This window comes from Carcharhinus amblyrhynchos, chromosome 24 (genome assembly GCF_965287045.1).
Source record: "Carcharhinus amblyrhynchos chromosome 24, sCarAmb.v2.hapA, whole genome shotgun sequence".
NCBI classification, from domain to species: domain Eukaryota; kingdom Metazoa; phylum Chordata; class Chondrichthyes; order Carcharhiniformes; family Carcharhinidae; genus Carcharhinus; species Carcharhinus amblyrhynchos.
The window spans coordinates 19,033,149-19,105,237 of NC_137347.1; the positions used below are offsets into that span (position 1 = coordinate 19,033,149).

The 72,089-nt window shown below is 41.0% G+C and overlaps 1 protein-coding gene across 1 annotated transcript; it reads right to left on the reverse strand.

Annotated features, from left to right (window-relative positions):
* Positions 1-9,711: 9,711 nt before the first annotated feature.
* Positions 9,712-55,169, reverse strand: akirin1 (akirin 1). The gene is made up of 5 exons (XM_080211118.1): positions 54,634-55,169; positions 39,136-39,279; positions 29,420-29,551; positions 28,017-28,088; positions 9,712-13,322 (listed from the first exon to the last, which is right to left on the reverse strand). The coding sequence occupies exons 1-5, from the start codon at positions 54,827-54,829 to the stop codon at positions 13,312-13,314; spliced, it is 555 nt and encodes a 184-aa protein (XP_080067244.1). The 5' UTR covers positions 54,830-55,169; the 3' UTR covers positions 9,712-13,311.
* Positions 55,170-72,089: the final 16,920 nt, after the last annotated feature.

A 72,089-nucleotide genomic window follows, 5' to 3' on the forward strand; every position in this document is an offset into this window, starting at 1 on the left:
ATGAGAGCAAGATATAAAAGAGGGTTACAGAGAAAGGAAGAGTAAGGATTTTGAAATTGATTTGTTGGGGAATGGAGTGCCAAGAGCAGGAGTAACTGTCAAATGTGGATTGAAGTTTGTGAAATGCAGAGCTTGGGAAGCCTAAAAGGAGATCACTGAAGGCTAGAGTAGGACAGTACTCCATTAACAATTTCCACAGACTAGTCAAGCAATGACATGGCAATGAAATACTCAGAATTATACCAATCAACCAACATTTTTGTATCCTTCATCATTGAGTATATCCCATCACAGATGGGGAACAATGGAATGAAATACTGTTGGATACATTTGACCGTGAGAGTTCTCAATGTTGACTCAGGGCTGGCTGGTCTCATGGCTTCAGGTCAAACAGGACCAAGGAAAACTACTGATTAGGATCCACCATCTTAACAAATCAGCATTCCAGGGCTCGGAATATGTTATGGAGGAAGACAGCAATGTATGCCACTAAGACTATATTGGTATTACAATCACTGACCAGTTTGACCAAGTGCTGATTGACAGAGCTGCCGAATTGAAGCCATATCAGGTGGTCAGTAAACTGTGCGTTGGTGGAGTGAGTTGTATGTTTGTGGATGGGATGCCAATCAAGCTTTGTCCTGAATGGTGTAAAGGTTCTCAGATGTTGTTGCAGCTGCATTCATAAAGACAAGTGGAGTGCCTTCCACCACACCCTGACACTCCAACACATCCCTGATGCTTTGTAGATGGTGGACAGGCTTTTGGGAGTTAGAAGATGAGTTACTCATCACAGGATTCCTAACCTCTGACCATCTGTTGTAGCCACAGTATTTATATGGCTAGTCCAGTTCAGTTTCTGGTCAATGGTAACCCTCAGGATGCCTATAGTGGAGGATTCAGTGATGGTAATGGCATTGAATGTCAAGGGGCGATAGTTAGTTTCTCTTGCTGGAGATGGTCATTGCCTGGCATTTGTGCGGTATGAATGTTACTTGCCACATGTCAGCCCGAGATTAACAGGGCTTGAGTCACGTGGACTCAAAACATTAACTTTGTTTCACGAGTCTTTCCAGCATTTTGTTTTATTTCAAATTTCCAACAACCTCCGTATTTTGCTTTTATTTCAATGCAGGAGATGGAACACACAGTCAAAGGCTCTGTAAATGATGGGGGGGTGGGGTATATCCTGGGATAAGAAAAATGGAAGGCGTATCAGAAACCCTGGTATAGAAGATTATAATATTAGAATAGATGAGACAAAGAAACTAGGAGAATGGAATCGAGTCTTTCCTGAAGCAAGGTGTGAGGTTCAAATAAGGTAGCTATGATAAAATTGTTTTTATTCGTGGGACATGGGCCAGCATTTATTGCCCATACCTAGTTGCTCTTGAGAAGGTGGTGGTGAGCCATCTTCTTGAATCGCTGCAGTCCATGTGCTGTGGGTTGACCTACAATGCAATTAGGGAGGGAATTCCAGGATATTGACCCAGCGACTGCAAAGAAGCAGCGCTATATTTCCGAGTCAGGATGGTGAATGGCTTGGTGGGGTACTTGCAAGTAGTGCTATTCCCATTTATCTGCTGCTTCTAGATGGAAATGGTCGTGCGCTTAGAACTTACTGTCTGAGGATCTTTGGTGAATTGCTGCAGTGCACCTTGTAGATAATTGGTGAGCTTATACTGAATATTTGATATCCTAACCCAGAAAAGTTGAGGAAATGTGCAATTCATCTATTAGAAACTGCACATATTTTAATTGTATGGAACTGTTGCAAACTAAATGCATTTTGGTTGATTTTTTGGGGGGGGTTGGTTAGGGAATTGAAGAGGATATAAAACTTTTAATTGTAAAATGAATCAATAGTACAATCTTGGATGTGTAGTTTGTTACTACATGGATAATTCTGGTTTAACTGCAAATGATGTTATGGAATTACTAATATCCATCTGAGAGGAGTGACAAGACCCTAGTTTAATATATAATCTGAAAGATAGCAGCTTCAACAGTGCAGCATTCCATCTGTACTGTGCTGAAGTGTCTGCCTGGATTATGCTCAAGGATCTGGAGCAGAACCTAAACTGATCATCTAAGGGTAAGAATGCTACCATTGAGCCAAGGCTGACAAATAAAACATCACATGGTTAGGCATGGTTTGCAGATGTCACCAAGATTGGTGGCGTAGTGGATAGTGAAAAAAGTTCTCTCTGATTGCAACGGGATCTTAATCAATTGAGCCATTGGGTTTAATTTAGACAAATGCAAGGTGATGCATTTTGGTAGACTGAACCAGGGCAGGACTTACGCAGTTAATTGTAGGGCGTTGGGGAGAGTTATAGAACAAAGCGAACTAGGGGTACATGTTCATAGCTCCTTGAAAGTGGAGTCACAGATGGACAGAGTGAGGAAGGCGGCATTAAGCATGCTTGGTTTCATAGGTCAGAACACTGAATACAGGGGTTGGGACTTCTTGTTGAAGTTGTACAAGATATTGGTAAGGCCACATTTGGAATACTGTGCACAGTTCTGTTCACCCTATTATAGAAAGGATATTATTAAACTAGAAAGAATGCTGAAAAGATTTATTAGGATGCTACTGGGACTTGATGGTTCAAGTTATAAAGGAGAAGCTGGATAATCAGGGACTTTTTTCTCTGGAGGATAGAAGGCTGAGGGGTGACCTTATAGATGTCTATAAAATAATGAGGGGCATAGATCAGCTAGATAGTCAAGATCTTTTCCCAAAGGTAGGGGAATCTAAAACTAGAGGGCATAAATTTAAGATGAGAGGGGAGATATATAAAAGTGTCCAGAGGGGCAATTTTTTCACGCAGAGGGCGGTGGGTGTCTGGAACAAGCTGCCAGAGACAATAGTAAAGGCGAGCACAATTTTGTCCTTTAAAAAGCATTTTGACAGTTTCATGGGTAAAATGGGTATTTGTGGCCAAACGGAACATCTAAAATGGTGATTTGTAAAGCACTCTGGGACAATTGGGCAAGAACTTAAACAACAGGCTGCAGCCTAAAAGACAGATAAACAGATTGCAACCCAGACGAGAGAATACACAGGATATGGGTCATCTCCAGGACAAAAGAGATTTTCTGGTCAAACTGGGTTGTTTACCAGACATGAGGGCGCTGTAACCCCTTATTTGGGAGGGAGGTGTGAACACAACATGGCCCCAGCACCTGCAGACATGACCGCTGGGGACACACCTAGAGATTGGTGTGGCAGCACCCGATTGGACTTTATCAATTGGGGTGATCAAGTTCTGATCGATTGATTGGCAATGGCCAAAAGGAGCGTGAAACCCAACAGAGTATAAAGGGTGCTGCACAACCAAGAATCTCTCTCTCTCTCTGACCCCACGGATGTGCCACAACACCGGTGACCATCGCCAGCGATGATCAGCGCGAGGAGAGCCGCCACACCCGAGAAGGAAGGAAGACCAGAGCCAGAGTGCCAGACCAGACCAAAGGACCAGACTATGCAAAGGACGACCAAGACCAGCGCACAGATAACGGTCAATATCTGCTTGGGTACTTCAAACTCTTAATTTCTCTTCTCAATAAATGTCAGCTAATATTTTATCTATATATTAACCTTAAATGAAATACCTTCTCTGGAAAACTGTTCCACATAGAACCACAGAATTTAAGTATTAGGTGATAGATTGTATCAGCGGTAGTAGTACTTTCCACCAAGAATATCACAAGTTCAAGCCTACTATGGAGACCACAACACATAATTCAGGCTGACACTTTTGTACAAGTACTTCAGTAACTGTACCAAATACTAACAATGCACTAGATTACATATAGAATTTTAAAATCTTTGTACTTTAATTTTTTAAATTGGAGAATAAACTGAGGAACTTCAAAAAAATAAAAGTACTATAAAACATCTTTCTGAAGTCAATGGCTTTAACATCATAAAAAGAGAAACAAAGCAAAACCATAAGCAGGATCTGCTCCCCTTTGTGCCTGCACACTCATTGGGTCAGGCTCAAGATTGCCACAACGTGGTGCAATGTGGAAACGCATTTTTTTTCGACATACAACAATTTGTACATGTACACATACTTTCCTTATCATATAAATCTTAAAATCAGATGTGCTCATGAGCATATCTAGATTAGCAAAACAGAACTCTACTTTATCAATGCAAACATTTTTAGAACAAAACTCTATTTTTGTATGCTGTTATTTTCTTTTAGGAAGGTAGTAGGGCTAAAACTAACCATCTTTTACATTGATGTATTACTACTGCAAAAAAAGCTTTATTTTTTTTAAAAATTCAACTGTTCAGATGTAGTTGTTAATTCATTGCTTTCCTCTAGATAGCGTTGCGTTAGACAGGAGTGAGAGTGCTGAACCCTCCCTTTTACTGTCTGCAATCAATGTGTTTTGAAAAGAAGGATGTGTGCATTTCTCACCCCAAGTGTATGGTCAAATTTTGAATAATCAACAGCAAGCTGTCATAGGTTTAAATAATGAGGATTATTTATTCCTACATTATTTATTTATTTCAACCTGAAAAATATAAAGCTAAATCAAACACTCAGCATACACACATACAAACTCGAGTGTACCTTTACATATTGTGAAAGGAAAAAAAAGTGTCATTCAGACCTGTTGAAGATGTTTTACCCTGAAGAGTAATCTTGATGGTTCAATAGTTGGGGCTATTTCTTATGGTTGTTGCAAGATTCTCTTGAACAGATGGATTTTTTCAGCAGGTCATGAAGTTGGTTACTTGTGTTTTTTTTAAACCAGGTTTCTGTACAGGTGGGCTCTCGACTCTGAGAGGCATTTAAGATGTCATAGTCTCCAGGTTTCAAAAAGGCATGGGTCTACTGCTTTTTTGCTGGTGTTCTGTATAGACAGACCAGTTTCACTCTGGTTCTTGGAATAAAAAATTTATAATCTGAAATCAATTTCGGTCACATGATTAACTGCTATTGTCCACCCAGAATGGTTTGGCAGTCCAAAGCCATTGCTACACAATGGGGACATATGATGCTCATCCACACTTAGTCATGATTAGCTGACTGTTTGTTTTTGTTAAACATTAAGCTTGGGGGTTGGGTGGGGAATCTTGGCTTCTTGTACCACTAGTTGTGGGCAGGGCGAGCCAGCAAGATCACGCGAGAAAGAAAAATGGGGATTGCGCCCGGTTTCTCACCTCTCATGATCTTACTGGGTACGGATTTCTGACGAGATCAGCCTCAAGTCCAGGAAGGGCACAAGATTGATCTTCATATTTAAATCCATGTTAATTTTGATTTAAATATTATTAGTGAGCCTGGGATACAATTGGGCTAACTTGGCTTAGGGCCTTGCTGGTGAAGGAACACAGTGGCAAGGATCAGGTATGGTCCCATTAAGGACAACTTGATGTGACGGCCTTGCCAGTAGGACTGTACGCCATTGAGGCCTCCCAGATGGCTGGGGCAGAGGAGACACCCTGACACTGCCCACTAGACACCAGGTAGTGACAAGGGGCAGTGCCTGAGGGGGTGGGGTCTAAGGAGGGCAGTGTCATAATGGGGAGGGGTGTAAGGAGAGGCAGGCAGACAGGCAGGTTTGGGCTGAAGCTGCTCAATTTGCAACCGGGGATTGGCACGCTTTGCAGCAGGCAGGGGGTGATCAACCAGGCCAGGGCCGGGGGTGCAATCAACCCGGGGTGAGTGGGGGACAATATCCAGGAGAGTGAGCACTCGGCCACAGAGGCAAGCGATCAGAAGGGGGGTTTGAAGCAGATAATATCCAGGTAGTGGAGGGTTGATCGGCCAGGGATCAGGTGAGAGGGGACGGAGCAGAGCAGGGGATGGGCGATATCCAGAGAAGGTGTCAGTGTATGCACAACAGCGCCCTCTTCTATGAGCAGCTGACTTCCTGGCATGCCCAGGGCCCTCCCCCTACAGGTGGGAAAGATTGTACAAATGCACAAAGTGGTGTAAGATTTCATTTGTAGCCTTGCTGAAAAAACAGATCTTAAACTCACCCTTTTTCATGCTCGTTTAGCGGATAATGTTTTGGTAAGATTGCCTCCCATGAGTCTATTGATTTAGTATTTCAAGTTGAGAAATTTCCACACCCCAACAAAACAATTTACATTTAGAAGATACTCCAGTAATGCAATTTGTTGTTTTGTGTTATATAGAAATAGCATAAAATCATATCAAAGCTTAAAGGTTACCTTAAATTAACTCAGCTCACTTTTTTTCCTCTGAGAACATTGCCATGGTTTGTACATTAGATTTTTTAAAGATTGTTTTTCCACACCTTTACAGTTCCATAACAAGGGATTAAAATGATAATAGCAGCAGCACTGTTTGACTATTCCCCACCCCAATTTGTTTCTTTATAGATGTAGTAGAGCAGAGACATTGGAGTAATTCAAAATGGTATATCCTGGATTAGATGAGGTTGTTTCTGGTTCTTGACATTTTCTTTCCTTGTATGGCCAGTTATTTCATAGATATACAGTTGAACCATTCCTTCATTTTAAATGCAAATACTTTATACTTACTAAAAGTTTACATGTGGCCAGGTTAGGTAGGCTAACTTAGCTATCTTAATGTACCATTAAAAAAAAACTAATGTTCTAAAATAATCTTTAGAGACAAAAAAAGTCTCTTTCTTTCAACAATACTCAAGTTCTGCACTACCACACAACTATTTATATACCTGAGGCAGAGGTACAACAAAGATCAAATTCGGGATATCAATAACATAATTCGACTTATAAGAACAGGTAAGCTATACCCTGAGTTTCTTCAAGAGTCTATTAACTCCAAGGTTATGCCTTCATTTCCAAGTTATCCATAATACTAAAGTGACTCACTGTCCTACAATCAAGCAAGCATTTATACAAGATTAGATTGAACAGATAGGGTTACTAATTTACGCTACATGCATTCGGGGTGTGCAAATTTTTCATTTTTCAATTGGATCCATTTATACCAATAAATTGTTTCAATAGATGACTGCACCATAAACAGTCATCATCAATAATAGAATTTTAGGGAATAATCATCATTAATAAGCATGTCGCTATCAACAGATAGCCATTCTTAGTGAAGGGTCCAAATTTGTATCCATTGGATCTGCTGCTCAACATGACTGGACTGCCTTGCTCGAAATTAAGCTAAAAAAATGTTTGCTGGACTTGTGCAAGAGTGATGAGTGCCACATGATGTATATGGCAGGGTTCATTCTCATGGCTCTCTGTATCCATGTATGTATGAACTTCCCAAGACAGACAAAAATGATGTTCCTTTACACCTGCTCTCATCTATGACTGGTTCTGCACAACATAACACTTGGCCAAATGGTTGGGAGAATTGTAACAACTAGACTTGAGCAAGTTTTCCACATTTGTGAAGGCATACAGGGGCTTGCATGTCAACAGCAATGCCACTTCCAGAGTCTCATTTGATATAGCTAGCCTTTCACCACTTTTCAACTTAAGGAAGCCAAAGATATTTTACTGCAGCACTAGGTCATGGCAATCTAAACTCATCACCATTGTGTGAATCGGTTTTCATTGAACTTATGATTTATGTAACTCACATAGTTGAGTTTAGTTTTAATGACACCCCCACATGTGCCTAAAAATGAGCTGATGTTACGGTATGCCCTCTAGGCACAGCTTTTGCAAACATTTTTGTACACTTCCAAGAGAAACATGTCTTTAAAGGAATGAGACCTAATCTCTATCCTTTGCATATTTCTCATAAGTGGATTATACATTTGCTATATTGGTACTGGTATTTGCTATCTTTGGTACTGGGAAGATGGTCGTCGTCTTGAAGTTGGGACCTCAGATTGGTGTAAAGAGGGGTTGAAGAGGTCTGCAAATACTCCCGCCAGCTGGTCCACACAGGACCCGAATGCTCGTCCTGGTACCCCATCTGGGCCAGTTGCTTTCCTTGAATTTATTTTTGAGAAGGCTGCTCAGACATCAGCAATGGAAACCTTGGATGCAGATTCATCCGAGGCTTCCGACTAGAGGTTGTAATCTCACTGACCTCTTGCTCAAAACATATGTAGAATGCGTTGACCTCATCAGAGAGGGGTGCGTTAGAGCCAGGGATTTTACCTGCCTTCATGTTGTAGTCTATGTCTTGCATACCTTCTATAGTCGGCAGGAGTCTGTGTGGCTAGCCTGGGATTCTAGCTTGGTCTGGTACTGGCTTTTGGCATCTTTGATGAACTCCATGAATCAAATCTAGCTTTCTTGTATAGATCAGGATTGCCTGACTTGAATGCCTCAGACCTGGACATTCCTGTTCATCCATGGCTTCTGGTTAAGAAACATGGATTTGCTTCTTTGGCACACAAACTTTTACAAACTAATGAAGTCAGTTACTGTAGTGGCACACTCATTCAGGCTGATCTCAGAGTTTTTAAATACTGACCAGTCTACTGACTTTAAGCAGTCCTGTAGATCATCAGATTCCTCAGACCAACATTGCACGACTTTCTTTGACGGATTCTCCTGTTTCAGTTTTTGCTTGCAAGGTGGGAGCAGGAGCACAGCCTTGTGGTCTGATTTACCAATGTGAGAGTGGGTGATAGAGCAGGAGGCATTTTTGATACTTGCATAGCAGTGGTGTAGGACGTTTGGGCCTCTGGTGAAACAGGAGACGTGTTGGTGGTATTTTGGTAGAACGCTCTTGAGCTTGGCCTGATTGAAATCCCCGGCCGCTACGAACAAGGCCTTGGGATGTTTCGTCTCAAGGCTATTTGTGGTGATCTTTTCATCTGTATTTAGACTTTGCCTCTACCTTGCCCTGCTGATACTTTCAGATACTGTGTTGGATTTCCCAGAGAAATGGATTTAGCTGTCCAGGTTTAAAAACAGAAAATGCTTTAAAATCTCAGGTCTGACAGCTTCATTGGGAAGAAGTGCTCTGATGAAGGGTCATCTAGACTCAAAACATTGGCTCTATTCTCTCCCCAGAAGTCTCAGACTTGAGATTTTCCAGCATTTTCTGTTTTTGTTCGAGTCTGGCATCTACAGTATTTATCTCCTTTATTTTTTGCTAAGTATCTGAAGACCATTAAATAAACATTCATTTTTATTCTGTATCTGGACAATCTAGTAAACTTCACACCACCAATCACAATCCCCAGCCCCTTGTAACATCACAGTAGAAATAAAGTATCAGATGTTTTCTCTTGGCTGCATTCTGCTTGCCACTAATGGACAAGATGAGACCCCATCTCCTCCACATAGACCACTGGCCAGGAACCTCTGGGAACAAATGGCAATTTTCAGATCCTAGGGCCCAAAGTGATCCTGTGCTAGTGTCAATTATTGACTCGGGGAGGCAAAACTGTGCCCCAGATACTTTGGGAATTGGAGTTAACTGAACTTTAAATGTTTGCATGGTAGAGGTATGAAGACAATGACAAGAGTTCTTGAAACATTCTTACTGACCCCCTACTCTAGCACCAAGTGAGGAAAAATGTTAAAAGCCACCTAAGCATATGTTTGTGTATTGTGTCCAGGTTTCTCCTCAACTTCCAATAGTTTCAACAAGCCTATTTCCGCCTACTGCATTATGCTTTAACGATTTCTAACCATGAGTGCCAATCATTGATTTCTAAAACTAATTTCGTCATGAAAAAAACTTAATACTGAAAGACAGAGCAGCTTACTGAAACATCCCAAAATACACAAAGTTAGGAATCATTAAGTTAATGTTTGTATTTGTTTAATGAGTTTCAATGAAACAAATGGTATTTAATGATGACTTAAAATAATTTTCTAAACAAAAGATGTGGTATCCACAGACAATACATCTAATACACAGAACACTTCAGTAATTAGCAAATGTAACCTCAGTGAGCAAACAACATTATTTGTTTTGCAAACAGCCAATAGCCTTGTCACCAGCTGTCTTGTATTTGTTAGGTAAGCACATGAATATCAAGTATGATTTCAGGATTTCTCATGAAAGTACGTTTGCAAGTGATTAGAAAAGTTGTGTCCTCTCTGTTAATTTAAAATCTAGATCTCTGGGATTCCAATTTGTGTTGCAACAAACACCCTGGCAAAACTAAACTGTTCTAAGCACCAACTACTTTCAAACTTAAAAAAAAATTGAGCTCCACGCAAGTCTTAATTTGAACTTTATTCTGTTGTTTATATCCAGCAATTTTTTCTCCTGGATATTCTAATGCACCAGGAATCAGCTAGTACGATACACTGCCAATATGATACACTAGCCATTTTATAACGACTTCAATTTGTAATAGTCAGGGAATTATAAAGGCAAAACTGTAAAAGAAACAGATGGGAAAGGGTTCAAAAAACAGAATTTGTTGGAAAACTTTTTTCCGAAAATACAGGCACACAGAAACAAACATGCTTTACTGTCATCCAAGTCTTGTTCAAATTTAGCCCACTTACATCCTATTCCTCTTCGCCATCTCTACCCAAAACAGGCTTAACCGACATACCAGTTTTGGAAAATAAAGTTCATATTTTGTTTTGGTGATCTTTCTTCACAGTAATGTCATTTAGAACATCTCATTCCATTCTATAAACTAACATCCTTCATTGCAGTGTCCTTAAATGCAATGGAATGGGAGATCAATTTCTTGCATCAAGTAGTTCAGAGGACTTTTTCCTTTTTACCTTGCATGAAAGAAGTGACAAAGTAAATAGAATGTAAAATGGTTGAATGGAAGGCACTGTTCTTAACTACAGTACTGGTTCTATGAAAGATTTTCTAGTAGCAGAGAGTTTACTTAAAATTAGAAACCAGCAAGTGAAAATGAATGCGTCAAACTCACTGGTTGAAAAAAAATACGGTATTCTGATTAAAAGGCTGACTTCAGAATCAGTCCAATTCCACAACATAATGGATATCAACCCACAATGGAACTAGAGCTTTGGATGAAAGTCAGGAAAATTGTCAGAATACCGAAAGGTTTCGAAAAGGGCAAGCATCTTTTAAACAATCATGCTGATACAATGACAGCACTTCCTGCCACTGCCCCCACCCCCCCACAATCAATCCAAAATGCAAATTATGGTTACTATACAAAGAATTTAATTTTGTCGAATTCAGTAGGACTTTCTAGCTATCTCTATTTTCAATGCCCAGAGCAAAAATTCTATTATGTTGTTTTGTTACACTAAGACCACGACTGATCTTACCATGGTCAGATGTGACTAGATGAAGTTTGCAGCAATTGTTTCTAGTTTTGTCTAAATTGATTTCAAGCACAAGGACATAATTGATTTAGATTGTAAAATACACCCAAATAATGCAACTACACGCTGCTAAAATGCCTACGATTGGAGGGAAAAATCTTACAAGAAATCATTGTCTCCAGAGTGTGAATCCACTTCCAAGATTCCAGTACTGCTTCCCTGTCCAATACCATAAGAATTTTAAGGTATGGTGTCAAAACTAGAGGGATACATAATTACATGTTGCAACCCCCATTTTCTACACAGTAGCCAGGTGTTTATAAAGCACTGTCAGCTTCAAATGAGTGTGTCCTTAATTCTGACAATGTTGTAATCCCAAGACATTTTTAACCATCTAGCTGTTTTTATAAGGCCACTCTAGATTTATTAACACAAGTCAACTAAATCACAAGTAGGTAATAAAATTCAGGTAAACAAGCAAATGCAATACTAATACAGGTTACAAATCAATTTTCACAGTATAAATTAGGGATGCAGAATCCTAAATATTTAAACTAAAATAGGATATAAAAAGGAGATGTCTAGTTTAGATCATTTTTAATTTTTTTAAACCAAGCTTGTTAACACTACACAGGGCAAGAAACATACAAAGAGCAAGGTAAAAGTTGCACTTTTTGGTTAGGTATGCTTAAAAGAAACAAGCATTCATTGCAATTCATTCTAACTGCTGAACAAACCCTGTTATTCCTGCACATTGTGAAAATGTCATAACACAATGATGGTTCAAATAATGCCAGTTTGTTCTTACACAGTTGTAACCTGTTAACCTGATAGTGACGATCTATACATTTGATACTACAGTCAGGATACAGAATATCAAAGACAGTAGGAATCAGAGTTCAATCTGATTGGGTAAGCAAATTAAGAGTCCTGCAAAAGCCATTTTTTTCCAAATAGATCAGTTTCTGAAACTCAGCCCATGATCAAATCCATTTTGTGATCATATACACATTGTACTAGAAACTATTGGCTGAGCTAAAGGTCAATATTTATCATTAGAGGTTTAGAAGCATTTTAGATTAGAAATGTAATCTGGGCAACAACCTTTAAAGAGCCAGCTCAAATAATCTTGCAGACATATCCAACTGCCAAAAGTTGGCAAATAAGATTGAAAGCCAATCTAAAATTCCTGGTACAACAGGTAAAAATTACCACCGTTTAAACAGACAAATTACAAAATTAAGTTTAAACCAAGAACACAGGAATATTTAAGGCAATTTAGCCCATTTTAACCCTTTGTACCATTTCACAAATGATTATTGGCTTTTCCATCTTCAGGAGATAAATTTAATACAAACAAATCCCTGACACAAATCATCTGTTCCCCCTTTCAGGATTTCTAATTTGAAACCAAAAATTAGCACTGGTATTGTGACTTCCACATGTATAGAATTTATATATGAACGTTCATATTCTTGGCACAGTCAGTTTCTGCTTCAGACTAACAATGGGTTTTTGTGCCATTTGCAGATCTCCAATTCAAAGTTTGGATCCAATGACTAGATTGGATGTGCACATCGCACAAAGTAGCAGTGTTATATTTTCAGCAGACAGTAACAATGCTCCACAGAATTAAAATAAAATCTATTCTACAAGAAATGGAGATTTCTGCAATATTACTGTAGTGCACTGTATTTTTCAGATCAGTACAGAGAAACTGAAATTTCTACTTTAATGATGTTCAAAATTCAGATTAATCACTTGTGACAGAACTTTAATCCTTTCAAAAGGTTTATGCGCTAACAATCCCATATTCAGTGCCACTTCTTAAAAGCAGATTAACTGTTGCTTGGTATTCAGCTTCTTGAACTGGAAATAAATGGCAGGTTATTCTCACAGTAGCAGAGTTAGCAGTGGAAAGTAGACAAATCTCTGTACTGATAGCACATTGACTGGTAAAGTCAGATTTTTTTTTATGTTTTTGTTTCATTTTTACAAGAGGTAGGGTGGGCCAGCAGTGAAGAGTTAAAATCCCTCAAGTAGAAGGTGGGTAAAACATGGCACCAAAATTAGTTCTCATAAGTACAGCAGCTGACTTGAGGTGAAAGCCAACACCCGTTCAATCACAAAATGCTTCAGGACACATCTGTAAGAAAAAAGAAAAAACTGTTACAAAACAAAGATGGAATTTTTTTTAAAACCCCCCATATAAATTGGCCCAGTAATCCAGTTAGCAAAAATTCCTACAATTCACTATTCAAACTAATACAGATTAATATTAATCAGTCAAGGCAGTATAATTAGGGAAGTTTATTGTCCAATGTTATGCAAAGACAAAATGCATTGAAACAATTTCAGTACTACAGTTAACAGTTGTCCAAGAGCATCCACACGCATTGCAGAAACTGTTGTAATGATTACTGCAACAATTAACCAGCAATTTAAGAAAAACTAGCGATTTGCAGCTTTTATCCTCCAGCGAATCATAGAGTGCAGATTAGGCCATTTGGCCCAGAATCTGCACTAACACACAACACCTGAACTCCCAGCTAATCCCACCTCCCCCGCATGTGGCCCATGGCACGTCATAACATTCAAGGCTAAGTGCTCGTTCAGGTATTTTTTAAAGGATGCAAGGCAACCCACCTCTACCACCCTCCCATGCAGCACATTCCAGACCCTCACCACCCTCTGGATAAAACACTTTTCCCTCATCTCCCCTAAACCTCCTGCCCCTCACCTTAAACCCATATCCCCATGTGACTGACTCTTCAACTAAGGGGAACAGCTGCTCCTTACCAACTCTGTCCATGTTCCTAATCATCTTGTACAGCTCAATCAAGTCACCACTCAGTCTTTTCTGTTTCAATGAAAAGCCTAATCAACATCTCTTCATAACTCAAATGTTTCATCCTAGGCAGCATCCTGGTGAATCTCCTCTGTACCCTGTTCAGTGCAATCACATCCTTCCTATAATGTGACAACCAGAACTGCACACAACACCCTAGCTATGGCCCCACCAAAGTTTATAGAACTCCAACATAACTTCCCAGCTTTCATAATATATGCCTCACCTTATTAACATGTCCTTCTGCCTTCAGAGATCAAACACACTAAGGTCCCTTTGTTCCACAGAACTTCCTAGTGGCCTGCCATTCATTGATACTTCCTTGTCAAATTACTCTTTCTGAGGTGTATCATCTCACATCTTTCAGGGTTAAATTCCATCTGCCACTTTATCTGCCCATTTGAACATTCTGTCTATACTTTCTTGTAGCAAAAGTGTTAAGTACGTGGCTAATCTTTGTGTCACCAAACTTACTAATCCTACTCCCCACAGTCAATGTCGTTTGTATAATGATAAATAAGCGGGGACACAACATAGACCCCTGCAGTATACCACTGGACACTGGCTTCCAGTCACTAATACAGCTTTCTGTTACCACCCTCTGTCTTCTACAACTGAGTGAGTACATAAGAACATAAGAAATAGGAGCAGGAGTAGGCCATCTGGCCCTTCGAGCCTGCCCCGCCATTCAATAAGATCATGGCTGATCTGTCGTGACTCAGTTCCACTTTCCGGCCCTCTCCCCATAACCCTTAACCCCTCTCTTATCAAAAACCCATCAACCCGCTTCTTGAAAATATTTAGCGAGGCAGCCTCCACCACTTCAACGGGTAGAGAATTCCAGAGATTCACCACCCTTTGAGTGAAGAAGTTCCTCCTCAACTCCGTTCTAAAACGCCCCCCCTTTATCTTGAGGCTGTGCCCCCTAGTCCTAGTGTCTTTTTTGAGCGGGAAGAGTCTCTCCACCTCTATCCTATCCATCCCATTCATCATCTTATACGTCTCAATGAGATCTCCCCTCATTCTTCTAAACTCCAATGAGTACAAGCCTAGTTTATTCAGCCTCTCCTCATAGCTCAACCCCCTCAACTCCGGTATCAGCCTAGTAAACCCCCTCTGCACTCCCTCCAAGGCCAAAATATCTTTGCGCAGGTGCGGCGCCCAAAACTGCACACAGTACTCCAGCTGCGGCCTCACCAATGCCCTATACAGCCGCAGCAAGACCTCCCTACTTTTATATTCAATCCCCTTCGCTATGAAGGCCAGCATCCCATTCGCCTTCCTGACCACCTGCTGCACCTGCAAGCTGGGTTTTTGCGACTCATGCACAAGGACCCCGAGGTCCCTCTGCACCGTCGCCTGCTGCAGTTTTTCGCCACGTAAGTAATAGTCCTTCCTACCATTCTTCCTACCAAAGTGGACCACCTCGCACTTGCCAACATTAAATTCCATTTGCCATTTCCTGGCCCATTCGCCCAGCATATCTAGATCCTTCTGCAGACTCTCCACACCCTCCGCACAATTTGCCGTTCCCCCAATCTTGGTGTCATCCGCAAATGTCGACACCCTACACTCGGTTCCCTCCTCCAGATCATCTATATAAATGGTAAAAAGCTGAGGCCCCAGCACCGACCCCTGGGGCACTCCACTAGTCACCATCCGCCAATCCGAATAGCACCCGTTGACCCCCACTCTCTGCCTCCTATTTGACAACCAATCCTCTATCCACGCTAACACCCTACCCCCAACTCCAAGTCCCCTGACCTTCTGCAATAACCTCTTGTGAGGTACTTTGTCAAACGCCTTCTGAAAATCCAGAAAGACCACATCCACCGGCTCTCCTCTATCGACCGCCCTAGACACATCCTCATAGAACTCCAGTAAATTTGTCAGACACGACTTCCCTTTAATGAAACCGTGCTGTGTCTGCTCTATCAAGCAATTCCCTTCAAGATGCCTCGCAATTTCCTCCTTAATGACGGATTCTAACATTTTACCTACCACAGACGTTAAACTAACCGGCCTATAATTCCCTGCCTTTTGCCTGGCACCCTTCTTAAACAACGGCGTAACATTAGCCGTTTTCCAATCCTCTGGCACTTCCCCGGAATCCAGCAACATCTGGAAAATAACCACCAATGCATCCACTATCACCTCCGCCATTTCTTTCAGAACCCTCGGATGCATTCCATCCGGTCCTGGGGACTTGTCCACAATCAGCCCCTCCAGTCTGTCGAGCACCGCCTCTCTAGTAACAGTAATGTCATTAAGACCCTCCAGTCCTACCACCTTTCCATCGCTAACACCTGGCAAATTATTCACGTCCTCCTCCGTGAAGACAGAAACAAAAAAGTTATTCAATACCTTAGCCATATCCCCATCCCCTACCACTAGGTCCCCTTTCTCATCCTCTAAAGGACCAACGTTCACCCTAGCCAGCCTCTTCCTTTTTATATATTTATAAAAACTCTTACTATCCTTTTTTATATTAAGCGCTAGCCCAGCTTCATAGTTTCTCCTACCCTCCTTTATCAGCTTCTTTGTCAATCTATGTTGACATTTAAACCGCTCCCAATCCTCTTCTCGCCCACTACTCTTAGCTACTCTAAATTCCTCCGCTTTTAATTTAACACTTTCCTTCACCTCCTTCGTTATCCACGGCTTATTACCTCTCCTCCTACTGTCCTTTTTGACCATCGGAATAAATTTCTGCTGAGCACCAAGAAAGATCTCCTTAAAGATCCTCCACTGCTCCTCAGCAGACCCTCCCTCCAATGCACTCCCCCAGTCCACATTCGCCAATTCTTCTCTCATCCTACCGTACTCCCCTCTATTCAAACAAAGGACGCGTGTCTGGGAACCCACTTTCTCCTCCTCCATTTGCACCAGAAACTCCACCATACGATGATCACTCTCTCCGAGAGGATCCTTCACCGCAAGGTCCCTAATTCTACCTGCCTCATTACATAGCACCAGATCCAAGATAGCTCGCTCCCTTGTCGGCTCCAACACACACTGTTCAAGGAAGTTATCCCGGCAGCATTCCAAGAACTCCTCCTCGAGCCCACCGTGTCCAACATGGGTCGACCAATCAATATGCAGATTGAAATCCCCCACAACTACGGCCGTCCCATTCCTGCACGCCGCACTTATTTGCGCGTTAACAGCCCGCCCCACCTCCAGATCATTATTCGGGGGCCTATAGACGACACCCACCAGCGTCTTCCTCCCTTTGCTGTACCTAATCTCCACCCACAACGATTCCACGTTCTGCTCCTTGGCTCCAATATCATCTCTTGCTACCACCTTGATGCTATCCTTAATCAGCAGAGCTACGCCCCCCCCCCCCCTCTTTCCTCCTGCCTATCCTTCCTAAACACTTGATACCCCTGGACATTCAGCTCCCAGTCCCTGTCACCTTGCAGCCACGTCTCTGTAATGGCCACCAGGTCATATCCATTTGTGTTGATCTGCGCCACCAGCTCATCCACTTTATTCCGAATGCTTCGTGCATTCAGATACAGCGCTTTCATCCCAGCCTTCACCTGGACCCTATTTGCCGTAACGCCACCAACCATACTCACGCCCCCTACTCCCTCTATTATTGGGACATCCTCGGCCTCTTCCCTTACCTGTACCCTCTCCTTAACTTTAGGCCTCGTAAGGTCACCGACCCTCGCACCCACCCCCCCCTAATTAGTTTAAAGCCCTGTCTACAGTCCTCTTTACTCGATTCGCCAGCACTCTGGTCCCAGCACGGTTCAGACCAACCCCATCCCGCCCGAACAGGTCCCACCTACCCCAATACTGGTGCCAATGCCCCATAAATTCAAACCCATTCCTCCCACACCAATCTCTGAGCCACCCATTCACTTCCTTAATCCTGTCAACCCTACGCCCGTCTGCACACTGTTCAGGCAGTAGCCCAGAGATGACCACCTTGTCGGTTCTACTTTTTAATTCCATTCCCAGCTTCTCATACTCCCTCCCCAGATCCTCAGTCCGCACTTTGCCTACGTCGTTGGCACCCACATGTACCACAACGACCGGATTCTCACCCTCCCACTCCAGGTTCCTCTGCAGCCCAGCTGCGACATCCCGTACCCGAGCACCAGGCAGACAACACACCCTTCTGTGCACTTTGTCATTGTGACAAAGGACAGTGTCAATACCCTTCACCCCACTGTCCCCAATTACTACTGCGTTCCTTTTCCCCTTCTTTTTGCCTATGTCCTGCTGCATCACTGTACCGTGTGCAATTTGCTCACCAACCTCACCTGCCTCGTCCTCTTCCAGACTGGCAGCAAGAACCTCAAACCTGTTTTGCAGATTAAGAGGCTGAGGCCTCTGCTCCCCACCCCCCTTCCTCCTCCCAGCAGCCCCCTCTTGTTCCTGACCCTTAGAGTTAGCCAGTCTAGGGGGGGGTGGATGTCACTTGCACCCCATTGACAATGGCACCCTTTCTCCCCCTGATGAGCCTCAGTGTCTGTAGCTCAGAGGCCAGCTCATTTACCCTGAGCTGGAGCTCCTCCAGCAACCTGCACTTACTGCAGACATGGTCACTGGGATGGACCCTGGAGTCCACCAGTTCCCACATCATACAGAAACCACACATCACATGCCCCTCCATTATTCACTGTAGTAGGTTTGAGAAAAATTTTTTTCCTTTGTTTTTTTCAAACAAACTCACCTGGCCTTTTTTCCTTCAAGCCCTTTTTGATATTAAGCCCTATTAACTCACTCTGCTTCCCTCTCACTCTACTGCCCGCTCAGACGCTGCCCGCTGTCTACACCAGGCCTCCTTTTAAACCTGGCGCTGATTTCAAGCAGGCTGGTCCACAACTCCTTCTAAACACTCCCTCAGAATTCTTAAAGCAGTAAATACAATAAAATAAATGCTTTAAACAGTTCTACAGAGAACAAAGTGCTTTAAACTTATTTTAAACAGGTTTTTAACAGGTAAAATCTTAGCTCTCTCTCTGCTCCTTCACTCGTCTCACACCAGGTTAAAGTCCAACAGGTTTATTTGGTAGCAAACGCTGTTTTACAACTGAATTTTGAATCCTATCTTAATTATAATTCTGGAATTCATCAAAACCAAATTGTGCCAAATTCATAATTTCCCAGTGAAATTCATTTAAAGTATATTGTGCTAGGAAGAGATGATACTTATTGCCTACCTTCCCCCACTCCTCTCTTGACAGCAGTAATTTACACTAGACTGGCCCAACAGATGTCAGCTGTCCTCTAACGCCTCAAAGCAGTCAGTCATTCTTCACACTGTAGCTGCAGATAGTGCTGTCTGATTTTCGAAACAAGATAGAATCATTGAAATCCACTATACAGGATCCCCACAATATTTTGCTCCATCAATGTCACTGCATTCCAACAGTGTACCAACAGTAAACACTCCACCCCTGCAGCTTCTAGTCTATACAAGTCAAGTCCAACTTGCGGTTACCAGACTGTCACATTCAGCTGAGATCCATTCATTCAGCTTAGATAGAGTCATCCTAATCAGCACAACTGCTGGTGGGAGCTATTTTTTAAATTCAGTCTTCCACTTTATTTCAAAGATTTAGTCTGAACATGTTGGACATCAATCATTCACATGACTTCTTAAAGATCACCCGTTCCCATCTCAACATTGCTCATCATCTGCTCTTTCATGCACATCACTCCAAATTTTTCCATCGGAACACTTTACTTGCTGCCCTTTTCTCCACTACCCTGTGTGAACATCAACCCTTTGAAACCTCGGTGCGGAATAGACTGCATGTAGTCTGTCAGGACAGAAATAATGGACAGCAGCTCCTAAAAGTTTTATGGTTAAATTTCTTGCCCTTCCCAGTTTCTAATTTCTTTCAGCCCTACAAACCATCAGAACTGTTCCTCAAAATGTCAGCTCATGTCTTCACCACCTCATCCTTACTTCACCATTACTGGCAATACCATTTAGACCCATGCTCATGAGAAAGGATGTCCTTACTATAGAGGGAGTATAGCAAAAGTTTACCAGACTGATTCCTGGGGTGGCAGTTCTGTCATATGAGGAGTGACTAAGTCAGTTAGGATTATATTCACTGGAGTTTAAAAGAGCGAGAGGGGATCCCATAGAAACTTATAAAATTCTAACAGGGTTAGAGAAAGTAGAATCAGAAGCAATGTTCCTGATGGTGGGGGAATCCAGAATTAGGGGTCATAGTTTGTGGAGACAGGGTAAACCTTTTAGAATTGGGAAGGAGAAATTTCTTCACCCAGAGACTGGTGAACGTGGGGAATTCACTACCACAGGAAATAGTTGAAGCCAAAAGTTGTCTGATTTCAAGAAGGAATTAGATATAGCTCCCAGGGCTAAAGGATCGAGGAATATGGTGGTGGTGGGGTTTGGGGTGGTGGTGGGGTTTGGGGGGGCGGGGGGCGAAATCGGAATATTGAATTTGAATATCAGTGCAATCATAATGAATGGCAGAGCAGGCTTGACGGGCCAAATGGCCTACTCCTGCTTCCAGTTTCTATGTTTCCTCCTGTAGTCTGCCTCTCCACCTCCTCTCTCCGTAAAACCATGGAATTTAATTTTCAGGCATCCCATCTAGCAGCAATAGCTAAAAGAGAGTGTCAAGGGGCTACTGACACACCATTTTTATAAACTATATATAACATATATTTTATATAGAGATAACTTCATGGCTAATCTCTCAAATTTAAAAAACAAACTAGATTCATTTTAAAATGGCTGAAGCTCGGGCTGTCTGTGACCCTCTAAACAAAAGGAACTTTTGGGCAGTAGCAGGGAAATTTGCATTATCTTTGAGACTATAAACACTTCTGGGCTGTGAGACCAAATTCAAGGACTTTACAAAAGCCATCTAAATTTCATAAGCCAGGCCTGACCAACCAACAACTATTCACTGGACAAAGGATTCTGCAACCTCTCTTAAAACTTAATGGTTGGAACATTAATTAACTCAGGGATCCAGGCAAAGGAATACACATCCTTCGTCAAAGCTGGAGTGAAGAGATGGGAGTCGTGACACATGGGAGTCCTTTATTATGTGTAAACAACAATATTGCCTTGCTATATTGCGAAGAACCTCAGTTCCATCTACCTAGCAGCGGCACAGAAAAATATCTGGCCTCACCTACACTGTTTCTACTGAAACTTCTGTGTCATTGTCTAAAAGACTGATTCATCGCTATGTGCTTATTTCATCGAGGAAGTCAATTCTACTGGAAAAGTGAATTATCCAGCATGCATCTGCAGCCTGCCTATCTCTGAAAGGATATCCCATTGGATTTTGATTCTGGATTCGGATGCACAAGAAACAATAATTGTTTTCTCTGTGATCTTTTGCCCTGTAACTCTTTTTCTATTCCCCCTCTACTGTATGAATGCACAGGGGCTACGTTGCAACCCCCTCCTGCATTTTGAGCATGTGCAACTAATCCATAGTTCATCCAATCTCAATCTTGCTGTGGGGTTATTAATTGAAAATTGGATTACATGGCAACTGAGGGGTTGGGAAACACGCCGCTGCTTATAATGGGGGAAACAAATCAAGGTACCTATTTATGGAGGGGTGGTAAAAGAAAGATCAGGGCTGTTGAAATTAACACCCCTCCTGTCTGTAACAATAAGCAGTAAACTACTTATTGCTTGTTGCAATGGCAGTCATCTCTCTTTTGGCCAAGTCTGTGTCATCTTTTTGAACATTTCCTTTGGTTCAATGACTGTTTTTGTCTGATTAAGTGTCTGTGTGCGAAGGGCCATACCATACATGCAAGTTTATGGCAAGTGCATGGCAATATTACCAGTTAATGAAACTATAGACAGCAAAGTGGCAAGTGACACCTCAAGTGCATATTTACATTTTTTTATAAATACAATTGGGAACTGAAACCTCTGTCATCACAAAGGGTTAGGCTAGTAAGTTAAAATATTTCAAATTAACAAAGGTGTGCATATTTTGAATTTGTCCAGTGCCTTAATTGTTTAAATTTGGGAGGATTTTTATCACCAGTAATATTTAGCATTTAAAATTACTATGAAAGAGGAATTCAAAACTCAGTTGGGTTATGACCTGCAAAACAACTCAAGTACATGTGGACAATTTTTAAACTTTCAGTTAAGAATTGCATGGAAAATGAACACGTGACTATTTGGCTGCAGTTATATGGTATGTATTAATTTGTGACCTATTCATGTTACAGTAAACAATGATTTCTTTTTTCAACAAACTGGAATTTTGCTACTGCATGGTTCAAAAGTTCTTTAACAATTCCAAATTAATTGCTGGACACGATGTAAATAGCATACATCGTTGCTGATTTACGCACATTATACAAAAAACAGTCAAAATCTAGGAATTTTTGCTAAACATTTAAGGTTATACATACAAAATACTAGAAATACACACAAAATATTAGAAACAGAAGCCAAAATGCTGCAAATGTTGAAAATGTGAAACAGAAAATAGCGCTGTTCTGCTATTTTCAATTGCATCTCCGCAGCCCACTTTTTGTTCCTTTACTACTTTTTTTGCTATTTAATCTCTCCTACCTTTAAACCCATCATGGGCCTCTCCTTTATTTCACTCTCCCTATGCCCCCCAGCCCTATTTCATTGCCCCTGTACTTGCTTTAAACCAGTTCTGAAAGTCAGAAATCCTCTGTTTGAACAGAGGTGAGTAATGATAAGATGAGGGCGGAATTGGCAAATGTAGATTGGGGGCACAGACTGGTTGGTAGGAACAGTGGAGGATTTTTAAGGAGATATTTTTCAGTACATAGAAATATGTTCCGATGGTAAAGAAGGACTGTAAGAGAAGGGGTAACCAGCCGTGGCTATCGAAAGAAATAAAGTATTAAGTTAGAAGCTGATACGTACAGAGCGGCTAAAAATAGCAGGGAATTAGAAGATTGGGAAAGATTCAAAAAACAACAAATAATGACTAAGAAGACGATAAAAGAAAGAGTATGAAGCTAAACTAGCTCTAAATATAAAAAAAGATAGTAAACGTTTTTACAAAAATATAAAGAGGAGGAGACTGGCTAGAGTGAATGTTGGACCCTCAGAGGACAAGAGGGGGGATTTAGCAGTGAGTAACGAGGAAATGGCTGAGGCTTTAAGTAAGTTTTTTATGTTGGTCTTCACAGAGGAGGACATAAATAGCTTGCCGAATATTAAAGACACAGGGACGGTAGGAGATGAGGTCCTTAGTGCAATAACTGTCACTAGAGAGGTAGTGCTTGGTAGACTAACGAGACTGAAGGTAGACAAGTCCCCGGGACTGGATGGAATGCATCCCAAGGTTCTGAAAGAAATGGCAGAAGTAACAGCGGATGCCTTAGTAATTATTTATCAAAATTCGCTGGACTCTGGGGAAGTGCTGGAGGATTGGAAAACGGCTAATGTTACGCCGCTGTTTAAAAAAGGTAGCAGACAAAAGACAGGGAATTATAGGACGGTTAGCTTAACAGTAGTTGGAAAAATGCTAAAATCTATCAAAGAAGAAATAGCAAGACATCTAGAAGAGAACGGTTTGGTCAAGCAGACGCAGCACGGATTCGAAGGGCAAGTCGTGTTTAACGAATTTATTGGATTTCTATGAGGATGTGACTAGTGCGGTAGACAGAGGGGAACTGGTGGATGTGGTGTTTTTGGATTTCCAGAAGGCGTTAGATAAGGTACCTCACAAAAGGTTGCTGCAGAAGGGTACATGGAGTGGGGGTAAAGTGTTAGCGTGGATTCAGGATTGGTTATCTAACAGGAAGCAGAGAGTTGGAATCAATGGGTGCTTTTCTGGTTGGCAGTTGATGACTAGTGGAGTGCCGCAGGAATCGATGCTGGGGCCTCAACTGTTTACCATTTACATAGACGATCTGGAGGAGGGGGCTGAGTATAGGGTAACAAAATTTGCTGATGACACGAAGATAAGTGGAAAAGCAAATCGTGTGGAGGGCGTGGAAAGTCTGCAGTGAGATCTAGATAGGCTGAGTGAGTGGGTGAGGACCTGGCAGATGGAGTATAACGTTAGCAAATGTGAGGTTATCCACTTTGGTAGAAATAATAGTAGGAGGGATTATTATTTAAAAGGGTGAAAAGCTGCAGCATGCTACTGTGCAGAGGGACCTGGGGGACCTTGTGCACAAATCGCAAAAACCCAGTCTGCAGGTGATCAAGAAGGCAAATGGGATGTTGGCCTTTACAGTGAGGGGAATAGAATATAAAAGCAGGGCGGTCTTGCTGCAACTGTACAGGGCACTGGTGGGGCTGCAACTAGAGTACTGTGTGCAGTTTTGGTCCCCGTATTTGCGAAAGGATATATTGGCCTTGGAGGGAGTACAGAGAAGGTTCACCAGGCTGATACCGGAGATGAGGGGGTTAGCTTATGAAGAGAGACTGAACAGACTGGGTCTGTACTCGTTAGAGTTTAGAAGGCTGAGTCAGGGGGGGGGTGGATCTTAGAGACTTACAAAGATAATGAAAGGGCTAGATAGGGTAGAGGTAGAGAGATTTTTCCCGCTTAGAAAAGGATAGCGGAACTAGAGGGCACAGCCTCAAAATAAGGCAGGGGGCAGTTTAGAACGGAGTTGAGGAGGAACTTCTTCACTCAAAGTGAATCTCTGGAATTCTCTGCCCATTGAAGTGGTGGATGCTACCTTGTTGAATATATTTAAGTCACAGTTAGTTAGATTTCTGATAGACAAGGGAATTAAGGGTTATGGGGAGAAAACAGGAAAATGGAACTGATTCACTTCAGATCAGCCATGATCTTATTGAATGATGGGGCAGGCTCGAAGAGCTAGATGGCCTACTCCTCCTCCTATTTCTTATGTTCTCATGTAAGTGAAAAATTCTTACTTCTTCACACCAATGCTGCTTGGCTTGCTGAGTATTTTCTGTTTTTAAAAATCACAGAATTGAGAGTTATCCACCAAAATTATGCTGATTTATGTGGCCTAGAAAATGAACATAAAACCCCATGCACTACAAAGTCAAGGTTCCTAATGTGTATACAGTCAACAATTTAATCATTACAAATCAGAAACCATTTTACAGCCTTTAGGGGGAAAAAAAACTAATTGTGGAAACTGGTCTTTAAAATTGTATCATGTGCCAAACGAACTAGTGATGGCGGATGCTTAACAGTTCTTGAAAACATTTAACTATTCAGCTTTGTTATTATCTGTGCAAATCTTTTTGCACCTTCAGTACCTCTGCATTTTTTTTATGACACAGAAACAGATTGATATGCAATACAGCAAGTATTCAACAATAAATTTGAATTCCATGTTAAACAGCACAAAGGAAGCTCTTAGGTCATCAAAAAGGAACAAAATGAATAATTAAGTCCCCTACCTGGAGCTCATTACCTAGAGAAGTTTATAGCATCACCTCTGGCTGAGCTCTGAAGGACCGTAGTTCTCAAAACCGGACTCGCAATAAGTGATGAAAAAAATCAACAAGGAAATAACCCATTTTATCTTAACCTCAGTAACCTACCAATCATAGATGCATCTTTGCATGACCACATTGGTACAAGTTAGCATTGCATAGTTCAGAACAGTCTTCATACTAAGAATACCCTCTATTGTGTCATGTGACTACCACCATGCTAAGTAGAAAAGATCAACACTTGGGCATTCAGCAGCATAATTACATACCACTGCAATCTTGTAGTCCAACATTTTCTTCACACTGAGGGGTTTGGAATACTGTACCTGTGGCATCAGACACACTGAGGTGCCAATTTGAAGTTACAACACAGCTCTACATTCAAAGTAAATGAAAGATGCATGCTATACAGAGCCAAGCTCTGTATAATTGATGCACTGATCAAACTCTGCAATTTTGCCACATTTACTCATCAACTCAGTGGACAATTAAGCAGCTGTATGAAGTTTCCTATCTTCAGCAATGACAAAGCACAATCTGAGAGCAAAGGCAAGGCTGAAATGTTCGCAACAATCTTCAGTTCCAATGCTAAATGGATAATCCTTCTGTCCATTGCTGAAGAACTTCCACTTATAAGTCAGTCAGCCTTCAGAACATTTGATTCACTTCATGTGATATCAAGGAATGAAAGGTTCTAGACTGCAATGACATTCTTGCTGTACTGTAAACCTGTGTCCCAGAACCAACCACACCTTTAGCTACGTTAGTCAAGTACATCTCAGCCCTGTCTTTGATCTCGGGTTGTGCTCCATTATTGCTGAAGATGAGGAACTTCATAAAGTGGCCTCTTGATTCCTTAATTGTCCACTGAGTTCTTGAGTAAATGTGGCAAAATTGCAGACTTTAACCAACAGATCAATTGTGGTTTTGCTTGGTTCTGCATAATGTGCAGCTTTCAATTACTTTGAATGTAGAGCTGTGTTCTAACTTCTGATGCTTTAGGCATGCTGTTCCAATCCTAATAACACGTTATCTACCTAATAACGTAGGAAACTGCCAAGGTATGCCAGTGTACAAAAAGTACAAATCCAACCTAGCCCAATTACTGCCCCATCAGCAAGTTTCCAAGAATTACAACTTGTTATCAATGCTGCTATCAAGCAGCACTTGCGCAGCAATCATCTGTTAACCAATATTCAAGTTCTGCCAAGATCACTCTGCTCTATCCCCGGCTCTAACACGGAAACAAAATTGAATTTGAGAGGCAAGGTGAAAATGACAGCCTGCGCATGACATCAAGGCAGCATCTGTCGGAACATTGTGCCAAGGAATGCTGGTAAAAACATTACATGATTTAGAAGAAAAAAAATCTCCAATTGCTGGGGGTCATAACTGGGATAAAGCAGGACAGCTGAGGTTGTTGGAGATCAGTATAAGAGTTCAAGTAAGTGTCCTTTGCCCAAATATCCCCACCTGCTTCAATGACTTACCTTTCTAAAAGCTCAGAAATTTGACTGCAGATATTTGCAATGCTGAGCTCCATTCAATCATCCTTAGATAATGAAGCAACGTATACCTAAATGTCAAAAAGACCTGAACACCATCTAGGTCTGGGCTGTTAAATGGCAACCAACATTCACATGACACAAGCGCTGGATAACAATCAGTTCCAGCAAGAAAGTATTAACTACATTCCAAAATGTTCATTAACATTATCAAAATGCAGGGAAGAATATTTATCAGAAATTTAACACCAGTAGTCTTTTAAATGCTGCAACTCCTGGAGAAGGTCAGAAGCTGGACATTCTGTAGTGAGTTGCTCATCTGACTCAAAGCCTCTCCACTACTTTCAAAACAAATTAACGGCTTGTTGAAATATTCTCCACTTGCCAGTGCAAATGCAAAATACACAAGCAACTCAAGGCCATCAAGGACAAAATAGTTTGACTGACCAGCACTCAATCTTTAGTCTAAACATCCACCATCCAGCAAGCTGTAGTAATGTGCACCATCTAAAGTATGCATTGCAGCAGCATGCCAAAGCTTCTTTGGTTGCTCCCACCAAGCTTCACTCATCCTCAAGAGCAAGGACAGTGTGCATAATAATGATCTGAATCAACTCAAAAGATTCCAATTTGCACACCATCCTGATGGGATATTGTATTTTCCTCATGCTGTGCCAAAGTCATGAACTCCTTACCTGGCAGCATTGTTGGAGTACCTTTTCCACACAGACTGCAGTGGCTTAATAAAATTGCACATCTTTGATTGAATTAAATCTTGCTGCTGTACAAACCATTGGCAATGTAAGCACACTAAATGTTGTGCAGATGTTTCTAAGAGCTGGTAAGTTTATATTGCCAATAAAGATAAATACATTAAATTTCTTAACCTTTCAAACAATTAGGAAAAGCTAAAGCAAACCTGGATTCATAATGGTCAAGTCAAATTACGTAAATCTGATATGCAGAATTTTCATATTTAGGGTCTGACAGGCAAAAATGATATTAGATGCAAGTCCAATTGTTTGCCTCTCCAAAAACAACCTCCAATTCAGTTAAGAATTCTGTAGCCTACGAGGTGTCAAAACTTACAACTTGCAGGTCGTTCTCCATATCGTCTCATAATCTGGTCGTGTGTGAATTTCACAAAAGCATCATATTGTTCTGAAAAAGAAAATTCAATTTAAAACATTTGGTTCAAAAGGAAAAAATGCTTGGATTCAATTTACTTGAGATTGTTACAAAGTGTGCTTTGCATATGTCCATGTTATTATTAAAATCAAATTAGAAACGTACCTTTATTCAAGGCATTCTTATGAAATATTCTACTGCACCAATTTCTGTACCTACACAAGGATTAACTTTTCACTGTTAGTTTGATTTGTTTCATACACATGTATATCAGGCTAAAATTATTCATACAGCTCAATGTGTTTGTCCATAAGATGTCAGTTCACGTTTAGCAGTAATTCTTTAAAAGATGGACAAGGTCCATTCAAGTATGGTTAGGGGGACCAGAGTTTTCCTTTGTTTAGGGCGTGAATGATGCTGTGGTGGTCCAACCCAATTGTTTAGTATCAAAATCAAAGTCAATTACTTCAAATCCTTCTCCTCAGCTATGCATATTATAATTGCCTTTTTTCTAGAAAGACTAAGTAATGAACAGCTTGGGCAGTTTAAGGTCACTCCTTCAGGCTGCATAGTGCGTCATGGATGAAGACAATTTCTCCATTTAGCTCTTAAACAATTTCTATCGCTCTTGCTAAAAGCACCCTGTGGTCCAGATAGAGTAGAATGACTGCTGCCTGAATTGGAGAGGGTGGGGAGATAGAATTGTCACTGGCTAACAGATAAATAAAAGGTGAGGAAAGAAAAAGACAGAAGGAAAAAGGTAAATTTTGCTCATCTGCAGCTGAGAAGACTTGCAAAGCTCAAATTTTAGTGGTGCCCAGACCAAAAATGTGAAAAAAACAAGGATTTATAATAATCTACCTACCCACAGCAGTACAATGGTGGATCTACAAGACTAGAGATATTTTGGAGACTGAAACTTCATATTCAGTTGCAATACTATATATTACAGGTTAAGGGTGGTGGAAGAGAAAATACCTTGGACTAAAATTCATTTCAACTGCAAATATTTTTTTCAAATTAACCTTGAATTAAATTGGAGGGTTAAGAAGAGTGCTATTTTCAATCTTACAGTTCAAAATATTTTTAAAATTGGAAGTTGTTTCATTCATTGAAGACACTGCCTATATCCAGTTGTAATATCATCCACACATTTCAGCCTTGTGGTTTTAGATACTACTTTAGCAAAATGCATAACAGAATATCTGTAAACCCGTGTATGCGGACTGCCATTAAAGATGGTCACTAGCTCACAAGCTGAAACTTTATCCACTATTATATTTGGCCCATTAATCTCACCCTCCACAACACGGTGCATATTTCCAGCTCCGCACTTTAATGAATGATTTTTGTGGTGCTCCTACCTGCAAGCTTTGTGTTTAAAACTTGTTCATATTCCTCCCGGATCTTGCTTTCATGGTCTTTGAGCAAACGCTCACAGATTATGCCAACCTGTCGTAATGTGAACAAAGGCTGATCTTTCTTAGGTAACGTCCCTATATTTAAAAAAAAAGAATCTCAGTTCCGGATACATAAATACATTTCCACCAAGTAATATGTTTTTCACTCACTGGCCTTATGATTCTGATAAATATAATAATGTGGTCCTTGACAGACCTACAACGTAGCATGCTTTGTTAAAACTGACCTGTACAGATACCCTGATTGCCAAAAATTACCACAGAAATATTTTAAATAGCTACATAGCCATAGGCAATTCTTACAGAACCATATAAAATGAGCAAGCTTTCAGATAATTAAATGGAACACATTTGTCTTATTATACAAATAAGTTATAATTATAGAGATGGTAAGAAGTCTCACAACATCAGGTTAAAGTTCAACCAGATTTATTTGATAGCATGAAGTTTCACAGCGCTGCCCCTTTATCAGGTGAGTGGAGGATTTGGTTCACAAACAGGTCGTATGTATAGACACAAACTCAATTACAAGATAATGGTTGGAATGCAAGTCTTAACAGGTACAGACAATGTGAGTGGAGAGGGATTAAGTACAGGTTAAAGAGGTGTGAATTGTCTCAAACCAGGACAGTTAGTGAGATTTTGCAAGCCCAGGCAAGTCGTGGGGGTTACAGATAATGTGACATGAACCCAAGAGCCCGGTCGAGACCGTCCTCATGCATAGACAACATTGGTCGATGTTGCAAGATGTGCTAGATCATCTCACCTGAGAACACCGTCCACCAGGTACACGGTACATACTCTTACAACTCGGCCAACATTATCTACCTGATACGCTGCAGAAAAAGATGTCCTGAGGTATGGTACATTGACGAGACCATGCAGAAGCTACAGCAACACATGAAGTGGACACTACTAGACAGGAGTGTTCCCTTCCTGTTAGGGAACACTTCAGCAATCAAGGGCATTCAGTCTCTGATCTTCAGGTAAGCGGTCTCCAAGGCAGCCTTCAAGACACACGACAACGCATAATCACCAAGGAGAAACTGATAGCAAGTTTCATACACGAGGATGGCCTCAACTGGGATCTTGGGTTCATGGCACACTATCTGTAAGCCCCATCTGTATCTTCGCTGGGCTTGCAAAATCTCAATAACTGTCCTGACTTGAGACAATTCATACCTCTTTAACCTGTACTTAACCCTCTCTCCACTCGCATTGTCTGACCGTAAAGACTTGATTACTGATTAAGACTCGCATTCCAACCATTATCTTATAACAGAGTTTGTGTACCCAATCCTCCACTCGCCTGATGAAGGGACAGCACTCCAAAAACTTGTGCTACAAATAAACCTGTTGGACTTTAACCTGGTGCTGTGAGACTCCTCACTGTGCCCACCCCAGTTCAACGGCAGCACCTCCACATAATGAGAGAAGCACAGGCCGAAAAGGAAAGAGACTGGAAAAAAAAGGGGCACATGAAGTGGAATTATTTTCCTCCTTTTTGAAAAGCCTGGAGGTTCTAGACTTTGCAATATGAACTTCCTCATTCTTTTCTGGTTGCTTAGTAAGACAAAAGATTTCCAACTTGTTTCATTGTGTTTATTTTTGTTAATCAAAGCAGCTTTGTGCTAGAAAAAAACAAAACATACATTTTTTCTAAGTAAACAAATAAAAGACCACAGAAGCATTAGCAAGTCAAGGTTGCCATTGAAACCTGTGATGTGGTTGACTCTCAACTGCCCTCTGAACAAGGGCAATTAGGGATGGGCAATAAATGCTGGCCAGCCAAAGTTTATTTATTAGCGTCACAAGTAGGCTTACATTAACACTGCACTGAAGTTATTGTGAAAATCTATACCCTAATGAATAAAATAAAACTTATCGCTTAGTTAAAAGTTCTTATGCAGGGGTCGGTGCTGGGGCCTCAGCTATTTACCATTTATATAGATGGTCTGGAGGAGGAAACCGAGTGTATGGTGTCGAAATTTGCTGATGACACCAAGATTGGTGGAACGGCAAATTGCGCGGAGGGTGTAGAGAGTCTGCAGAAGGATCTAGATAGGCTGGGCGAATGGGCCAGGAAATGGCAAATGGAATTTAATGTTGGCAAGTGCGAGGTGGTCCACTTTGGTAGGAAGAATGGTAGGAAGGACTATTACTTACGGGGCGAAAAACTGCAGCAGGCGACAGTGCAGAGGGACCTCGGGGTCCTTGTGCATGAGTCGCAAAAACCCAGCCTGCAGGTGCAGCAAGTGGTCAGGAAGGCGAATGGGATGCTGGCCTTCATAGCGAGGGGGATTGAATATAAAAGTAGGGAGGTCTTGCTGCAGCTGTATAGGGCATTGGTGAGGCCGCAGCTGGAGTACTGTGTGCAGTTTTGGGCGCCGCACTTACGCAAGGATATTTTGGCCTTGGAGGGAGTGCAGAGGAGGTTTACTAGGCTGATACCAGAGTTGAGGGGGTTGAGCTACGAGGAGAGGCTGAATAAACTAGGCTTGTACTCGAGAGTTTAGAAGAATGAGGGGAGATCACATTGAGACGTATAAGATGATGAATGGGATGGATAGGATAGAGGTGGAGAGGCTCTTCCCGCTCAGAAAGGACAGTAGGACTAGGGGGCACAGCCTCAAGATAAAGGGGGGGTGGTTTAGAACGGAGTTGAGGAGGAACTTCTTCACTCAAAGGGTGGCGAATCTCTGGAATTCTCTGCCCGATGAGGTGGTGGAGGCTGCCTCGCTAAATATTTTTAAGTCGCGGGTCGATTGGGTTTTTGATAAGAGAGGGGATTAAGGGTTATGGGGAGAGGGCGGGAATGTGGAACTGAGCCACGACAGATCAGCCATGATCTTATTGCATGGCGGGGCAGGCTCGAAGGGCTAGATGGCCTACTCCTGCTCCTATTTCTTATGTTCTTATGTATTATGTTCTGCACAGTAGACCCACTTTTTCCACTGGCCCCTTCCTAGAGGATTGGGAAATCTTTAAAAGGTCAGCAGAAAGCCATGAAAAATGCTTTAAAAAAAAGTTATAAAAGAAGATGGATTATGAGAGTAAACTAGCTCAGAATATAAAAACAGATAGCAAAGGTTTCTACAAATATATAAAACAAAAAAGTGGCTAAAATAAATATTGATCGTTTAGAGGATGAGAAGGAGGATGTAATAACTGGAAATGAAATGGCTGAGACATTGAACAGGTGTTTTGTGTCAGTCTTCACAGTGGAAGACACAAATAACAAGCCAAAAATTGATGACAAGGCAGTTATGGCAGGTGAGGACATAGAAACTATTATCACCAAAGTAGTAGTGTTGGGCAAGTTAATGGGGCTAAAGGTAGACAAGTCTCCTGTCCTGATGGAATGCATCCCAAGATACTAAAAGAGATGGTGGAAAAAATAGCAAATGCACTAGGGGCAATTTACCAAAATTCGCTGGACTCTGCGGTGGTTCCTACAGATTGGAAATGTGATGCCACTTTTTAAAAAAGGAGGTAGACAAAAGGCAGGTAACTATAATCAGTTAGCTTAACTTCCATAGTAGGGAAAATTCTTGAATTTATCAAGAAATAGTGAGACATCTGGATATAAATTGTCCCATTGGCAAGACGCAGCATGGGTTCATGAAGGGAAGGTTACGTTTGACTAATTTAGTGGAATTCTTTGAGAACGTTACACGTGCAGTGGACAATGGGGAACCTATGGACGTGGTGTATCTGGATTTGCAGAAAGCATTTGACGAGGTGCCGCACCAAAGACTGCTACATAAGATAAAGATGCACGGTATTACAGGTAACGTATTAGCATGGATAGAGAATTGGTTAACTAGCAGAAAGAGTGGAGGTAAATGGATATTTTTCTGGTTGGCTATCTGTGACTCGTGGTGTGCCTCAGGGATCAGTGTTGGGATTGCAACTGTTTACGACTTACACAGATGATATGGAGTTGGGGACCAAGTGTAGTGTGTCAAAATTCGCAGATGACACTAAGATGAGTGACAGAGCAAAGTGTGCAGAGGACGCTGAAAGTCTGCAAAGGGATATAGATAGTTTAAGTGAGTGGGTGAGGGTCTGGCAGATGGAGTTACAATGTTGGTAAATTTAAAGTCATCAACTTTGGTGGAATAACAGCAAAATGGACTATTCTTTAAATGGTAAAAAATTGCAGCATGCTACTGCGCAGAGGGACCTGGGTGTCCTTGTGAAGGAATCTCAAAGAGTTGGTTTGCAGGTGCAGCAGAAAATTAAGGCAGCAAATGGGATTTTGTCCTTCATTGCTAGGGGGATGGGGTTTAAAAATAGCGAGGTTATGTTAGAACATAAGAACATGAGAGATAGGAGCAGGAGTAGGCCATCTAGCCCTTCGAGCCTGCCCCGCCATTCAATAAGATCATGGCTGATCTGTCGTGGCTCAGTTCCACATTCCCGCCCTCTCCCCATAACCCTTAATCCCCTCTCTTATCAAAAACCCATCAACCCGCGTCTTAAAAATATTTAGTGAGGTAGCCTCCACCACTTCAACGGGCAGAGAATTCCAGGATAACTGTTGCAACTGTATAAGGTGCTGGTGCAACCACTCCTGGAGTACTACGTACAGTTTTGGCCTCATTACTTGAGAAAGGATGCAGAGGAGATTCATTAGGTTGATTCTGGAATTGAGGGGGTTGGCTTATGAGGAGAGACAGAGTTGACTGGGGCTGTACTCATTGGAATTCAGAAGAATGAGGGGAGATCTTAGAGAAACATACAAGATGATGAAGGGAATGGATAAGATAGAAGCAGGGAAGTTGTTTCCACTGGTGGGTAAAATTACACCTAGGGGGCATAGCCCCAAAATAAGAGGAAGCAAACTTAGGACTGAGTTGAGGAGGAACTTCTTCACACAAAGGGTTGTGAATCTGTGCAATTCCCTGCCCAGTGAAGCAGTTGAGGCTACCTCATTGAATGTTTTTAAGGCAAGGATTAGATAAATTTTTATACAGTAAAGGAATTAAAGGTTACGATGAACGGGCAGGTAGAGAAACTGAATCCACGAAAAGATCAGCCATGGTCTTATTGAATGGCAGAGCATCCTCAAGGGGCCAGATGGCCTACTCCTGCTCCTAGTTCTTATTTATTAGTAGAGCCTGTACAACTCAACTTTTCACCTTAGTCAGCAAGCAGGACTTTATCAATAGCAAGTTAAACAACGTCTACTGGCATGTACAATGGAGAATGCGTTCTCAACGAGGTGTTGATGTATCAAAGTCAGTGGTACCAACTGTCAGATGCAGCTGCTTCCGTATTGACGGGATGAATTTGCAGTATGCAAAGCAGATGGCAATGGAGTCTACTTTTAGAAGTAGGGAAGATTCCAATTTACAATGGTTAAATATCAAGGCACATTTATCTTGCAAACCCGTGCTTCAAATTGCCACAACTACAATTCAAAAGAGAATCATTTGCTCACTTATTTTCAAAGTTTGTGGGCACAGGACAGGAACATTGCTACAATAAAGGAATCTTGTAATTTACCACTAGAGATATATGTCTTTGTTTCTATAATTGTCAACATCTGTAATATCATTCGCTACATTTTCAATGTCATTATTCACATTTTCAATGTTTGTTGAAACATTAAATTCAGGATAGACCATGATTAAAGTTCTTCCTCCTTGAACCAAAATAAAGAGATTTCATGGTAATCCTGTTATATTCAGATGTTTTTCAACAAGTGTTTTCATTTAGTTGTTTCCAAAATAACAATCATTGAGTCAAATGACAATCCCCATAAAGATGGCAATCATTACTTCTGCATTTGTTCAACATGGCTCTTTTTTCTCAATTTTGTTACACCACAATATTCAGATACTGCTGCCTACCGACAATATCATATTCTGGTCTGACTCAAGTATGAAAGCCTTCTTGAAAAGCCTTGTTTTTTTTTTACTTGCAGCACTGGTTCTTCTTGCATTCTGTTGCTCCATCAACATTTATCTTCGTACTCTAGTATCTTCATCTTCCCTTTCTTTAATTGCTGCCTGTTGCTTTGTCAACTTTTTTGCTCTCGCATCTTCATCTTCCCTGACTCTATGTAGGGAAGAGTTGCTTTTTCTTAACACGTAGTGTGTTATGTTTCAGAATGAAACTTGCATGAAACAAATAAAAATGAGAGCAACAAATGAAATAAGGAAGTTGAGGAATTTATGATGTAAATTTGTCACATTCTTGGACTGTATGATTAAGATTATCTAAAGCACATCAGGATTACGATGTCAGCAGAGATAGTGCAGGCAGGGTCACAGAATCCTCAGCTAAAGTGCAAAACTGTTTTCGTGGGAATAGTTAAATATCAACTCCCCTATGACATGTTGCTTGTCAAAGGTATCTTCTCATCAAGTTTGGCTGAGATTGTGCCAAGCACTTCAGTGGAGTTTGCCAATGCACAAACAGACGACACAGGATACAGGGGCAGGAGTAAGGCATTTGGCCACTTAAGCCTGCCCAATCTTTCAGTATCATGGCTTATCTGAATGTGGTCCAAATCCCATTTTTCTGCCTGCCCCCCCAACAATCCTCGAAGATCAAAAATCTATCACTCAGCCTTAAGCATCTTTAATTTCCTAGCCTCCATTGCTCCCTGGGCTAGAGAATTCCGAAGATTAAGAAGCCTCAAGAGAAATTCCTCCTCATTTTAGCCTTAAATGGGGCACCCCTATTCTAAACCATACCTCCCATTTCTAGATTCTCCCACGAGGACAAACATCCTGTCAGCATCTACCTAGTTAAGCCCCTTCAGAACCTTGTATGTTACTTACAATCACAGAATCCCCACAGCACTGAAAGAAGCCATTCAGCCCAACAAGTCTGCATCAACTTTCTGACAGCAGTATCCCCACCCAGGTCTGATACCCATAGCTCCACATATTTACCACGGTAATCCTCCTAACCTATATGTCTCAGGACACTAAGGGATATTTTAACACAGCCAATCCACCTAACCTGCACATCTTTAGACTGTGGAAGGAAACCCATGCAGACAGGGGGAGAATGTGCAAACTCCAGTCACCTAATTGAATTGAACCCGGGCCTTTGTTTCAATAAAATCACCTCTAAGCTCCAATGAGCATAGGTGAAACCTTTCTTTATAAAGACAACCCCTCCATCCAAAGAATCAGTCGAGTGAAACTTCCCTGAACTGCTTCCAACACAAGTAATTGGCTATGTCTCACTAGCGAAAATGATAGCCTTCCAGGAGGCCAAAGATGTTTGATGAGGCCAATTTACGATCTGCAGACCTTATGGCATTTGTTATGTAGGGTGTCTGGTCACGTATCATCAGTTCAGATCATGGCACGTTCTTTTCATCACTCTTGCTTTGCCTCTTCATTTTGTTGTCATTTGTCTCAAAATGCTGAGATCCACCCAAAGACACTGCCACCATCTGGGTTGGTCAAGGCAATGGTCTCTCAGGCATTGGATGTCAATTACATCCTTGAAGTGTTTCTCTTGTTTTGTCTGTCCTAACTGAACTGGGAAAACACGACCTGCTTTGGCAGCCTGGATCTGATATCTGAATTATATGACCAACCCCCTGAAGCTGTATATCCCCTCCTTAAATAAGGAGGCCAAAATTCTACACAGTGCTCGAAGTGTGGTTTCATCAAAGCTCTGTGCAGTTGCAGCAAGACTACTTTACTAATTGTTCCTTCTTACAATAAAGGCCAACATTCCATTAGCCATCCCAATTACTTGCTGTACCAGCTAACTTTGAGATTCATGATTGAGGACACTCTTATTTCTCTGTATTGCAGTATCCTAGTCTTCCCATTTAAATAATATTTTTCTATTCTACTACCATGTTCTCAAATTATACCATATCTGCTAAGCTCTACCTCACAACTTATCTGTGTAACTTTGCAGCCATGTCCTCGTCACAGCTTGCTTCGTTTGCCACCTATTTTTATATCATCAGCAAATTTAGCTACAATGCACTTTGTTTTTTTGTTAACATAGACTGTAAATATTTGAGGCCTTAGCACCAATTCCTTTGGCATCTCACTTGATACAGTTTACAACCTGAAAATGATCCATTTACTTTGTTTCCTGCTGATTAGCCAGTTTGCTATCAGGACCAATATCACTTCTAATAACATGAACTTCATCTTGTGTAGTAATCTTGTGTGCTGCCTTGACCAAATTGCTTTTGGGAAGCCAAATACATTACATTTTCTATTCTCCTTTGTCCATCCTACTTGTTATATCCTCAAATTTGTCAAACACAACTTTCCTTTCATAAAACCCATGTTGACTTGTGTTCTGCTACTACTTCCTTCATAATAGATTCTTGCATTTGAAGGTTATTCTGATTGTCAGGAAAGATGGAATCAAGAAAGATTAAACTGCAAACAGAATAAGATTAACGAGCTAAGAAATTACAGCTGGTATCAAGCCATCCCAAATTGAAAAAGATTGCGGAGAAATATTTATACAATTAAACTGTAAGAAAATAAAAATTTGAAAGGTAATCGTTACACTCCAGAAGGATCAAAGAATCAATATATAGCAATTCAAATTTTATGAACAAATCAAATCTACTAATAAGTACTAGTTTAATTGTATCAGGGAAATGAAAACAATTAATTTCACATTCTTAAAAATATATTGGGTTAAATTAACATACAAAAATCAAAATGTTACTGTATATACTAGAGAAAAACAGTTAATAAAATGCTTTTCTGCTGACTTTAAAATTAGATTTACAAATATTCTTTCCTTTTTTGACCTCTACCACTACAAAATGACTGCAGAAGCTGTTCAGCAACACACACTGCTGCAACTAAAGTAACCTTTTCCTATTTGGCCCTTACTGTCAAGAAAACTTCATCCCTTTTAAGTGAAATAGCAAAGGAGGAAGGTCAACATTTTTTTAAAAATGCATTTACAGGATGTGGGCATCACTCGGCCAGCATTTACTGCCCTCCCCTAGTTGCCCCCATGAGAAGGTGATGGTGAACCACCTTCTTGAACTGCAGTGTCCCAGTGATATAGGGTGTACCTATGGTTGGCCCCAGGGCTAATGGGGGGGAGGGGGGGGGCGGGGAGCGGTTTCAGGGTTTCCACCCAGCAAGAGCAAAGGAATGGTGACATATTTTCAAGTCATGATGGTGAGCAGTTTGACGGAGAACTTTCAGGTCGTGATGCTCCCAAGTAGCTGCTGCCCATGTCCTTTCAGATGGTAGCGATCGTGGGTTTGGAAGTGTTGTTTGAGCTGCACTCATCCAGGCATCACACACCTGACTCGTGCCTCGAAGACGGCAGATGGCGGTCAGGCCTTTGGGATTCAGGTGGTGAGTTACATGTCACAAGATTTCTAGCCTCTGACGTACTCTTGTAACCACAGTATCTTTCCATTCTCTGACCCAATGCCTTCATCATCATCATCTGATTTAAAATTGGTCAACTTTCACCGGCCTTCCAGAAATTCAAGGCCACGAATCAAATGGAAAAGGTGCACAGTACTGTCATCTTCCTGTTTAAACTTACTGCAATTTGGAAGCCCTGATCCCCAAAACCTATTTCCCAATCACATAATTGAAGTTTTCAAAACTTAGTTGAATTGTGACCAGCAAGAATATTGGTGCAAATTTCTGAAACATATTTCAGATATCTATCTTGCATACCTGGTGAGTTTGGTGCATTTAGTAACAAAGTATGAGATGATCCCTCAGCAGAACTGTTTGTCTCACTTTGATTAAAACTTCCTTCTAATTGTCTCCTCCATTGGAAGCGACTATATTCTTGCTTGATGTTCTGAAATATCTGTTCTGCAATGTAAAAATGGCAAAAGGTACCAAGTGAGAAAAATAAAAATACAAATACATTACAAACTATATCACAAAACTAAATGTTTTGTTGTAAACACAAATTTCATACAATACATGCTACAAATAAAATTTCTAATATAAAAAATAGTTTAATACAGTTTTGCATTAACTGAGAATCCTGGCAATATCTAAACAAGTTTAGTGATATTAAATGCAAATTTTAAATTAGACTACAAATATATCTTCAGTTAAAATACACTGAAACCTGTAAATTAGAGCAGTGATTTCCAATCTTTTCAGTAACATGGCACACTTCAATGAGACAATTTCATGGTACAGCCACTTTTTTTTCTAGCTGAATCACTAAGTAAGTGATAAGTAAGCTCATCATTTACTTATGAGCAAGTAAATGCTCATAACTATCATATATTACTATATATGATACATTACTATAATTAGTCTTACAAGAGGAGTTTGCAGCATCCAATTGAAGTTCAATGGATCCGAGCAAAATTCAAAGTTGAACAAATAGTAACTTACTGAGTCAGTGGGAAACCCAAGGCTGGTCAGTACGCACAGAGCTTTGTGATCCGGGAGGAATTGGTGAGAAGGCCACCCGCTAACCCTGCTCCACTGACAAGCGCTCCCTCCTGTTGTTTTTTGTGTGTGCCAGTGTTAAAAATGCTAGCTAAACAGAAGTGTGTTGTCACAAACAGAACAAGTACAGTAATAGCATAGTTGGCATGGCAGCACTGATTCACACTGCTGCCTCAATGCCAGGGACCCAAGTTCAACTCCAGCCTTGGGTGGCCAATGTGTACAGTTTGCACATTCCCCCAGTGGCTGCATGGATTTCCTCCTGGTGCTCCAGTTTCCTCTGACAATCCAAAGATGTGCAAGTTTCCTCCCACAATCTAAAGTTGGATTGGCCACGCAAATTGCCCCTTAGTGTCCCAAGATGCGTAGGTTATGAGGATTAGCCATGGTAAATGTGCAGGGTTAAGGAGATAGAACAGGGAGGTGGGCTTGGGTAAAGATGATCTTTCGGAGAGTGTGGACATGATGTGCCAAATGGCCTCCTTCTGCACTGTAGGGATTCTATAGAGATCTGAGGATATTCATGTGTCACACCGAGTCAGCCAAACCATGTCCAAAGACACCTCTCCAAACTTCAGCTTCATTGAGCAGTAGTAGCTCTGCATACTTTTTCTTTTGTCAGCTTTTGTGATGAAGTGAACTAAACCGATCACATACCCAGTCTTCCACATCTGTAGAGGAGAAGTAGCACTTGAACTTCTCTTGCAAAATTTTGAGATGCTGGAATATGAGATTGTGCACCTTGACAGCTGCATCTGCTGCTGATGTCAGGTGAAAATTCAACTGAATCACTTGTCGCTGTCTCAAGGTTTCAGGTCAAACTGGGCCTTTTGTCATGTTTATCTGTGGACCATCTCATTCTTCCCCTGCATTTTAGTATTCAGCTTATTCAGACGGCCGAAAATGTCTGCAAGAGATGCAAATTTAGCCCACCGGTAATGATCAGATAGTAACTCTTCATAAGGTAGTCCATGCATTGTTGAAAACTGTTAATTTTCCTCAAGAACTCATGAGCACTGGATAGAACCTTCCTCATGATAACCATCACACAAAATATTGAACAAACAAGATTTCAAAGGCATTGATATCATGTAATTCATGACTTGCTCTAACTTTGGTAGTAGTGTTTTGGCTACAAGAGCTTCATGGTTGGGGACACAATGGTTCTTTTGTCAGGGCTTTGTTCTCTTCACCTTCTGACAAATCTTCTGACTTTCCCCATTATGGAGGTTTCTCCTTTTATGCAAACACTACAATATGATGCAGGTAAGTTTGTTTTCCTTCAAATATGTTACCCAAAATATTTTCTCACCAGTCACTTGACTCAGTAGTTCCTTACAAAATAAAATTTCTTCTGAATGGAGTCTCCCATCAATATACCAAATGTTGGCCAGCATCTGGCAGTGTCTACTTATATTGGCGGAGTTGTCAATCTGCAAAGCAAATTTCCCACTGGTTACTTACCTCTCTCTCAGCATCTCCTCGATATATCAGCTGATGTCCTCAATTCACCATTTAACTGCATTATCAGAGAGTGGAATTTTGTTGACTTCTTATGCAGCATTATACTGATGATATTTGATTTACACGTAGGCATAATTAAGATGTCAATAATGGTATGGGGCTTCTTTACTTCTGCTGTAAGCTTAACTATCAGGTAACCAGCCTCAAACTTTCTCCCATACCTGCACACAACCTACCAAACATGCTTCATGTTTTGTTCTTTTAAGACGATTGAAATACTGAATGTCATTGTTTGCAATAAATGGATGTTTTGTCTGCAAATGGCATTTTAACTTGTTTGGTGCCAATGCAGCATTTGTCAACTTCTCTCTGCAAATGAGACATTCAGGCAAACAGCATCTCCTATCCATGAAAATCTGAAGGCCAGATAGCTCTCATTGTACTGTCTCTGAACATTTCTTGCTTTTTTCTCTTGGGGTCCAGATGTTTCATTACCAATTGAACGAATGAGAGGAGGAATTTTCTCTAACAACAAACTTATCCATTTATTCTTGGATCAGGAGGTAGAAAATAGATCCAAAGAAATGTAGATAGTCAATTTTGCTGCATCTGCTTGTCTTCTTTTACACTCAGAAGAAAAGCAAGTTCAATCGAGGCAAAGATGATTACTTGAATGGAAACAATGTGCAGTAGTACAGGGAAAAGGCAGAGAAATTGCACTTCAACCATGCCACAAAGCTTGTTTGGAAAGCTGATGCTAACTCAATGGGCCAAAAGGTCTCTTTCTGCACAGAAACAATTCAGTGCGATTGAAATGTTAACCTTATTTTCTCTGCAGGTTTGGCCTGACCTCTGACTGTTTTCAGTAGTGATGTTTAAGAGAATTTCCTCTTCCCAGTTAGGTTAACGCAGCCTCTGAATCTATGATTCATCCTAAATGGCGGGGAGAGATGGTCACCTTATTCCTCCACTGCCTGGGCCCCAAAAGTATATTTTGGACAGCTCTAGCACTCACAGCACTGGGAATGATCAGTTTGAAGGCTGAGGTTGTGTAGACTGAGCTGTGACTTTAGAAAGGGCACATAACCACACATGCAAATGCAAGACTTTCCAAACTTCAAAGTACTATTCCCTGAATGTCTGGTGGTTCAGATTGAGGGGTGTGTCCAAGCAGGAGTGAATGAAATTTCGTAATAATGAGGATTTTTTCTGTTTTTGTGAGGGCTGTACTGCCATTGGTTGACTCCCTTCCTGCTCACTGCCATCCCTGATACTGACAACTTCCACCACCACCACCACGCCTCACCACCCCCCCCCCCCCCCACCCCTCCAAAAGTTCACACTGATGGAAATAAGAACTCATTTTTGCGAATGTCACTTGTTTCTGACTGGACACTCCCCTCAATCTGAATCACCAGAGATCCAGGAGCTGGTGCCTCAAACACAACATGTCCTTTCTAAAGTCGGAGTTTGGAGTCTGTGTAGCCACGATCTCCGAACCTAGCATTCGCACAGCAGGGATTCAGAGAAAACTACAAAACTTCAGGGCACACTGACACACCAGTTGGAAACCAATGAATTAGGGACATCCAAGTGACTTGTATCAGGTGTTCTTAATTTCAAAATGGTCACTATAGCCAATAAACCAGATGAGCAAGATATTCAGTTGATTAGCTAAAATTCCTGTGGCATTCTTTCTTCTCACACCCTTACATGGGATAAGACCTAATTTTGAAATGGCTACTTCTTGATCCTAGAATCTGCTGGGTTGGCAGCCTGCACAGGACAAGGTGATTACTGTCACCTTCACACACTGGTGGAATGAGGTATCTATGGTTGAAGACATTCCTGGAGAATTAATTATATCTGACCATGACAGATCTCATTTGATGGTCCCATTCCATCAACCCACCCCATTCTAGATTCCCAAGTATCCCACTCTCCCAGATTACCCTCAATACCCAATGTTCCTACATCTCATTAAATTTTCCTCGAATTTCTGCAAGTCCCTACACTTATGGGGTTAATCTCTCTAGATCAAAGGCAGGAAATTACAAGGTGAGACAACATAAACTGATGAGAAAGTTGAAAGGTGAAATTCTTTAACCAATATTCAGAGCAGTAAACAAATTTCTCTTTCCCAGAGACAGAGGCATGTAATTTTTCAATTCCAGGGTTTCTCCATCCATAACAGCTGTGTTGAATAATTCCCACTCCAGAGAAGTCACCTGCTGCAATCTCACACTTGCCCTGCTTGTTCCATGCTTTAAGTTATAAACAGACTTTGTGCACTGAAGGCAAGCTGTTATTGATAATTCGAGAGTGTCCATCATTGCAGCTTGTATCTACTGCAATGTAAGTTATTTAAGACTGCCTAGAAGTGTCTATATTTTGGATGTATCACACTAAATGAATCAAACAGATTCAACCATTAACAAATGGGGACAGGGACCTTAGCCCACATTGGGCCTCCAAGATACGTACTGCAAACTAAATATCCGCACTGGAAAATAATCACTTTAAAAAATAGGTATATTGCAGAATAAGCTATTAGAATTTGACATATGTGCATCAAAAAATAAGTCCACCTACAGTGGCGTGCACCAGCCTGCAAAGAGTTTCAGCTTCACTTGCCAATATTGGAATATACCTCTAAGATCATACAATCACACATCAGTACAAGAGGCATTGTAAGAACATAAGAAATAGGAGCAGGAGTAGGCCATCTAGCCCTTCGAGCCTGCCCCGCCATTCAATAAGATCATGGCTGATCTGTCGTGTCTCAGTTCCACCTTCCTGCCCTCTCCCCATAGCCCTTAATCCCCTTGCCTATCAAAAAACTATCAACCCACATCTTAAATATATTTAGCAAGGCAGCCTCCACCACTTCAACGGGCAGAGAATTCCAGAGATTCACCACCCTTTGAGTGAATAAGTTCCTCCTCAACTCCGTTCTAAATCCCCCCCCCCTTTATCTTGGGGTTGTGCCCGCTAGTCCTACTATCCTTTCTGAGCAGGAAGAGCTTTGTTTCACAAAGCACAACGTTATTTGCCAACATGTGACTCAAGGATAGAAGTTATAGTAAACACATGGACAACTTAAGTAAGGGATATTAAATGCTGAATAAAATGTTACATTATAAAATCTCTACACCACAGGTTAGGTGTGAAATTCAATTTCCTGTACTACTTTACCTCTCTTCAATGGCGGCTTTAAAAAACTCCTGTCAAATTTATGTGCACAACTTTGGAACAAACCTACCAAAGTAATTTGGCCAGTTTAAGTGCAAACATCTCTCATTTTTGTCCAAGATCAAATCTACCTTCCAGGAGGTAGGAAAGCTATTACTCTGGCTGAACAGCTAGTTTGTAATGCAGAACGGTGTGGAGTGCCCCAGGGGTCGGTGCTGGGGCCTCAGCTTTTTACCATTTATATAGATGATCTGGAGGAGGGAACCGAATGTAGGGTGTCGAAATTTGCTGATGACACCAAGATTGAGGGAACAGCAAATTGTGCGGAGGGTGTGGAGAGTCTGCAGAAGGATCTAGATAGGCTGGGCGAATGGGCCAGGAAATGGCAAATGGAATTTAATGTTGGCAAGTGTGAGGTGGTCCACTTTGGTAGGAATAATGGTAGGAAGGATTATTACTTACGTGGCGAAAAACTGCAGCAGGCGACGGTGCAGAGGGACCTCGGGGTCCTTGTGCATGAGTCGCAAAAACCCAGCCTGCAGGTGCAGCAGGTGGTCAGGAAGGCGAATGGGATACTGGCCTTCATAGCGAGGGGGATTGAATATAAAAGTAGGGAGGTCTTGCTGCAGCTGTATAGGGCATTGGTGAGGCCGCAGCTGGAGTACTGTGTGCAGTTTTGGGCGCCGCACCTGCGCAAAGATATTTTGGCCCTGGAGGGAGTGCAGAGGAGGTTTACTAGGCTGATACCGGAGTTGAGGGGGTTGAGCTATGAGGAGAGGCTGAATAAACTGGGCTTGTACTCGTTAGAGTTTAGAAGAATGAGAGGAGATCTCATTGAGACGTATAAAATGATGAATGGGATGGATAGGATAGAGGTGGAAAGACTCTTCCCGCTCAAAAAAGACAATAGGACTAGGGGGCACAGCCTCAAGATTAAAGGGGGGCGGTTTAGAACGGAGTTGAGGAGGAACTTCTTCACTCAAAGGGTGGTGAATCTCTGGAATTCTCTGCCCGTTGAAGTGGTGGAGGCTGCCTCGCTAAATATTTTTAAGACGCGGGTTGATGGGTTTTTGATAAGAGAGGGGATTAAGGGTTATGGGGAGAGGGCAGGAAAGTGGAACTGAGCCATGACAGATCAGCCACGATCTTATTGAATGGCGGGGCAGGCTCGAAGGGCTAGATGGCCTACTCCTGCTCCTATTTCTTATGTTCTTATGTTCAATTCCCATACCGACACATTATTCAGGAGAGTCCCCCCTTCTCAACGTTACCCACTACCAGAAGTGCAGTGATGTTCAGGTTAAATTACACCAGTCAGTACTTATGGTCATCTGAGACTATGACAACTTTACCTTTAAAGAAATTACTCTAACACAACTTAGAAGCAGATCTCAGCAACTACTGCGTTATGAAGTGATTTGTAATATTACTCATTGGCCTTTAAAATAATCTAGCAGCCCCTGCTGACTCATATACATAATGCTGTTAGCTGCAGTGATTCCCAAATTTGGAATAATGGTTGTCAAAATTTAATTTCACATTTAATTATTTGCTTAAATCGGGACAAATAATTTCCTGATAGGCAAAAATGTAATAATCACAATAATAAAAACTAAGGCTATATTAGCTGAATAAAAAACGAGACATACTTGGAAAAAAGGCTTAAGGACCCTCAAAGTATTCCTTCAGTTACAAAGTTACTATTGCATTTTGAACCTCAGGCATCCTTTCACAATAGATTTAAGCTCTAGTGTGCATAATGCACAATAGCAAATTTTAACAATTATATATAAAATATATATTTTCAGAAGGATGCTGACTAATTAAATGATACAAGGATCTTCAGCATAATGTTCTTGCATATAGATTTTTTTAAAAAAGGGACTCAAATTTGTTATTATGCCAAGATTAAAATTAAACTTCCTGCCTTGCATACTTCCAACTCAGCATTTAGAACAGCAGAACATACAGACTTTTAGGCATCCCATATAACTGTTCTATGAGGTGCCCATAAAGTCATGTTATTGCACCAGCATTTCAGTGCAAGAGACCATCTGAATAGGCACTTCTACATGAGATATATTAAAAGATGTTGGAATAAAATATTCCACAATGTTTAATTCCCAAAAGTAAGGCAATGAAGGATGGCCCTGGATCCAACTTTACATGTAATTATAATTTTATTTGTAGAGATACACGTCACAAACATGTCACTCATGTTCCAACAACTACATTTTAAGTACATTTGTACTTATGGGAGCACAATAAAGTCTTAAGAATACCCACCATCAGTACACAATTAATCAAAATTGATTTACTATTAATGAATTCCCTTCTCAATAATTTTGGAGAGAGTTCCTTATGTACAACCGTAATTACATAATCAAACCAAAGGCTTCCATATGTTATATAACCATTATTCTGAGATACTTTCATTGACTCATTTACTTTGAGAGATTTCTCCCCCAATATTTGTTTCAAGTGAATAAGATCAATCTGCAACATGCTCTTACTTCCTTTTTTGTAGAGTAGATTATCCCACAAATAATAATTATTTACATGACATTTAAATAATCACCGTGCAGAATATCACTTAAAATATTTGACAAATTAAATCCTATATCCAAGGTCTTCGCAAGGGCCAGTGCTTTACCAAAGTACCTTTAACAGTATTTTTATTTTCTTAACTTCCCAAACTAAAGGGAAACATCTCCTATTTTCACCCAGCAGAAATATTATGGAACCAGAAGCAACAGAGGAACAATATATGTGAAGCACCTCATGAGTTTCATGTACTGCATTCATCCAGTTTTAATTCAAAAATGCTTAAACTACTGCAACGGTTTCCAATTTTTTCAGCTCAGTGGATCTCTACAAAAAGAGACACATCTGGGGAAACATTTTAAACTATTCTAAGATCCAAAAGACAAGTGTTATGTTTGCAGAAAGCATCAGGCTCGAAAGGCCAAATGGCCTACTGCTGCTTCTAGTTTCTATAACAGAAGCAGCTCAGAATAGTTGAATTTGACCACAAAACTTCTATATACAAGGACCCAACTTGAAAACATTTACAGCCTAAAAACAATACTTTAGCTTCTCATTGAAGCAAAGTTAATCTGTGATTCGATCAAAATGCAAATTAAATTTAAAAATTAAAAGAACCTTTGCACCTATCAAAATATACAGAAAGACTTTATGGTGTGCAGTGGTGTCAACATACAGGTTCGTCCAGTTCGTTCATACTCGATTTCTTCACCATTAAATTACTGACCGTTTCTACATGGTCACTTGGAAGTGAACAAAAGAAACCACTGCTGCCATGCAACATAGCTGCGTTTTTAAAAATTTATGGGTTGTGGCCTTCACTAGTTCAGCCAGCATTTAGAGGGATATGGGCCAAATGTGGGCAATCGGAATTAGCTTAGGGGTTTTAAACAAAAGGACGGCATGGACAAGTTAGGCCAAAGGGCCTGTTTCCATGCTGTAAACTTCTAATGACTATGAGATAAACAGAGTTACATTTCAAATCCACATAGCTTCTTCAAAGAAGCATTAAATCTGTTTCTCTCTCCATAGATGCTGCCTAATCCTAATCCTTTTTCTTGGATATCGATCCATTTCTCCCTCTATAATTGTCGTTCAATTTAAATTTAATTATGGAAAAGTTTGCAAACGTGAAATCTAGAAATCGTACTTTAACAAGATCTTTAAATCCAAACTGATTGGGTTCATCAGGTATATGTATCTAAAAACTAATTTGACCTGGTTTCCATTTTTACTACTAAAGTAGTATACATGGCGGTGCTGTGCTGCCAGTCTGGGTGGGCTTTCCAATTGAGTCCACAGGCCTAAGAACGAGCTCATTGTCCTTAGCATGACAATGAGTGCTTGGCAGCCAATTTGGAGTGGGACCCCCATATAGGTCCGACATTAGGGTCTCAAGACCTGCTGGAAAATACAGCCCATCATTAAGATGGGATCTTGTTTTTCTCTCCACAGATGTGCCAGATCTGCTATATATTTCCAGTATTTTCTGTTCTGTCAGATTTCCAGCAGCCATAGTTTTTATTTTTGAGTAGTTAAGCAACCACAATGAATAAATTAGAAGTTTCAATCTAAAAGAAAGGCTTATAGAAAAGCATGGAAATCTAACTAGAAAAAGTAACAAGGATTTCAAAAGTAATGAGGTGTAAAAAGGGATTGCATAAGAAGCTTGCTAGGGATATTGAAGCTCACCACATATTTTTAAGAAGTTCATAATACATAAGAAATGGGAGACTTAAGAGCGCGCTGTGTATATTTTTACACAGTAGAGCAAGAGGACAACAAAGCAAAGGCACAAAAGAACGTAAAAACAAGTTGGGGGAGGAAATCAGAGATAGAATGACTGGACATTTGGGCGTGCATCAGCTGATCAAAAAAAAATCACAACTCCATGGCTTAACATGCATTAGTTTTTATTTGTGGGTTGCTAAAATTTGTTACTAAAAAGAAAGAATGCATATGGATGTTGTCAATACTTGAAATTAGAGGCAACCTTGTGAAATAGGTCAATATTGATTGTCTAGGAGGTAGGAGAAGTGTAGGACATATTCTTCAATTGACAGCATGTGCCAAGTGCCTAATCCTAGAACCAATACTGGGGCATCTACACCATGTATCAGCAATGACTTAGTTAACTTAAATTTGCAGTTGAACATTAAGTGAAGATTACTCAGGGGCACAAAGTGAGCATACCTGATGGAACCCAATACAGGGGACTGCATTCAGTCAATCTGGAAATTCTAATGGGAACAGACTTGGAGCAGTGGAGGAGCAAAAACATTTTGGTGCACAAGTACACAAATCATTAAAAGCTAGTGCACAGAGGAGAAAAGTAACCAGAAAAGACTAAAGGAATGTTAGTATTTATCTAGGAAAGAATTCAATAGAGGAAGGTACGCTTCATTCGCACAGAGCCTCACTGGAATACTCAGAATCCTTACAGTGCAGAAGGAGGGCACTGGTCCATCAATCACAATCCCACCCAGGTTCTATCCCCGTAACCTCACCTATTTACCCTGCTAATCTCCTGACACTAAGGTGAATTTAGCATAGCCAATCTAACCCGCACATCTTTGGACTGTGGGAGGAAACCAGAGCACCTGGAGGAAATCCATGCAGACATGGGGAGAATGTACAAATGCCACACAGTGACCCAAGGCTGGAATTGAACCGAATCCCTGGCACTGTGAGGCAGCAGTGCTAACCACTGTGCCACCATGCCGTTTTATTGTTTGGAGTACGGCGCCCAAACTGAAAAAAATATGTTAATCCAGAGGGGGTCCAGAGCAAATTCACCAGTTATACTATGTTGAAAAGCTAGAGTACAGGCTGGATAAATATAATTTATATTCTTGAGATTAGTCAAGAACTAATCCAAATCAAATTTTTAAAGTTTAAAAAATGTTTTGATATGGCAGATGGAGAAATAACATTCTGGAGCACTACAAAAAAGGGTTAGGATACTAAAATTCAAGCTAGGCCATTTAGGAACGATATTAGGAAGTATTTTATTTCCTCCATAGAAGAATAGTGGAAATATGTAACTTGCTCCCCAAAAAGACTATTAGCTTCTTGTTACGGAAGGGACTTGGGATAAAGTCTGATATAGACTGGAGGTCCCATTTAGCTGAGATCTAATTGAATCATTGAACCAGCTCAAGAGGTTCTTAAGTTACTAAATCATTTGCATCTTTAATGCTAAAAAAAAGAAAAACAAAATGTGCTGTGAGGTAGCAGTATTAGCCATTGTGCAGTGATGAATTTTGTTTTCTTCCATACTTAAAAAATGTTGAAATACAAATAGCTGCAAACCTTGTGTTAAATATACCAACACACTGGCATGCAGTGTACACATTCCTCTTTTTACAATTGTACTGATCAGAAACCCTTGGGGGTCAATTGTTTTTCGGTCTTCAGATATTTTCAGATTACCGCATATACTATTTCTGCTGGCTATAACCTACATAGAATACCTACAGCGCAGATGGGCTGAATGGCTTCCTTCAAGTCTGCAATCAACTCTTAACCAGGCTTATCCCTTAACGTCCATGTGTTTACTCCATGAATCGTCTAACCTATATATCTTGAGACACTAATGGGCAATTTAACATGGCCAATCAGCTGTGGGAGGAAACTAGGGCGCCCAGAAGAAACACATGCAGATATGGGGAGAACATTCAAACGCCACATAGTCACCCGAGGTTGGAATCGAATCCAGATGCCTGGCACTGTGGCAGCAGTACTAACCACTGTGCCATCATGCCACAAGAAATAACTGATCTCCTATTGCCAACCTACATCCTACTTCTCATCTGTTAAGACTTATTACACCTGTAGTATATTGTATTGCTTTAGTAACACAAATTAGCTGCATAGCAAAAGTTTATTACGTAGCCATTCAAAAAGAGCATTCGATTTTTGAATGTGGATAAAGAATACTCGACCTGTAGTAAAATTATAGATTTATCCTTACATATTATCTTTGCTCCAAAAGACAGTATTTTCCTCATATAAAAACCTAACCCACTTGTTGTTCCGTTCCAATTCTTGTACCATGCTGATTGAATCTATAGTAGAAAATTTCATCTTTGAATGTTGCTTAGCAACAAGCCTTTATTGATCACATCATTCAAAGTATACAAGGCAATTTCTGCTGTCATAACAACAAAGTATCCCCAAGTTAGATAAGAATTTCACATAAATTGAAGTAACCCAAATAAAAATAGCTGGTAACAATGTCTATGCAAGAAACAGGAAACTCACAAGCATGATCCACACTGAAGGATCTTTTTCAAAAGAACCTCAAAAAAACCACCACAATCACTTTTTTTTTTGTACCACAACTCATTTTACTAATCCAATACTGCAATGTAAAAAGGCTAATAGGCTAATATCAGAGGACAGGGAGAAAAACACTTAAATATTTTAATATCGAGCGCAAGGATAATGTTTCAACGTCACATTTTTAAAATCTGTACACGTACTAAATTTGTGTACAAGAAACTGATTTTTTTGCATCTATTTTCCACTGTATTTCATTTATTCAAGCCATTATTCTGTTTAAAGCAAGTCTAACTGAAGTTTCAGAGATTATCTCAGTATTCCCTTCAAGGACAGCACAAGAAAATGGATGCTGTCTTCATTATTCATGATACCTATCCATTTGGCTTGCCAAATGGATTACGCTCATGCTAAAATAATTGTCCCACATTTTACTGACATAGCTAAACAAACCAAATAGTTTATTTTTAAAATCCTGTAATCATTATCTTAAGTAAAAAGTGAAATTGGCACTTAAGGAATTTGTTATTTTAAGATTTTTGAAAGAGCAACGTATCAGATGGCAACAGGAACCATCATCACATTTAAAAATGTTTGGCTATACACCTTAAATGTCATATCCTACAAGCCTACGGACCAAGAGCTTAAAAATTGGAATTAAGCTATATGGCTGGTTTTGTTTTGCTGGAGCCTCTGCTGTAAATTTTCTATATAGGTAAAACAACTAGAAGTCAGTACATTTTAATACTCTCACTTACTCAAAATAGTGCAATTTCATATATCAGACTTTGATACTGTACCAACTTGTATCACATTTACTGTGGTTATGAAATCTGCTTATTCAACCAGCTGAGACCTTAGTTTTAAAAGATTAATCTAAAGGTTAATGCAGGAGGTGGTGTAAAAATCTTCTCCAAGCAGGTACTTGGCCCTTTGAACAGTCACAAATGCAATGGTGCCTAACTCCATAAGAACAAAAATGAGCACATTTTTCTTCATAATTAACATCCAAACAAATCAATTTTAAATGTTGTCTTCGGAATTGAATATTATGAACCCAAAATAATCCTCATTCCATACACTAATTCGTCATCTACAAAATTGTACACAAAACAATCTCGTGGAAAGCTTCATAGTCTGTGAAGTGATAAAATGTGCATTTAATAGATACACAAGCTCTCGCATCCCAAACAGACCCAATTATTTTTCCAAGCTGGGACTACGAATAATAGCAATTATTTTTGGAACTAAAATTTTATGTATGTTAAGCATTTGGTTTATTTGCACACTTATGGGAAAGTCATATTATACTCTATTCAGTAGGAAAAATAAGCTATCCAAGCATAACGTAATTTGCATCATCTCGTGTCTTTAACGCAAGACCCCAAGACACTTTGTAGGGGAACAAATAAATAATTAAAAAAGGTCTGGCAAAATAGAAAATCATTGAAGTCGGAAACAGCAGTTAAAGCAATGTCAGAATCTCAGTTAAAATAAATTTCATCTATTATGATTCTGTATTGCGATCATTGCAGGATCGAAGACAAACTTAGGAGATTGGAAAAATACAGTTCAGAGTGTAGGGCAGGGACCACAGAGAAAGCAAGATGGCTTTTGCAAAAAATAGAGATCCCAAGAATAACCAGACTATTATTCAAAATGTTAAATGATAAATCATTTAAAATTAATATGTAATGTGTTGACATGGATTCACTGAGAAATTCTCAATGAAATGGCATTCCAAAACATCAAAAGTGGTTTCCAGAGATAAAAAGATAATAAGCGTTATTAATTCTGGGAAGCATATTAATTTGTTTTAGGCACCTAGTGTCAGCATCAAGCACGGTCATTTCAGTGATAGCAGACAGGAAAGGCTCTCTGCTCCACCAACATTCTAACATCCAACAAACATTCTCCGCCTCTTCCTCCTCTCCCTCCCATCCATTTGAACTGACTGGTGTCCAATTTGAGGTGTGGGAGATGGGGATAATACCGTCGAGGAAACAGGCAATTTAGCTTACCAAATCTGTGTTTTGCATTGACTTCACCCAGATAATTTTGTAGCATGAATGCAAGTCACAGATCACAGTACGAATTAGATCAGGAGAGTTCATCACAGATTTAAACTTCTAAAATATTGTACTGAAGCATAACATTTTGCACTCAAAATTGATACAAGCAGATTAACTATAACCAAACCAAGTGGCACCGCCACTTCAGATTCTGCATATATAATCAAATGATTTGTCTTTAGTTTACTTTGCAAACATTTGAAATGCACTTATCCACACAAAAGCCCAAACGTTAGTCAGTAAATATATTAAAACAGTCCATCACAGTTTATTCCCTCACCCCATTAATTTAAAAAATACCTACTTCCTGAAATACCCAAGAAATCAATATACCATGGATTCATCAAAATGCTCTAACTGAAGTTTAATGCCATTAAAATGCATATGAATGCCCAAGATCTTTGTTTGCAAACCAAACCAAAAGTACCTAAAGATAGACAATTACATTAGTTTTTGGTAGACTATCTACCCTCACCACATAAATTGCAAATTAAATTTCGTTAAGTGCATTAACTGTGTGGCTGGTACAGGAGCAGCACAATAATTTAGCAAAACTGATTGTCAGAAGACGAAAGTCTTCTTGATTTGAGACAACTGGCGGTTGTAAAAACTGTACAATGCATTTTTTCCATAAGTCATAGTTCCTGTGTTAAAAATATGAAAAATCACTGTCCCAGCAATTAAAGGCCAAGATCAGAATTGGTTTTTCACATCACAAAGAATTACAACACCCTGAAGTATAGCCATAAGGAATAGGGCCTTCATCACTTAACCTCTCACGATTTTTTGGGGATCCCTTATCGAGATTTGTCGCCCCCAAAATAACTAATAGCTTATAGAACATCAAACTATTAACATATTTCAAAAGTCAGAAACCACAGATATATTTAGCAGCCACCAAATGCCCCCTCCTCTTGCTTAAAGATGGCAGCCGTTTGAAGGGGTGGCTATAAAAAAAACAATCGTTTTCTAGTTTCATATTGTACACAATTCGGAGCTATGTTTGATGGTGGTGGCCTATCGAGTTTCTAATTGTAAAGCTGCAGTAGGTCCAGCAGCAATGAAGCAGATTGTGAAACAAAGACTAAACGAATTCCCCAGGAAGCTGCACCTTTAACACCCTATAACAATCGTCACTTTTATTGCCATTGTCTGGCTTTGCCACTGCCACACCACCATCCCTTCTTTCATCTCCTCCCGTTACCTGGTGTGAGCCGATGTGCTGACGAGCTCTCTCCGCCAAAGGCCGCCGGCTCTGTCTTCAGGTACTTCTGGGGCGACGGCGCCCCGGCGCCGGGCCCTGTTAAAGGCATACACCGCCTCCGCTTAGGGGACTGGGACTGGGGGCTGAGTAACGCGTCAAACTCGACGCTTCTTTTCAATGTAGCCCCGCACGCCATGATCCGCCGACACCAAGGCTCACTGCGACCGAACTCCCCCCACCAAAAAAACCCAAAGGGCGAGGGCAGGAACTAGACTCGCTCTGTGTGTGAGGTGGGGGAAGAGAGATAGAGAACCTGCCTTCGGGGTAGGTACGAAATAAAACGTATCGATCGAACCTTTTGAGCTTTAAGTAAGGAAAGGTTTTTAAAGCTCCAGAACGGCAGAGCGAGGCCGCCCTATTTGTGAGGCGCTTTCTCCCTCAGCCCCCTCGCAGCTTTGGCTTTTCAAACAGCAATGGCGTCTCCGGCCAAGCAACCAGCAAACAGCCTGACTGACTGCCTGACTATCAGCAGCGTCACAATGTGGACACCGCCACTCACTGCCCCTGCTGGGGGGAGGACCATTCAGCACAAACTGCACCATGCTCCACTCAATCTACCCACTGATCAAAGCCACCCCACATAGGCAGCAGAAACACAACACCATTCACGTTGCCGAAGTACAGTTCGCTCGCGTTTCATCTTCCTTCATGTATTCATCTCTCTATTTAAAGGGACAGTATCCCTTTTTCTTTGCAGGCCTGCATTAGCCGAACATCGTAAGAAGTCTCACAACACCAGGTTGAAGTCCAACATCAACATTGAAAGTCCTCACTGAAACAATAATGTGACCTGAGCAGCTTTCACAGACTTGAGCTTTTGAATATGAGAGTTCTGCGACCCATCCTGCTGATAGAACTTATTTGAAAATTGTGTCTGCAAAACTGACCGGATGCTATTTTAAAATATAGATCTTATGTAGAACAAATAAAAACTTCATCAGCTTTTAAATTATAACTTCCACTCATCCTCGAGAAGTGATACTTAATTTGACTTAAAAACTAATAATTGGATGGAATTGCAAAAAATATTTTTGGTATTGGAATAAAGCTTACATGTTTCTAAATGTGAATATGTTAACTTGCTTATGAAGTGTTTATTTTGCATGTATTTGTAACAAAATTTATTAAATGTCATTTTGATATTTTCTTTTTGTCTCAATTTTTTTTCTGAAAGTGATCAAGGAATGTATACAACCCCACAGTCGTCAGCACCTCTCCAGATGACAGGTACAACTATTCAAGTGGCAACTGTCAACAAATTATCTAATAATGAAGGCCATCACAACCAAGCCTATCTTGTCCTCAACCAACATTTGACCTTCCAAACCTGAATCCCCTGAGTACAAATATAAAAAATAACTTGTTGTTGTTTTCTTTTTTAAAAAAATGGCATCTCCAACCAGGAATCACTAATATTAAACATTGCATCAATTTAGAAGAGCAACACAGTAATGCTCCTCATTATTTTCCACTCTCCAGCTGAGCTGTGGTGGAAGATGTGATACTAACTACATTTATTGCTCTCTGTATTAGTGACTCTATGTCTATGAAATTAGGTCAGACTGTTGGTGAGCAGGAATCTACTGCTGTAGTATTACATAAGAACATAAGAAATAGGAGCAGGAGTAGGCCATCTAGCCCCTCGAGCCTGCCCCGCCATTCAATAAGATCATGGCTGATCTGTCGTGGCTCAGTTCCACATTCCCGCCCTCTCCCCATAACCCTTAATCCCCTCTCTTATCAAAAACCCATCAACCCGCATCTTAAAAATATTTAGCGAGGCAGCCTCCACCACTTCAACGGACAGAGAATTCCAGAGATTCACCACCCTTTGAGTGAAGAAGTTCCTCCTCAACTCCGTTCTAAACCGCCCCCCCTTTATCTTGAGGCTGTGCCCCCTAGTCCTACTATCCTTTCTGAGCGGGAAGAGTCTCTCCACCTCTATCCTATCCATCCCATTCATCATCTTATATGTCTCAATGAGATCTCCCCTCATGCTTCTAAACTCTAACGAGTACAAGCCTAGTTTATTCAGCCTCTCCTCATAGCTCAACCCCCTCAACTCCAGTATCAGCCTAGTAAACCCTCTCTGCACTCCATCCAAGGCCAAAATATCCTTGCGTAAGTGCGGCGACCAAAACTGCACACAGTACTCCAGCTGCGGCCTCACCAATGCCCTATACAGCAGCAGCAAGACCTCCCTACTTTTATATTCAATCCCCCTCGCTATGAAGACCAGCATCCCATTAGCCTTCCTGACCACCTGCTGCACCTGCAGGCTGGGTTTTTGCGACTCATGCACAAGGACCCCGAGGTCCCTTGCACCGTCGCCTGCTGCAGTTTTTCGCCACGTAAGTAATAGTCCTTCCTACCATTCTTCCTACCAAAGTGGACCACCTCGCACTTGCCAACATTAAATTCCATTTGCCAGTTCCTGGCCCATTCGCCCAGCCTATCTAGATCCTTCTGCAGACTCTCCACACCCTCCGCGCAATTTGCCGTTCCACCAATCTTGGTGTCTCTAATGAAGCTGCTCAGCAATCCTGCCAGAGTAGCAAGAGTACTACACATCGGATTTTTAATAAAGTTACTGATAAGTATTTATCACAATACTGTATTAGTGAGCGTGGTGACTAAAATGCAATCTAATGCAAAATTCTGCAGTAATAAATAATAGCTAGTCTAATGTTTCCTGTCACCCATAAAGTTGCAAGTGGCAGGTGTTTAACTGCTTATGGAAACTCAAATAAAGATAATGTAGATGGGCTGTGAATTGTTACAGTACATCAATGCATTTAAACTTTCACTATTTGCAGCACTAATCAATTAATTGTTGATTAACATCAAGACTCTAGTTATGACTAGTATGATAGCATTCTAAGTTTTCTAATTGATCTGTAAAACTGAGGTAAGTGCATAAGCATAATGTTTCTTTATTGCACAATTTCTCTTAAAGGGTTGGAATGATGATATTAGCAGTTAATAAATCATGCAGTAATTTTAAAAATAATTTTGTTATTGATATGCCTGAAAAAGGTGTATGTTATTTTCTTCAAATTTTTTTAGAGTCTCAAACAGTAAAGAGAACTGGGAAAAGGTTGGAAGGTTAACCCTGTTATGTTCTGCAGCATGCCACATCTGCTGAATATTTTCAGCTTTTTCTGTAATTGTTTGTATATATTTGAGTAATAATTTTGTTTCAAATTCTAAACATTGTGTGAGTTCTCTTGTGATCTTACCACACTCAAAAGCTGAGATCATGGTGTGTTACAGCTCACTGGCAGCATGCACTTTTATGGGCATGTTGTGGCCTGGGACTAGAGATGGCAACGGTAGAGGCTTCAATGTTCTTTCCAACACGTGGCTGACCACCTACCATTGACATAATTGGAATATTGATACTCAGCCCGTTTGGCTGTATTATGAATGCACCTTCTTTAGACATCAAATCCTGGCGTGGGTCTCAAACCCAAGTTTCCAATTTAGTGGTGGGGACAAAACCCACAGCACCGCAAGACTTCTTGAGGTAATCCTGTACCTCAAAACATTTACCAAACAAGATTTGCTGTTCATTTACCTTGGAGTGTTATAACTATTAGATAAGCTATTAGAAGTTACATTTTTCAAGATTAAGTGCAGTCTCCAGTTCTCCCAAATTCTGAGCAATACTGTATTCAGTGTAGACTGCAATGGCCTAAATGTGTGCCCATATGGAGTAAAGCAAACCTTTCCAGTGCATATTTCTTTCTCTAGCTTTGTTTGCAATCCTGTACATAATAATTCTGTGACTGCAGAGAACCAATATTGATGAAACAGTATTCAATATTGATCAATCATATTTATCCGTGGCATCTAGAAAGTTCTTGCACTATTGAACATTGTGATAATTATAAGGTTTTGTCTTAGCATTAATTCCTTAGAGACCTACTGTGATTGAAACCACAAATTTCAAGTCCATTCACCAACTTTTAAAGATAAGGGGGGCTAAATTGAATATCACCCAAAAGTAGGTGTATGGTTACCCCATACCTGTTTAGCGAAATGCTTGCAGTCCACTAACTTTGTGTTGCCTGTGCATTTTGAACTATTGCTGCATGCAGACAAGTGCTAACCATGTTGTTCATTGGCTGTATATTTTAGTAGAAGGCCCAATATCATTATTTGTTAGCATGACTTATATTGACCTGCACTGCTTAGCTACCCTGCACCTGTCATAAGAACATAAGAACATAAGAAATAGGAGCAGAGTAGGCCATCTAGCCCTTTGAGCCTGCCCCACCATTCAATGAGATCATGGCTGATCTGAAGTGGATCAGCTCCACTTTCCCGCCTTCTCCCCATAACCCTTAATTCCCTTGTCTGTCAAAAACCTATCTACCCGTGACTTAAATACATTTAGCGAGGTAGCCTCCATCATTTCAACGGGCAGAGAATTCCAGAGATTCATCACCCTTTGAGTGAAGAAGTTCCTCCTCAACTCCGATCTAAACTGCCCCCCCCTTATCTTGAGGCTGTGCCCTCTAGTCCTGCTGTCCTTTCTAAGCGGGAAGAATCTCTCTACCTCTACCCTATCCATCCCTTTCATTGTCTTATACGTCTCTATAAGATCCCCCCTCATCCTTCTAAACTCCAGCGAGTACAGACCCAGTCTATTCGGTCTCTCTTCATAGTCCAACCCCCTCATCTCCGGTATCACCCTAGTGAACCTCCTCTGCACTCCCTCCAAGGCCAAGATATCCTTCCGCAAGTGCGGTGACCAAAACTGCACACAGTCCTCCAGCTGCGGTGTCACCAGTACCCTGTACAGTTGCAGCAAGACCTCCCTACTTTTATATTCTATCCTCCTCGCTATAAAGGCCAACATTCCATTCGCCTTCTTGATCACCTGCTGCACCTGCAGACTGGGTTTTTGCGACTCACACACAAGGACCCCCAGGTCCCTCTGCACCGTAGCATGCTGCAGCTTTTCACCCTTTAAATAGTAATCCCTCCTACTATTATTTCTGCCAAAGTGGATAACCTCACACTTGCTAACATTATACTCCACATTATACTCAACATTATACTCAGAGAGAAAATGCCTTGAGTCTGTTGGAGGTGGTAAGATAATTCAGAATAATGCTGTGTAACAATCAACAATAGTGGGCTGTTAGAGTGTGCATCAGGTTTTCCAACACTACACTTTAGGTTTTTGTGGAAGAGGTGGAAAGGAAAAGATATGTCCTGTGTCTCGAGAAGGCATGGAGAAAGAGTCAGGAAGGTAAAAACTTCCGGTACATACTCTTGATCAGGTGCATTTTCATTGATCCTAATCACTCACATGAGGTCATTGTATCCTAGCAACTGCATCAATAACCTAAGCCACTGCTCAATTCAACACAATCCCATCAATTCATCTACCCACAAACTGCCATCAATTGGGACATATATGTAACAATCATACGGTTTACCTCACCCTGACAGACTTAGCACTGTTGCAACCCCAACAACCACATTTTACAGCTGCATATATTGCCATAAAAGCAAATTACTGCAGAAACTGGAATCTGAAACCAAAAAAGGAAATGCTGGAAAATCTCAGTAGGTCTGGCAGCATGTGTAAGGAGAGAAAAGAGTTGATGTTTCGAGTCCAGATGACCCTTTGTCGAAAAGGTCATTTACCCTTTGATGGAAACAGATGAAGGAAAGCATTATTTAAAAGAGGTTTGAAAATGACTTTCCTTGAAAGTGGAATTTAAAATAACTCACATGCAACCCATGGTTGAGATAAGGTAAGCAGGATTTTAAGGCCTTGCTCGACCTGAGACCGGAAAACCCGTCTGAGGTCAAAGGTTTGACAAAGGATCATCTGTACTGGAAACTTCAGCTCTTTTCACTCCTTACAGATGCTGCCTGACCTGCTTGAAATTTTCCAGCATTTTCTCTTTTGGGTGCACACATTGCCAGTTATTCAACCATGACAGCCACATTACCCAAGTATATTGCATGTCAATCACTGACACATCCTTTTCCTTGTAGGGGAAGTTGTCACAAAGGCAGCAGGAACGAACTAGAAGGGGCGAGGTATGCCTGCATGTTATAACACCCATAGAGGAGACAATGCAGTAAATTATGAGAAGGTTCATTTGTGAATCTGTGGTCAAAAGTGTGGTTGAACCCATTGTAGATTATGGTATTCCCCCTTTTTATATCTCATTCTCCCTTTTTACATCCCACACTCCCCTCAATTCAATCTTTTTAAACTTACAAGTTGCAGACGGTGTAAGCATGCAATTCTTGAATTCCTCTCTCTCTCACCATTACCTCATCCTTGTTCCTTTTCTCTTTCAGATACCCAAGAACTGCAACCTGCCTAGATAATCGGGAAATAGAAAGAAAACTGTAATGTTGAAGACAAACTATCAATCGATTTCACTTGCAGCACCAGCTCAGAAAATGACATTACTGATATTTTAGACTATAGCATGGAGGCAGGATCTGTGTCAGACACCAGGCACAAATGCACTGCAGCCAAAGTAGGAGATAAGGATACTGCAGACTATTGCTATCATGTCTGTGAATAGCAGTGTACAAAGTGGCTTGCAGGGTATCAGACCAGCCCAGCAATCTGTCCTCCAACAGATTATTAGAATTGCCAAAGCACCCACTGGAGGAACTGGCAAAGGCTCCATGGGTGCACAAACCTATTGTTCTCTTTCAGGATGACAACATTCATCCTTTCACCACTGTCATTCTGCGAGTGTGCATTCTGTTTCCTGTCAGCCAGCCAACCCAGAATGCTGCTGCCTATTTCCAGATGATGCAAATCAGAAGCCAAGTCCTCTTGACCATAGCTGCTCAAAGTTGTCTTCTAAGATGATAGACTGTGTGTTCTTATGTATATTTTGATAACATGTACACAGGAAGTGACATGTCGGTAGCACGGGATATCTCCCTGAGATGGGCTGACAGCGTGTAAAAGCTGTTAAAGAGCTTTTAAGTAAATTATTTAAGTTGTTGGTCTTTTGTCATTATTTCCATACAACCCAACAATTTTACATGGTGTCAGGAGCTGGCCAAGATGGCATAAGGATGCCATTGCATCAATACGCTCATCTTCGACAGAAACATTGTTAACAAGTGGAAGAAGTTTGAAAGCGAATGGTGCATCTATTGTTGTGCTGATCTCTCTGATGAATCAAACAAGATACAAGCATACAGTGTTAAACTTAACAGGCCCAGAAGTGGTCAGCAAATTTGAACCCTTGGGTGAACTTACCAAATAAGTGCCAAACAAGCGTGAAAACAGGAAAGAATCACACCCATTTTTTGGTGAGCTCCTAGACACAATTGTACGGTAGCTAGAAAGAAAATTGGCAAAGTGTGATTCATGCCAACTGAGAGAGTGGGCGGAACCTATTCATGCCAGGAAGCCAGTTGCTAACTGGCCCTAATCCCCTACATCCCCTGGCCAATCGATGCCCTAGTCGATCCCTGATGCAAAGTATCCCACTTAGAACTGCTCCTCTCTGCCTCCCCGCCATGGCCCTGCTGCGGTAATGGACCCATCCTCTTCACATTATACCTCCTCCCTTTTGGTCCCAGTCTCTGTAACACAAAGCCCCTTTAAAAACACAAGCTGGTTGTGGTAAGACACACACTCCACTCTGAATTGGAGTGAGGTTTGGTGGATTTCTCCTCAAAATCGTCCCAGAAGATTCTTTTATCATGAGACTCCCACTGGAATTCTACCGTCCTATTTGCCACAGAATCGGAGAGAGCAAGGGGGATGCAATGGAAATGTCTGTTGACCTCAGGCAGGAATTTCCGGTCTCAGGTCGAGCAAGGCCTTAAAATCCTGCTTACCTTGTCTCAATTCTGGCTTGCATGTGAGTTATTTAAATTCCACTTTCAAGGAAAGACACTTCCAAATCTTCTTTTAAACAATGCTTTCTCTTATCTGTTTCCATCAAGCTTTTGCTTTCAAGTTTCATACCTTCCTCTTCAGGAATTATTTTATCTTAGGAGCTTTTACACAAACTCCAGTCACTGATTTTCACATTTGAAATAATGTCTCCCAAACTGTAGCAAAAATTTCCCAAACCTGACAATCAGTTCTGATATCTTTCTGGTGTCTCAACCTTCTTCCAAGCTCTGCCTGCCTTTACTAAACAGTTCACTGTTCTAGTACCTTTGACCTCAGGCTTCTTAAGACATTCTTTCTACGTGAATTCCCTGGTTATCTGGACTGTATCTAGTTCTTTTGGAAGTTTGCCTATTTACAGTTCCTTTGTTTTGTCCAGTTTTCTTCTGGCAGAGTTGAGGGATATTGACTCCCAGGCAGAGGCGGACTTTCAATGAAACATGCAGCATTGCAGCAAGGAGCCTGGCCAATAGTGGAAAGTTCCACACACCTGACAAAGGAACAGCATTTCTGAAAGCTTGTGGGTTTATTATCAAATAGATTTGTTGGATTTTAACCTGGTGTTGCAAGACTTCTTACTGTATTTACCCCAGTCCAACACCGACATCTCCACATCAGCTCTGAATTTGCCATTAGACTCAATAAATTTGAATTTCTTCAGTATATCAGCAGTTAATGCAGAATAGCATCAGGCTCTAATTGGTGGAGTCCCCTAAGAGCAGGAAACGGTGTCCCAGACTATTAAAGGTGGTGGTGAATGAGAGCAGTTCAGACAGATCACCTGATTGTTTGGACAAAGAGTCCAAACTTTCCATTACTAAAGCCAGGTCTCCAACATTCAAGCTCAGCAGCCTGAGGCAACAGTGAGGTTACTGACCTTACAGCCTGAAGAAACAGTGAGGTCACCAACCTTACATGAGGATGTGAGCTGATGATGCCTTCAGCGAGGAGGAGGCATTGGTCAACGGCCATTGAGGAGAGTAGTGGGGTGCCTCTGATCCTCCAAGCCAGGGCTGAGAAGGGAGGATGGGCAACCAACCAACCAACCAACCAAAGAAAGAAAAAAGGCCAGATCAGAGCAGGCCAGGTAAAGCCTGTAGCAGCCAGGCAGAGGGCCAGGAGCACACATGGTCATCGAGGCTCAAGGCTCAGCCATCCAAGCGAGAGGTAAGCAGTTGGGATGTACAAGGGCTAGGCCAACTTGACCAGAGGCCAGGACTAAGAGTGAGGAAGACTGGGCAACCAGACTGGCAGAGACGAGAGAGAGGGGCCAGGCCAGGCCAGATGGGCAGCAACAGCTAACCAGCCAGTGTGCCACCAGCATACCTGCAAGCTTTGGTCATCAAGGGCAGCAGCTGCAGGGATGACGACTTGACCCCCATGTCAGGGCTGAGGAAGCTGGGCAGACGAGGGTGAGGCTACATTATAGCCAGGCAGCCTGAGCCATGCTTGAAGTGAGATCAAGCACAGCCAATTGGTACAATTACATGCTTGGGATGCCTGAGAAAACCAAACTCCACGCTCAAGGATTGAGTGCGCTTTTAGTGTATATATGGCCCTTTCTTTTAAAAGAGATGGGGGAGACGGGTGGAGAGAGACACATTGGGCTTTGCATCAGGTTTGGTGGCCCAAGTTTGTGGCTCTGTACATTGTAAATAGTTAATGTTCTGTTACCACCATTCAACATTGTTACATGCATACAAGTATGGGTTGTCCTAACTAAAATGGGGAAGCTCTAGACTGTGCGTTCATGTGTATATTGTGATGATCTGTACACAGGAAGTGACATGTCGGTAGTACAGAATTTCTCCCTTGCGTGGCCACACAGTCAGAATGTAAGAGCTGCTGAAGAACTCTCAGTAAACTGTTAGCACTGTTAGTCCTTTGTCATTATTCCTGTACAACCCAGCAACTTTACAAAGGCTAGCCACATTTCACCTATTGAAATTCAGCAACCTTCTGTCTGCTCTGCTACAGGTACTAGGATAGAATTGCATGGAACATGTACCATCCAACTCAAGAACAGCTCCTTCCTTGCTGTCATCAGACTTTTGAATGTCCTATCATATGTTAAGCTGATCTTTCTCTTCACCCTACCTGTAATTGGTACACTATATTTTACTCTCTCCTTTCCTTCTTCCCTATGTATTCTATGAACAGTATGTTTTGTCTCTATAGTGCACAAGAAACAATACTTTTTACTACACCCCAATACATGTGACAATAATAAGTCGAATCAAATCAAAGAACTAGGACAAACACAGGCAAATGGAAAACAGGCACTAAGAGTGATTAGTTTAAATTTGAATGCAATATGCCATGATTTAATTCATAAATTTGGTTTTGTTGTGTATTTTTGTTAACTTTTGTTTTTGATTTCGTGGCCAAGATGATGATATGATGGTCAGTGATTAAGGGAATGTGAGGTGTGCGACAGTTGGTGGATAGGGAATTGCTGTTGTGGTTACTGTATCATACCTGAATTCATTTTTTAAAAATTCATTTATGGGATGTAGAATGTCACTAGCTCGGGCAGCATTTATTGTCCATCCCTCTTGCCCTTGAAAAGATGGTCGTCAGCTGCCTTTTAAAACTGCTATCGCTTCTGTAGTGTAGGTATATCCACAGTGCTGTCAGGGAGGGAGTTCCAGGATTCTGGCCCAGCAACAATGAAGGAAAGGTGATATATTTCCAAAGCAGAATGGTGAGTAACTTGGAGGGGACCCTCCGTGAGGTGGTGTTCCCAGGTATCTGCTGTTCTTGTCCGTCTAGATAGTAGTGGTCGTGGGCTTGGAATGTGCTGCCTAAGGAACCTTGGTGAGTTCCCACATGCATCTTATAGATGGTACCCATGGCTGCCACTGTGCAGTGTTGGGGGAATTGAAAGTTTGTGGAAGGGATAGCAATCAAGCAACTGCTTTGTCCTTGTTCTTGAGTGTTGTTGGAACTGTATTCATCCAGGCAAGTGGTGAGTATTCTGTCACACTCCTGACTTGTGCCTTGTAGATGGTGGACAGGAAATGAGTTAGTAACCACAAGATTCCTATCCTCTGATTTGGTCTGGTAGCCATAGTATTTATATGGCTAGTCTAGTTCAGTTTCTGGTCATGGTATTCCCCTGGATGTTGATAGGAGGAATTCAGCAATGGCAATGCCATTGAATGTCAAAGGGTGATTGTTAGATCCTCTCTTGTTGGAGGTCATTGCCTGGCACTTGTGTGGCGTGAATGTTACTTGATTAGTTCTTTGTGTAGAGCTCAGGTAGAAAGTGATTGGCTGGGTTGTAGCATCCCTTACTCTTCCTCTTCTTGTGCCTCCTTCTCTTGCTCATGTTCTTTTCCTCTCATGCTCCTCAGACTGTAGCAAGAAGTATTCCCCCTTGTTTGCAATTGTGCAACATGCAGCATGACACTGCAAATCTTAACATGGTGTCATAGGGTTTCTGCAAAGAAGTGCAAGCAATAGAATCATTGTTTCAGCACACCAATTTCTTGTGCATTGCACGGATCTCATTATATGCACACTGCGCTTATGGATGGGTTGTGAACCAAAAATATGTTGTCAGCAGATAGCCTTTATTGCCTAGTAGGCACACCTATTGATTTGGTTAAAATACAGCTAGGATAGCACATTTCTTCAGTATGGATACATCATGATTGCTGCCATGATACCAGGCATTAACCTAAGGGTGTGATTTCTACAATAACTCACTAGCTGAGGGAGTTGAATTGTTTAAATTATTTTTCATTACTGGATTGACATGATCCACACAAGGCAATGTGTGTATAATGGCATCTTGCATCATGCTGAGGTCTGCAATCCTTGCAAACCCTTGTGCTTGCTCCACCTAATTCTCTCTGGGAGGGAGAGAATGATAAGAACTTATCTTTCTTTGAATAGAAACCTCAGTAACGTCCATCGTGCAACAGTGAACCGTAAGCTCTGAGATATTAGTAATATATCCATCACCAATCCGGAAAGAACCAGATTCATAATGGTCCAGTCAAGATTACTTTCACCACAATTGATAATGCTGAAGTTGGAGCTAGTGCTGCAGCAGTTTGCATTTTTCAGTAACCATCTCCTAAATGAAACATAGGCATCCGACACACAGTTCCTTGCTGAGATTGAGGTGGATAATTGCTTCGTAAACATCCTGGGTGTATATGGCCTCCTGCTAAGACACATTTCCCCCTCCACCTCCTTCCTCTTCTTGCAATTTGTCCTGCCCTGCATGACATCAGCTCATTCCCTCAGTTTTGTTCACTTTCAAAGAGGAAACATTACTCATGTGTTCAAATCTAAGAGGAACTGATTTATGCAGAAGGCTTGAAATCTGTAATAAGTACATTAGCACCTGCCACATGAGTTTGTAGAACATTGTTATAATAGTTTCCTCAATCAATACATTGTGGAACCAACTAAAGACAAAGCTATTTTAGACATAGCATTGGGTATTGAGATGGGGTTAATTAATTACTTCATCACAAAAAATTCTCTTAGAAAATGTGATCATAAGATAACTGAAATCAGTAGTAAGTTTCAGAGCAGCAAACTTGAGTTCAAAACAAGAATCTTAAAATCTAAACAAGCTAATTACATAGGAATAGGATAAAGTTGTTTAAAGTTGATTGGGTAAAGAGATTAAAATGGATGCCACTAAATAACAGTGGGATAAATTTAAAGAAATGGTCCTTTTTTTGCAAAAATATCTTCCATTAAAGGGCAAAAACTCAGCAAAGAAGATCAGTCTATGGCTTAATAGGGAAGTTAAGGTTAGATTAACAAAAGAGGCTTATTATGTTATGAAAAATTATAGTAAACCCAATGATTGGTAAAATATTAGAAATCAACAAAGGATGACCAAAAGATTGATAAAAAGGGCAGGTATAGAACACGAGAATAAACTATACAGGAATACAAAAGCAGACTGTAAGAACTTTATTGAAAGGAGAGTAGCAAAAGTAAACATTAACTAATGTAAATATAAAGTAAATGATCTGCTAGAGGCAGAAACAAATGAAATTATCATGGCGAGCAATTGAGGATTGGCAGAATGGGAAGACACCGAATAAATATTTAATGTCTGTCATCATAAATTGCATCCCAGAAATAGAAAATAACCAAGGTGCTAACAAGACTGAGGAATTTAGATAAATTTAAGGGACTTAAAGCTAACAAATCCCCAGGATCTAACGATCTATATCCTAAGAAGTAGCTACAGAAATAGTAATGCATTTGCTGTGATTTTCCAAAAAATTCTTTAGCGGTTCTAGCAGATTGGGAGTAAGGAAATGTTACCCACAACAATATAAAGGAGGGTGAGGGAAATGTAAGACAGTTAGCCTGACATCAGTTATCAGTAAATTTTTTTAAGCACATTGTTAAGACTATTATTAATGTCTTAACAATTGTGCTTAAAAAAATCATAGCATGATCAGACAGAATAAACACAGTTTTACCAAAGGAAAATTGTGTTTGAGAAATTTACCTGGAGAAATTAGGACTTTTTTTAAGGCTGCGATTAATAGGGTAGTTAAAGGGGATCCAGTAGATGTAATATATTTGCATTTCCAGAAGGCATTCAATAACGTGCCATACTAAACATTAATTTGCAAAATAAGGACTTGTGAAGTTGGGATAATACACTAATATGGATGGAAGTTTTGTTAATGGAGGAATCAGAGAGCAGTGATTAAGAGTTGCATTTACAACTTGGCAGGCTGTAACATGTGGAGTACTGCAAAGATCAGTGCTGGTATCCCAGCTACTTAGAAATTATATTCATGGCTCAGAGGAAGAGACCAAGAATAATATATCCAAGTTTGTTGATGATTTTTCATTACCCTTCTGGGATCTTTCTTTGCCCTCTTTCTGGGGTCTTTCTTTGCTCTCCTTCAATTGCCTTCTCTTTTGAGGTCTCCTTTGCCAACTCTTTGAGGTTTATGCCTATGGAAATGTTAAGAAAATTGGCCTCTGTCTGGGTTTCCTCTTTTGCCCTTTTTCTGAGGTCTTCTATTGCATTTTTTCTGACATATTGATTGGAACTTCCTTGATGTCTTCATAGTCTCATCTGAGGTTTTCATTGCCTCCTCTGAGATTTTCCATTGCCTCTACCATGAGGTCTTCATTGCTTACGGAACTTTATTGTGAGTTGCCCTCTATCTGGTATCTTCTTCAATTTTCCTGTCCACAGTTGTTTGTTCCTTCTTGTCGTTGCCGCTTTAAGCGCATTGCCATTTTAAATGCATTACCTCCTTAAATGCATTGCTGCTTTAAGACTGTCATTTTTTTCACTGAGCTATCAGCAGCTGCCAGCTTTCTCTCTGCTTTTCCTGCACTTTTGAAGTTTTGGCATGAAGCTGGCTACTCTTTTTTGAACTTCTAAAACTTCATTTTTACTGACGGAAAGTTCTTTCAGTGACCTCTGGAGCTTTTTTCCCCCTTCTGGTTGTTTGGAGAATTGGTTTATTCTTTTTTTTCCTGAAGTTGTCAGTTTTTTTTGTCTACTACCCTTGGAGACCCAGGGGCTATTTTTAGAACAAAACTTGCTAACTTTTTTTTAAAAAATAGGCTGAAAACCCTTCTTTTGCTTGAAGTCCAACAGTACAGCGATTGCTGCCACAGAAACCTCACAGGCTCTGCTCCAACATCAGGAGCTTGTCAGCTCCTGAATTTTCCTGTGCTGAGGGACACTTCACTGCAGCTCACTTGGAACTTTTATTTCTACTTAACTCACTGCTTTCTGTCTGCTCTTTTCTTAAAAAAATGCTGTGGCAATTCTTTTTTTGAACTTAAGTTCTTTTTTTAACTTACAGCCATTGCTCTTGTTTCGCAAGGTTACTTTCTCTTGTTTTCGCAATATCTCAACAACTCAAATTGGTCTATTCACCCAAAGAAAGGCATTCTAGTGACTACCTTTTTTCAGTCTTCAATTAAAGCAGGATACTCACAGGTGTAACAGGCCAGAGCCAGTGTCATGATAATTTTATCCTCATTGCGAGATGTATGATACACTTTCATAGGTTTCATTTGAAATACAAAAGATTTGTTAATAAGAATCGTACAGCGTTACAGCAGCCACTGGCTGCACCTAATTCCCTCCACGTATTCTTTCTAATAGAGAACTCCACTGCCAGAGTGATTACCCATTCTCAGTCCCGATTGGTTCCCCCAAGCCAGGTGACCATTACTCTGCAGTGTTGCCCTTAAATGGACAATCACCACGAATCATCACACATGCACTTCCTCCATAGTAGGGAATTTTGTTTTTGGTTTCTGATGGTTCTGACCTCTGCTACAACCCCATTCTTAGCCACTGAAGTGAGGTTGGTGGACCATCTGGATACATTCCATGGAAAGAAGACATCGTTGTGTTTAGAGATGGCTTTGAGTAGAGTCAGTAGAGAGTTGTGCTGAAATTGGGGGTGCATGGCCTAATTTTTCTGAGGACCACCTCAGGAAATCTAGACCACACGGTTGGGCAAAGAGTGAATATGTGGAATTGAATGGCTTTTAAATATGGTGTTTGATCCCATAAGATGACAGTGGGGCAGATGAATTAGTGACTGCCCTGCCATGGGACTTGGTGAGAATAATTAATGAGTTTCCAAGCATATAATCAGACATGACAACTAAAACCTTCTGCTTGCCTTCATCTGATGTTATCCCTCCCACCACTGCAGTAGCCTCCAGAATGGAAAATTCTGTCTTTAACTTCTGTGTCATCCTTGACCAATATCCATGGTTGTCCGATTATTCTAAGGTAATACCTCTGTGAAATCCATTACTTCGATTCAGATATTAAGATGGCTACAATTAAAACTTGGTTTGATGCATCAAGATGGCAGCACAGTGAAACAGTGCTTAGCACTGCTGTCTCACAGCACCATGGACTCGGGTTCAATTCCGGCCCTGGGTGATTATACAGAGTTTGCACATTCACCTTGGGTCTGTGTGAGTTTCCTACAACTGCTCTAGTTTCCTCCCACAGTACAAATATGTGCAGATTGGGTGGATTAGCCATGGTAAAATGCATCAGCTTACAGAGATAGGGTAGGGGTGGGCCAAGGTAAGATTCTCTTTCAGAGAGTTGGCGCAGACTTAATAGATCGAATGGCCTCATTCTGCTTCAATGGAAGGTACCTAAACCTCTATTTCAACATTCCGATACGAAATGTTCATTGCTGTTTCAAGTGGATCAAGAGCCATGGCCATATCAGGTGCTCTTAACCCCCTTGATCATTGCCTGATTTACCCGAGTGCAGGGTGTCGAAATTTGCTGATGACACCAAGATTGGGGGAAAGGCAAATTGTGCGGAGGGTGTGGAGAGTCTGCAGAAGGATCTAGATAGGCTGGGCGAATGGGCCAGGAAATGGCAAATGGAATTTAATGTTGGCAAGTGTGAGGTGGTCCACTTTGGTAGGAAGAATGGTAGGAAGGACTATTACTTACGTGGCGAAAAACTGCAGCAGGCGACGGTGCAGAGGGACCTCGGGGTCCTTGTGCATGAGTCGCAAAAACCCAGCTTGCAGGTGCAGCAGGTGGTCAGGAAGGCGAATGGGATGCTGGCCTTCATAGCGAGGGGGATTGAATATAAAAGTAGGGAGGTCTTGCTGCGGCTGTATAGGGCATTGGTGAGGCCGCAGCTGGAGTACTGTGTGCAGTTTTGGGCGCCGCACCTGCGCAAGGATATTTTGGCCCTGGAGGGAGTGCAGAGGAGGTTTACTAGGCTGATACCGGAGTTGAGGGGATTGAGCTATGAGGAGAGGCTGAATAAACTAGGCTTGTACTCGTTAGAGTTTAGAAGAATGAGGGGAGATCTCATTGAGACGTATAAGATGATGAATGGGATGGATAGGATAGAGGTGGAGAGACTCTTCCCGCTCAAAAAAGACAGTAGGACTAGGGGGCACAGCCTCAAGATAAAGGGGAGGCGGTTTAGAACGGAGTTGAGGAGGAACTTCTTCACTCAAAGGGTGGTGAATCTCTGGAATTCTCTGCCCGTTGAAGTGGTGGAGGCTGCCTCGCTAAATATTTTTAAGAAGCGGGCTGATGGGTTCTTGATAAGAGAGGGGATTAAGGGTTATGGGGAGAGGGCAGGAAAGTGGAACTGAGCCACAACAGATCAGCCATGATCTTATTGAATGGCGGGGCAGGCTCGAAGGGCTAGATGGCCTACTCCTGCTCCTATTTCTTATGTTCTTATGTTCTTAAATAGCACTAGTAGAAAATGAACTGTCATGCTGGATAACAGGCATTTATTTGGATACATTTTGCATTTAGTTACAGACCACTTACACATTAAGAGTGAACTGCTTTTGTTCATGAAGGCAATAGGATTTGTGATAGAGGTCCTGTTGTCACAAATGTTCTTAACAATAACCTGCAATCTTGGAATTGCTATAACATGGCTCTGCCACGGCTTGTCTCCCCCTGGACCTTTACACTTCCGTTCTGTTAGACAGGATTGTAACAAAATATGAAACACAT

Excerpts from the sequence above, each read along its gene's own strand:
- akirin1 (XM_080211118.1), bottom strand. The coding sequence starts at position 54,829 with ATGGCGTGCGGGGCTACATTGAAAAGAAGCGTCGAGTTTGACGCGTTA. Across the intron at positions 39,280-54,633 it reads AGCACATCGGCTCACACCAG|AACAGATATTTCAGAACATC; the intron begins GTAACGGGAGGA and ends TTTACATTGCAG. Across the intron at positions 28,089-29,419 it reads TTTAAACACAAAGCTTGCAG|AACAATATGATGCTTTTGTG; the intron begins GTAGGAGCACCA and ends TTTCTTTTTCAG.